The following is a 69689-nucleotide window of genomic DNA, read 5'->3' as shown; positions in this document are numbered from 1 at the left end:
ACAATGACGTGTTTTATTGTCAAGATCAAAGTTTCATCTATTCACAAACCATGTGATAGTAAAAGCGCTAACTTTTTGAGTTGCTCGCTGTTATCAGTGGGAGTTTTCCAGGTCACTTTTTACTAATTCCAACCGGAATTGCGTAATTGTCTACTTAGTTGGTCAAGGATTGAAAACGATTTTCAAACGAAAATTCGATGGTTCTTTGAAGAAAAATACGAAAGTGAATTTTTCAACATAAACTACAAATACGAAAAATAAGTTCAACCTATCAAATATCGTCAGTTACCTTTTGGCAGCGTGTTGAAACATTTTCCACCTCGCATGCACTCATATTTCCTCTGAGAGAGCACAGTTCGTCGGAAGAACGTTTTGCACCCATTGCACGATGGAACCTGGAACAATCGGACAATAAACTCCAAACTACACGTTAAAAAAATCCTAAGATCAGCACCACTATGATGTGTGAATGAGTTAGACAATACAAAACCCTTTGGCGGTCGGTACCTCGTAGTGATATCCAGTGGCTCGGTCTCCGCAAACAGCACAAATCGTCGGACAAACATTGCGCGGCAAATGATGGAAAGCAACAACCTGAAAATAAACTTGTTGCATCTTCAGAGTTGATCCTTAGTCAGAAAATGATAAGTCATCGAGAAATAAAATGTTTGGAAAAAAGGCGTTGGCTAGTTTTAGAATGTTAAAACTGCATGAAGTCGTTAAAAATTGTTCGCATACTATAATTTGTTTAAGATTGAGTCAAAAACCACAAAAACCAACCTCCTTCACGTCTTCTGGTTTTTCAGCTGGCGTTAAAACATTTTTGATATCCTCCTCAATATCAGGAAACTCGCCGACACCGTTCCAATTATTCATGAAGATGGCAGAATCAACAAAATCGCCAACTGTTTGTTGTTGATCCGAGTTCTCCGACGAGGAGGTGCTGTTGGAAGGTGAACTGCAATAAAAATCAATTGCGGAGGGGTCGGTTTGAAAGCTTCGCAACACTTTTCCATCAGAATAGTTGTCCACGTTTTATATATCTGCCTTGGAAATAAAAAACATTTGCATTTAGGAATAATATGTGGGAAAAACATCTATAAAACTGGGTTTCTCTTCTTTTCCCAAGTATTTTGGTCAGTCATTTCTTACAAAAGATTTGAACTACTCACGTTTGACTTTGGTACCGGAATTCGTTGGAAAATTGACCGTAGCCAGTTTGTTCTGGACTGTAGTGAAGAATGTTCATCTGGCTTTAGTTACTCTGAAATTTTGATAGGTCTTGAGATAAATGGAAACAAAAAAATACGGCGGATAAAATGACGTTTTGATAAGAGAAGCCGAAGAATTGCAAAAAACAAGAAGCAGAAAGTCTGTGTCTTAGGTGTATTCCCCGGGCGTATGATTCGATTTGGTTTGTGATTTGCGTCAACATATCATATCATTTCTGCCTTGATTTTATATCGTTCCGAGTTTTCCGGTTACAACTCGAAACGATTAGATTGATAAAAATAAAGTAGGAGGTCAGAAAATGAAATAAAAAAGATTAAAACAAGAAAAAAGATACCGACTCTGATTTAATCTATTCCTTCATTATTCGACAAAACAGGGTATTCGAGACGAGGAATTGGCCCTCACATGTCCTTCTCCGTCCATTTCAACCTAGTTTGTAATGAGAGAAACGAGATGCAAAATGTTAGAGGGACAAAGAATGAGGGTCTATAGGCCGAAGAATAGGATGAACAAGTTCCAAACGGAGAATATTCCTACCCCCCCCCCCCCCCAGTCTGAGTCCGAGCCTATTGTCTGCTCGAATCCGTTGCCAAAGGTAACAACGCCGAAAAAATCTCGCGCTTTTTTACGGAGGAGGAAAAAGAAAAAAAAAGAACTTTGGGAGTGGGAAAATGATATTAGTCGTGCTTTTAACAAATCCCTCAGGGAGCTTAGAACATCTAACAAATAATTGTATAACTTAATTTGTGCCTAAAAACTTGATCTTGAGTTCAGCACTTCTATGCCATTGATTAACGAAACAAAATCATCAGCTGAGTGAGCAAGTTTGTACGACGCAATCATAAAAACATGGGCGTCGAAATATGATAAAAAGGTCGATTCACACCCACACGCATTGTGTTGAGTTCTAGAAATGTAAAAAGTAGACGAATGCAGACTAAACCTTTGGAAAGTTCTAAAAAATTTGGAATTGCAAAATTTTTGAAATATGATATTCTAAATAAACGTCAGACTGATCCTTGGAAGAGCGACATTTTGCAGTATAGACTTCAAAAAAAAAACCAGAAAAAAATTGCATCTCACTTTTCAACACAAAACCATCATGAAAAATAGAAACTAATAAGAGGGCAGTAACTATTCGTCAAAAAAACATGACGTAGATAAAACTGTTGATGTCAAAAAACATGATTTTCGGTGCAGAATATAACAAAAACTGAAATGCAAAGACAACAGGTAGAGCCAAGCAACAACATTGACACATTTGTTGCTTTTCTGGAGAAAATTCGAGGAATTTCTAGGAACTAAAAATTGAATAAATCGATGCAAATCTAACCAAACTGTTGGTCACATGGCAGCCTGCCCATTGTCAAAAAAGACAGAAAATATAAATGGAAATAATTACAAAGTAACACTTTTGTGTGTATGTTACTTACACACCTTCCATTTCTCTTCATAGAAAAATATGACGTCGATAAAGAATAAAGATAGAAGAGAGATCGAGAAGAAAAAGAAAAAGATAGTTCAAGACTGTGCGGCAACTGAGAAAAAGATCACAAAAAGACGAAAGAAGAGGACAACAAAAACGAGGAAAAATGGAAGAGAAGACGAGATGGAAGAGAAGGTCGAGCGCGCGCGCTCTCGATTCGAATATTTGTCCAACTGAGGCACGGAATAGTGTACTCATGGGGCACTGTGAGGAGGTCTGAACAAATGATTGACTTTTTCTACCGCGTGTTTGTTGTGTTATCATGTCTGTCAAAAAAAAGAACAATTTTTGAAAGTGGAAACAGGTGAAAAAATTATGAAAAAATGTGGCCTCAAATGCTCCAATAGAACATCACTCGTACTTGCATGTGTACTTGCATTTAGCGCTCAACTATCTCAATTTCTGCATAAGGTATCAAAATTCTGGAAAACAATACAATCGTGGAAGATACAACGACCGATATTCTATCCGTTGACAGATTTCCGATATCTCTTATAGAATCCAAGATACATAATGGAACTCAAAGTGTATAGGATGTCATTCAATTCGAGCATTTAGGCAATCAGAAATGCTGTAGGCAAAAATATAGTCTTTTTTATTTGTTGAGTCTTGGAAAAAAGGAATAAGATTTGAAAAATCGTGTGATTCTTTCTACTGGATTTTTTAGATGTCGATGAAATCATGCAAAACAACTTCCTATGACTTTAAAAATGTGACACTCGAATAACAAATAACGGAAGCAAAAGAAGGAAGCATACATAGAAGAGCTCGAAAAGATCACCTTTATTTTTGAATTCATGAGAAGAAAACAGGAAGAATAATATGAAATCAAGAATATGAATGAACACGTGATTTTAAGAATTAGAATTGATCTGGTTGGTTTTTCTTGCAGATTATTAAACAAAAAACTTTGAGTTTTGAACGGGGAAGCGTAGTTAAGGGGAGATTATAGAAAAAGAAAAGCGAACATAATTTCTGAGAGTTTTCTGAAATTTCGAGTCAAAGACAAATGAAAGCAAATGTAAGTAAAGCATCTAAAAACCAGTGGATGATGACTAGAAACAGGTATTATAAAAAACGGAAACTTTTCAATTCGGTTTTTTTCTCATTATGATCTCTACTAAAGCTTTATTAAAAATTGCCACATTTTCTTTTATCAAACCAGGAAAACTGACATTTTTCGGAATATTTTCTTTTGGAAAATAATTAGGTACCTAATACATTTGCTCTCTACAAAATTAGTTTAAGCTGAAATTTCTCTCCAGACTGAATTTGTTGGATGGTAGATCATTCGAATTTGAATTTCGAATTTCTCCTGTGGAGGAGTGTTTACTATGAAAACGACCATAAGTTTCACTCAATCAACTATTTATTTCGCTCCCCGACAATTTTCAAATTCGCTATCTATCGTGTTCTTTTTTCTTCGAACTGCTAAAGTCTATGGATCACGTCAGCCTAAAGGATTTTAGGAGATTTGAAAAAGGAAGTCTAAGCTTGAGGATTGTAGGCTTTTCAGATGTTTTCAGATTTACTGTAGCCCACACACGTGACTATAGACTTATCCAAACGGTTAGAAATCAGAAGGAAGCTGTTCAATACCCTCTTATAGTTTGTGCCCGACTCAAAAATAGAACTTAAAAAAAGATGTTTGAGTTCAAATATTCGCCGAAGTACAGAAAAAATATCAGAAAAAAAAATAAAACGACCATCAAAACAAAACTAGGTCGCTTTTCAGGTGCTCGTCGGAAAAGTAATCCAATTCTATGGAAACGTTTCAATGCTGCCAGCATACTTGTAACGGGCCGGGCCGGGCTTTTTCCCGAATTTCGGAGGCCCGGCCCGAGCCCGGCCCGGCCCGGCGGGCCTGTTATTTCACAAGTTCTGAAAATTTCAAAAAACACATAAGGGGGGACCCTTATGTGATTTTTTTTTATCAAAAATTTTTTTTCGAGTTTTGTTGATATTTTTTGATCAACCTGACAAACAATCCAAAAACACAAAAAATAATGGAGAAATTTGTATTGAGAGCTCAACATTTGGCTCAAAATGACAACATTTTTTCTACCGGGCCTTCCGGGCCGTGCCCGGGTCTTGAAAAATTTCCCCAGGCCCGGGCCCGGGCTTTGGCGGGCCGGTCCGGAATTTTACAAATATGGCTGCCAGACTTCATATTGACAATCATCCGTTTCTAAAAAAGTGAAAGACTAACAATTGAAAATATTTTAGTGTTTGGAGACAGACAGTATATGGAACTACACAACATATGTGGGATGTGTTTATTCGATTTTTTACAGGGACAAATAATCGGTTGGGAAAAAATGATAGAAATTCAGAAATCGTTTGCTGTACAAAAAAACGTTGGAAGAGGTGGCACGCGACCTATTTTATTGCACGATTTAGTGAATTATACGGGAAAAATGATGACTCAAAACCTAGTAAATGGGGGTGGAAGTTTGGAAAGTTTGATCTACAGGAGAGTAGGGAAAAAACTTGTTTCATGGAGATTACGGGAGGCGTAGTAGAATAATTTGAATTATTCGAGAACATGGTGAAAAAACAAACGTCATTTATTTGTTTCATTGGTAATCCTGTAGTGGCTGTTGCACAATGTTATGTTAAGAAACAAACAAAAGAGCATAAAAAAGATGAACATTTTTATTTTTACTTTAAATACACAATACTCGATATCTAGCTACCAAGAAAGAACCAATTATAATCTGCAAAACTTCAAAGCACTATATCAATATCGCCACTCTGTTTCAGTTCTTCCACACTTCTTTCGAATTCTTGCCTTTCTACTTGTTGATGAAGCACTTTATTAGTTTCTAGCAAATGCTCAAACTCTTGATATTCCTCGTCTGCAAAGTTCAGTTATTAGTTTCATTTCTAAAAACGGTGATATTACCATATGGCTTCAAAAGTGCAAGGTTGTTACGAAGCTGACCATTTGCTAGTGAAGCATAGTTTTCCATTTTCTGAAGCTTGGCGATTTGCTCATCTAGTTGAGTAGTTTTTATTTTCCAGTTCTCGATTTCCATATCCAACTGTTTTATACTCTAAGGAAACAATTTTTTGTGGAAGCACTCTCAGTAATTGACTTACGTCAAAGTTCACACTCTTCGCGAATCCTTTTAGTATCTTCCACTGTTCATCGAGCCGATCACATTCAAGACTGTTTTCTTTGATCTGATTAGCGAGTATGTTACGCTCGTTCTCCAAAATAAGTCGCCTCTCGCGCAACTCTAGAACATCACCTCGAGTTGCCATCAAATCCTGATCAATGAAAAGAGGATGAGCTTTTCAGAAACGTTTAAGTGAATGAGAATAAAAACACCTACCAGAGGGAAACTTTTTTGTGATTTCTGCTGGGCGGATTGCAATTTGTCTTGATCCTCTTTGCGGGCTCTTTGGATCAGTTCCTCGGCCTTGGTGGTATAAAACTCCACATCTGCTTTACGAAGCTGCAAAAAATAGAATAAATCATGGATCAGGTCAATCAAACTACTGCCCTCAATATTTGGAACCCATTGAGATGGACGAACGAGGTGAGTGGGGTAATTGGTTTATGTGAAAAGTTAAATATTATTGGAAAAGTTAAACATTTAGATGTTATTTTTCGTTTGTGATTGTGTTTATTTATTAAAATTCAATATTGTGATTTTATTGGGTAATGCCGGTCGAGAATTCAATTACAGTACTGATCAATAAGATATACAAAAACGTTTTTTTCAACGGATTTTGACCGTTTTCAGGAGTCTTAAGCTGTCAAAAGTCCGATCACTTTGAAAATTTTGATGATAGTTTTTCAGTTATTTGCTGGGTTCTGAAGGACCCTGCTTTATTCATATTTTTAGTACAAAAGCAGGAAAAACTGGGGTGTCCTTCAGAACTTAGCAAATAACTGGAAATCTAGGAATTGTCGAAGTGTTTTAACCTATGTCTGTCCTATAACCTCCTGAAATTTCAAAGTGATCGGACATTTGACAGCGGAGCTCCAGACTCCTGAAAATGGGCAAAATGGCCATAGATCAATTGAATAACACTTTGTTAATTTCTTATTGACTGGTTCTGTAATTGACCTCAGAACTCTAATTGATAATTTTGGATAAACGGTTACAAACAGCATGCCTCGTTATAATGACATTTGAAAAAATGATTGAAAACTATACAAATTAAGATGTCTTCAATTTTCGGAAATGGAAAATTTCTGGAGTAATTTTTCAGGACTCTGAAGTTGACTTTTTTCTACTAAAAATTTAAAGCATAATATATCTCTGTCTGATGTTGTAAGTCAAGGATTCTAATTTTCATAGTTCGAAAAAACTCCAAATGCCTTCATTGTATGACGTTGATACTGTATAAGAGTTTTGTTTACTCATCATGATCTCAAAAACTGACGTTTTGTCCATTCTATGTAGTTATATCGCTTACTCATCCTACAATTACGTTGTCATCTCAACTTTTGATCCTCTTGGACGCATCCCTACCACTACAAAAATCTGTCGTCATCACTGATATTCTAAAAATCACCTCATGCTTCGCGCACAAGTGCGCTGCGCAAAAAGATCAGAAAATATCATCGTCAGATGGGTATAAGAAGACGTTTGGAGAGAACCCAATAAGGAAACAGTGATCATAGAAACAGTCATTCTGATTTGCATCATGACGTAGATCACGGCGGTCAAAATGTGTTCAAATATCTTCTTCTTCTTTTTACTGTTTTGTGATACCTGAATGTTTTCTTTCAGCCACTTGACATCTTTGGCTAGTGCTTGACCCTCCTGTCTTTGTCCACTAACTACTCCTTCGAGTTCTTTTAGCTCGATGCCTAGCACTCTTTCAGCTTCGTTTTCAGTGTCTCGCAGAATCTGCAAAAGAATGGTATACAATAAGCTTTTATAGTTCTTCTGTAAAACAATATAATTCCGCTTGTTGCGAGAACATCAGTTCCAAATCGGTACCAGTATTGTTTCTTAAGATCGATTTTTTCGATCAAGAATTTCTATGTTTTCAACTTTGGCACTAACAAAACCAACACATGACATACCTTCCTCCGACTCTCGTTCATTTTTGAATACTCTGGGAAATCGTCCATTTCGTCATCAAACTCAACAAATTGGTTCGGGGTTCCACTTGTTTGCGAACTTCGGTATGTTGTTGTTGGCTGTAAAGAAATAATAAACTTTCAATAACTTTCTCCGTCCTTCGGGCGAGTTTTCCCACTTAACCGCGTACCTCCTTAAGAATACTGTTTCGACTGGCCGGAATCTCCAGTTTCTTAATCAAATTATGGTTCAAACTCAAAGATGCAGAATAAGCGGCATACATTGGTGTGTGGCTGAACATTTTCGGGATTACTGTACTGTTGAACTTTAAAATTCATACGATTGCAAATCTGCATAATCTTTTGCTATTCTCAGCTGTTTTTGTTTTTCTTCACGTGCCGAATTTCTGGACTGTTGTTTATCGAGCATTGCCAGTTGATGATTCACCTAAAGTTACCAAATAACCAAACGAGTATTTTTCGAACTATTTTCATATCAACTAAACCTTTTCTGACTCTTCAGCCAGTTCAAATTCTTTAAGACGGATTTTGTCTTCAAGAGTGAACCACGCCTTTTCCATTTCGTCCAATTTTTGCACCTCTCTCATTTTATCCCTGTCCTCGTCCTCGAATACACGATCCGATTCTGACTCCTGGAAATCATAAAAAACAGGTATGGATATTTAGATAAGAAAGAACAATGACTTCTGGATCTATAGTATGAAATTGGAAATATTTTGATTAATCAAATTGTAATAACTTACCGTGTTTTTTGCAATCTGTGCACTCAGTCGCCTGTTTCTTGTACGCTGGTCTCGAAGTGACTTTTCAGCTTGTCGGAAATTTGCACGTCCTCTTGATGTTCCTAAGTACATTCAACGTAATTTCATTAATAGAGCCTTTAGACATTTAAAAGACATTCTTTTGAGGTATTATTGGCTTATTTTCACCTAAAGCTCAAATTAATAATCACTTTGTCTGTATTGTAGTCGTGTGTCTGAGCCCTTGTTTCTTTGAAAAAAATTGTTCAAAATTGGAATCTGATCTTATTTCTTCTTTCGTTTTTTGCAAATCTACAGTAACGGATAATCTCGCCCTACTTGAACTTTCCAAGTTTTATTCTAAGAACAGCCCACTCACCGATCTGTATATCCTCCAATCTTCTTTGGTTGATAAAAACATCATCAATCAATCGGGTTAAATAATGCTCCAGAGTCTGTAAATGCGCAATTCAGTTTGTTGCTGAAAGCATTCAGATTAGAAATCTATCAGCAGATTAACAGATCTTTTAAAGATATTTACAGTGAAAGCACTTTTCGATGATTGAACGGAAATTAGGAGAAAAAAAGGCCTACTAAAGGAGAAGCTCTAGAATAGGGCTATAAAAAGCAAAAAGTATGATGTGAAAAATATGTAAAAGTGATACTGTAACTTTTCTTGGTTACCGTGAAACCTGTATCAGAAAGGCCGAACCTTTTATGTTTGGTGAGGTCTCAAGGGGGGCACTTCAAAAAAAGAGGCCATTTACTTAGAAGAAACAATTTTATTTTTGGTGGGGTCATCAGGAATGCAATTTAATTAGAGTGACCGTGTAGTTTTAGAAGCCCTTCTAATAGAGGTTTAGCGGTAACCGTAACTGGAGCTTTTCCAATCCAGAAATGATGAATTCTGAGCTCTAATGAAGCTGTAGGACGCTAAGAAGAACCGATGTGGTTTGAATCAATTTTAGTATCGCACTATTCTTAATTTTCCTTTTATTTTTTTCACTTAATATCACCTTCTCTGTTCTCATATTAGCATCAAATGCAGCTTCCAATTGTTGGAACGCTCTTTCATCTGTTTCCGCATCCGATCCCATGTGATTCAGATTTTTGGTTACTTCGGCATCTGAATTCGTATTTTTGAAGCTCATTGTGATTCAGTGCATTTGAATAGTTCTATGCAACAACACATAAAATCATAATATTATTTTGATTGACAAAACTCACGCTTCTCTCGAAGACTTCTTCCTAGTTCCGCTTCATGCATCAAGTCGTCATACAGTTTCTCCTCTTTTCCATCCAGCGCCGACCATTTCTGCACGGCCTCATTCATTTCATTGTTCTTTTGTTGTTGCAATAAGAAGCTTGCCTCGGCGTTATGCTCGATTTTGGTAAACGTTTCATCGATTTCGTCATATTGAGCCTGGAATTGAATTTTATTTTACCAAATTTTTAAAATTGCAATTTTCATCATTAGCTCTAGTCGCTACAAGCTGTTCAAATTGGTCGCTAATACATACACAATCCAAAAAGTACTCCGCAGCTGTATTTTGTGGAATTAACCTCTCTGTCTTCTTTTTCTCTTTTCTTTGTCTAACTGGTTTTTCACAAGTAATCAAAAAAAAAGTGTGAATTTCAAAAATCATTGTTATCGTAAAAATTTTCCAACTTGTCCGCAACTTTTTTTTCTTTTGCAGTCCGGGTTTCTCTCGTTTTATTCTTGTGTTCCCGAATGTTTGAAGTCTCATGTCAGTCAACAATAGAGGGTGGTGAAAGTGATATCAAAAAGATCTCTTCCAATTTTTCCTCTATTCTATTTCCAATTTTTTTTCATTTTATTTTGTGTTTAAAATAAAACGAAAATCCAGATAAGAAAGTATATAGTCAGTGCGGTTATCAGTCAGTCACGTTGCGAAAAAATTGCGACAGAAATGACTTGGCGATTTTCGAAAATCAATTATTGATAAAACATGTTATCACGTCTTGTCTGTATGAGTGTGTGCCTCTTTAATGGAATTACCGCTAAATTGTGATGTTCCGTTTCAATTCGTTTAGTCTCCAATTTCAATTTTGCAGTCTTCTTGCAAATTTGCTCGTAATCACTGCATTTCTTATCAAGCTGTTTTCGTTTTGCTTCAGTCTGAAAATTACTTTTTTCTCCCTAGTCATGTCATTTTTCTGTAATTAGGTTTTTTCACCTGCTGCAGCAGCTGTTGAGTGACTTCTGAAGATGTCGGTAGACTTGTGTTTTCTGCCTCTGCTATTCTAGCCGTTACCCGTGCTCGTTTGACAGTAGTAGAGGCTGACATATTCACAATAATATGGGGAAGAAGAAAGACAACATGGGTGTATATAGCAAAGTGAAAAAAAAAGAATGAAAAGGCTCTGGCGAACGTACTAAATGTCGTCCGCCGGCGGCTTTAGTGGTGTCTATGCCAAAATCGTTGCTAGGTGAGAGAATGCTTTAGATGCACGCGTCATTGCGCAATACTAAAATTTCAAAAATAGTGGCCCCGCTTGGAAATTGTTTCCGCTCGATTTCATTTTTAAAATCTTGTGTGAAACGTGAGAAATGGGCAAAGGTCACTCGGAAGTGTGCGGGAAATTGATAACAAATCGTGGAAACCGTACGACAAGATTATGAAAAACCTAAAAAACTATGTGGAAAAATTGTGACAAATTAAAAACCGATTTCTAACTACGCAATGCTCTTTTCAGAAAACCGATTTTTTCCAGAAGTTGTAAACAGTTACATTTCTTCCAATCGGTCATGAAACTTTTGTGATGCTGCTCGTAATTTTTCCGCCGTATACTTTTTCGAAAGTTTGTTCAATAAAGTCAACAAAAAAGTGCAAACCGTTAGCTAACGTGGCAAGGACAGTGAAACCTTTTTGTTAGAAAAGCAAAAAAAAAAATTCATTCACTTTATAAATTTGCTATCCCTTTTTCCAAAGATCATCTCTTGACTCATTGTTTGAAAAATGAACGGCGCTAGACACAGTTAGAATAAAAGACAGACCGGATTAGTTCGATGCTGTATTTTCTTAACAAAAATGAAGAGCCTAGCGCGTCATTTTTTTTCAACAAGGCAAGAAAGTTTTGCAAATAAGGATTGATTGTGTTTTGGTTTGAAGTTGATTGCTCATTTTAAATGTTTCGAATTTCCTGTTATTATGAATTTCCGGGTGGGCTCACATTTAGGCAAAACAAAGCTAGAGATTTTGTATATATGAGTGCAATTGTGAAAATACGAAGTGTATTCACTGGAATATTGTTATTTTTGTGATTTACTTGTAAGTCTTTCTCTCCAGAAATTTGTATCTGATTTTGAGAAATCATGAGTGCTCTGTCTGCTGTCCAGATTGTTAGTCATATTGTGCCCCTCTCGGTCTTATTCATACTTTAATTTCTGTGACTGTGTGTTGACCAATAAAAGTCGCCAACGAAATTACTCCTAAATCAATCCGATTATCACGTGATAGAGAGAAAAAATTACGGACAGGAAACCTTTGTAGACTCCTATGAATATTTCGAATACTCGTGAAAAAATTGTGTGATTCCTCCGAAAGCGCAGAAGAAAGTCCACGACTATCGAAACAAACTAACAGAGTTTAATTTCCGTTTTAAAATGTTTGTAAACTTTTTGATTTTATTTACACCTCGAGTTTCAACTGTTTGTCGCAATTGACAAAAAATTGAGAAATTTGTGAGCCAATCAAAAATCTGCCTGTCCAACCTGATTGTTTTTGGCCTCCGAGACATAAATTTTGTGACCCAGTTGGTCTGGTGCTGCAATGACTGTTCCGTCAGTCGCGTGGCGTGCTTTCAACGTCATGTAACACGTGAACAGGCCCACCTCGCTTCGTTTCTTTTACCTCCCTGGTTCTCTCAAAAAATACAGTCTACACGGTCACAAAAAAAGTTGGAAAGAAAGAGGAGGGAAGTTGCGAGAGAAACAATTTCACCTTTTTTTCACTCTCACCTCAATCTTTCTCTCGTTACAACAGTTTTTTTTCTGTTCTGCCCCTCATATTTTTCTCATTTTCTCGCATTTGTCATCATTTTTTGTAATAATGTTTTTGTCTAACTCTTTGGTCAAGCCATAAATGGTAGTAAATCTGTTATCAAAAACATGATATGCTATTACGCCAGAGGCGGCGAGTGAATGGGGAATATTTTTGCAACAATAGGCCTAGTTAGGATGCCATACATGTATTTTTTTTATTTATTTCAAGGATATGTCTACATTTTGATGACGCCTAAAAATTTTGAATTGGTCTATCACAGCAAATATCTATGAAGAACATCCAAAAATCTTATTTGCAACTGAAGTAAAATTAAAATCTCGATTCCCGATCTCTATAGTAATCGGCGTTTAATATGTCTACCCAACGGCCACCCTCGGTTTTCGAGATTTCCTTCTTTTTTTCGAGACAAATCCTATTTTCCTTGAATCCGTTTCTGTGATATTAGTCTAGCGGAGTTTGTGATGCCCGTTCTGTTTTTTCTTTGTATCATTATGAGTCTGAGTCAACGACTTCTGAAGCACAGGAACACAATTACACCCGCTAATTTGTGCGGAGCCCATGTGACGATTTGTAATTTCCTGTCTCTCTGAAAAATTGTATTCTTCCGCGTTGCTTTTTTCTTTATAAATGAGAGAATGCTAAGAATTTCATCATTCACTTTTGAAAAACACACGTGTCATTTTTTTGAGGCATTGTCTGAAAAAAAAATTCCACTTTTTTCGCAAAAAAATGGTCTGTCTGACTAGAAAGTCTCATGGCATTCTCAATTTCTCCTAACAACAAGCATTTCTTTCCAGAAATTTCTCGAATTCCTATAAACACCTTTTTCATTTTTGCCCTTATCTCTGTACTTCAAACGACCTTTGCACGGAAGATTCTTGTAGTGGCCGATTGTAGTGTCCGCCATTTGTATAGTCACAAAATTAGGGAAAATATATTCTAGAAGAAGCTGATTTTCCAACCTAGTACATTTTTTTGCAGACAACACGAATTGATTAGAAAATTGCAGTATCGATGTGAAAATCATAAAATCTGAATCATTTCGGTACTTTTGCAAACTAGTGTCTAGTTTACTTTTTTTTCTTGGAAAAAACCTTGTTTTCATCTTTCTTTTCTTTCTAGATTAGATTGCTTTGGGGGAATAATCTTATAGTCGCGATTACGGTAGCTTAGTCTTGTCGCGATCTGTCAATCTCTGTTCTCTCTGTTTGTCGCCTTGTCTATCCTTTCCAGTCAGTCACAAAAAATGGTCACAAACTCCAATAAGTGAACAGAAATTTGAGAATCTTTTCGTAATTTTATGACTTTTCTGTCGCAATCGAAATGTTTAGTTGTCCTTTTTTGACTGTCTTAACCACCAATCAGCGTACAGACAGTGTTTTAAGTGGGAACAACAAATGAAATTTTGGTTTTTCTCAGTCGTTGACCCGAGTTGGGCAAAAAAAGACAGAGGGGAAGTTTGACAATGTGAGAGGTGAAAAAAACAAGATTACAATGTGTTGATGTAATTGACAGCGTGTCAATGGACTGTAATCGATAGAGAAAGTCATGATTTTTCCACCAAGAAGATTCTTTTACTACTTTGCAACAGTTTGGACTAGAATACTCAGGCGTCGCCGGTTACTTTTGGCCGGAGCTTGGTCAGATTACGGCAAAAACATTGTGGAAAGCCGACCAAGATCCGACAAATTACCGGCCAGCTTTCGACCTCTTAACACGCAGCGCCTTCAAATTCCGGCCAAAATCTGACCATTGTCCGTCCCACTGCTGTCAGTGGGCAGCTTCTGACCAAAATCTGACCAAAATCCGTCCAAAAGCCGAACCCCTCAACTTCCGTCCAGAAGTTGCAAGCCGACAGCCGAGTACATATACTTGAATTTTTATATATGAAAAATTGGTTTCTTGAGTACAGTTTTCTGAAGAAGTTGCCGATAAATTTGTTTTGCAAATTTGTGGGAGAGCAAATGATCAAAAAAAAAGTGGACGCTTCATTATTTCTCATGTCTGGTTTCTGAGCAAGTAGACTCTGTGTGAAATTTGAGTTCCGAAACTTTGCACTTTTCAGTAATAGAATCTCTTGAACATGTTCGATTTCCCAAACGTTGAATTAAAAAAAAGCTAAAAACTCAAAAAAAGAAAGATAAAGCAAACAAACAAAAACGTCGAAATTTTGAATCTCTAAAGATTGTTTTACACTTTCCATCGTTTTTATTTCCCCGTTTCTCTCCTCCCATTTTTGTCTATATATTCTGCTTTGACGGCAGCCTCGAATTACATAACTTTTTGTGTAGCCTCGTTTCATACGTCTCTTTCTATCTACAGATGTCTTCCTTCTGGGAAACCATGAACTGCACTCACCTGGACAAATCCAACAAACTGCTACACCCATCGCCGTTAATGTGGATCAATCGTGATTCGATAAACTGGGTCAGTTTATTATCTCTTTTATTGCAAAAGGTCGTTGTTGTGATCAGCTGTATTTTACCGATAGACATCTTTTAAGTGGTCCATGTATCCAACGAAACAATAGACACTAGTGACAAACCTTTTTCGGTCACATCCTTTTTATCCCGATGTGTCGCAAAACCCATTTCACCGATTGAAGATTAAAAATGACCATTGTTCATGCCAAACTGTTTTTATGTGAGTTTTAGCTAGCTTTAATATATTTCATTTACATATTTTCCAAAACGAAAACTTTCATTAACTTTTGATCTATTTTAGTACATCTGTAGTTTCGACAGATCACATTTGAAAAAAAGAAAAATATCATAGTTGTACTTATTTTCAGTATTACTCAATTTTCATTTTTGTCAGACTACTAACGTAATACACGTGAAAAATTATTCTAGCATATGATGGTATTAGGTAACTTTTATAATTCGCTCATGCTGTGAGACAAGCACCTGGGCTCATTAGCTATGCCAATCTTCGAAAATCAGATGATCAGAAACCAAAATACACGCTACAAGATCTCTTCCATTTCCTTTTTTCCTGAAGCTTTCCAGGTTTTATTGACACTAGGCGGAAGAAAGAAGAAACATGTGGAAATAGGAAAAGAAAAGACCAAAGAGAAAAAAAAACAAAAGATACAGAAAGTGACACACAGTATCAAATAAGGGATTAGGATTCAAGGAGAGAACAAAATAAACCATTTTGTTGTTCTTCTGACACTGAACGTGTTCAGAAACAGAACGGTAATAAAAATATATCGTAAGCAATCTATCTTCTATTTATACATTATCCATGTTCGATATGTTCAGGTTGACGGAAGTTTGTCCTCGCACTCTCCCATGTCGTCCGATTCTATATCTCCGATGCGTTCGCCAGCCGAAGACACCCAGATGATGGAGTGTTCCTCCAACAACGAACTTCCTCCACCAGCACCTATTCGCAAAATTCGCAACGTTCGGAAAAGCGACAAGCATCATTGCTCGGTTTGCGGTGATCGGGTAGGTTCCTTTGAAAGTTCAAAATGTTACCCCACATTTGCGTTTCACATGAATTTTGGCCACCTCTAGATTTTGTGTCTGTGTTACTGTCACTTGCGAAAATAGTGTTATCTCTTCGGCGAATAGAAAAAAGATGGTAGAAGAGAATACGAGAAATAGTGAGAGTCGGAGACATCAAGTATTAATAGAATCGAGGAGAGTCTAAAGATCGGTTTTTGTGACAGAACCGTATGTGATAGTACGCATAAAGGGCATCTAAACTTTTCTATCGGGAAAATAATTCTGGAAATTCGTGATAGAAACAGTTATATAAAAGCAACTATGAAATTTCAGCCTACCGGATACCATTACGACGTGCTCAGCTGCAATGGTTGCAAGACATTCTTCAGAAGGACCATCATCAATAACAGAAATTTTCAATGTACCAAAGGAGGAAATTGTCAATTCACAAAAGGTGAAACAAATGTATTTGAATCTAACTTTTTCAACTTTTTCAATTTCTAGACTTCCGTTGCGCTTGTCGTGCTTGCCGTTTCGAAAAATGTGTCCGTGTTGGTATGAACCCATCCGCTATCCAATTCCCTGGAGCTGGAACTAAACAATCACATGCCGAAGCGGATGAGCAAGATAGTGCAGATGATGAGTCTCCAGGAAACGGCCAAGAATGTCAAGATAACAAGGCCTTGGCAATAATCCCATTTGCATCAAGCCCAATCAGAGAAACCACAATACACACATACAGATGGGTTGATGATATCGTGAGTGCTCCAGGGACGTGCTTATAAATGATATCCTAAATTTTCAGTTCCGTCGAGAGGATGCAGTCTTGCGACACCGTGTCCCTGGGACCTTGCCAGTTGAAGAAGACTTCTGTCTCGGTCAGTTGCTAAGAAAGAATATTCTCATTGGAGGAGACAGTATGGTTGATAGAGTAAGTGATTATTTCACTTCTCATTTTCAAAACTTTGTTGCAGAAACCTGGAACCCTCTACACCAAAGACCCGGTTAGATACTGGATGGTTGTGGACCTTCTCCTTATTGTGGAGTTTGCGAAAACTTTTGAATCCTTCAGAAGCTTGGGCGAACTTGATCAGGTAAACTCTCATTATGTCATTCTTCTATAACTGATCATTTTTATAGAAGTGCCTCATTTCTCACATCGGAGGGGTGCTCCATGTAGCAACCCAATCATTTTACTCATATTTCGAAGCCAAGTCGTCGACATTGACATTCCCGGATGGCATTAACGCTTTTGAAAGGAAGCTGTCGGATATGAAGAAGGATGAGAAACGGTCCGAATCTTTTATATTATTCAGATTATATCTGAATTCCAGTTTTTACAGAAAAGTCTTTCTCAACTACTATGCCGAAATGTACAACGCGCCTGTGAATGAGTTCCTAAAAAATAAAATCACCATGACCGAATATGCTTTCTTCAAGTCCATTTCTCTTTTCTCTCCAGGTGAGAAATATCCAAATCGACCTAAAAATATACAATCTTTAATTCAGACAACCTGGAGATGTCCGAAACTGGACGAACTATTGTCAATGAGGAGCGACAGCGACTAACCACACTTCTCCGAAAATATTTGGTTGCAGAGTACGGATTTAAAATCGGGATGAGCCGATTCTCGTTCATTCTGATGGGGATTTCCACTTTCGTTAACTTTGGAGAGAAACGTCGGGATTACATTTCGGTGGGCCTATTTATACTATTAAATTCAAAACATGATTTTGATTTTCAGTTGATGAATGTGTTGGAATTCGACATTGCGAACATAGGAAAAGATATATATCTCCGAAAACCAATTGACATGATGTAATTTCTTATGGAACTCCTTTACAATTTTGATGATAATCGAATAATCTCAACCCGCTTCTTTTTTCTCTCTTCTGGCTCTTTCCTAAATACCATCTCCGACTTGCTCTTCCGATCAGCCTCTCATCGATCTCCACCTTCTCATAGTACATATTTTTCAAGATTCCTGTTTTAGTCGTGTCTGATATTCAGATTCCAGATATTTTTCTCTTTCTCTTTATTATTTTACCTCAGAGAGTGTATATAAATAAACCTGTGATGTCTTAGAATGCGTGAAAGATCAAAGCGGCTCAGCTATCAGAAACAAAACAAGATATTCTGAAAACCCAAGCACTGAACCCAAACAAAAGCTATATCTATAATTCGGAAAAAAATACTATTGACCTGCTTTTTTCTGGTGGCGGTGTCTCATGAAAGACCGAACACTATCATTAACCCGTTATTTTTTATGCGTTGGCCCATTTTTGTCAGGTGGAGCGGCTCCGTTGCCTCCTACCAATGCCGCCACTTTCACCACTTCATTTTCAACGATGTTAGGAGAAAACAAAGAATGAAAACCCCAAATTAAGTCGACACAGCGAGCAGTCAGTAAGTCAGAAGAGATGGCGTAAAAAAAACGTATTCAGAATATACAGTACATGACATAATTAGCCCAAATTATCCCAGAAAATGATATGTATTGTTACGGCCCCGCGGAACGAATTGGCCCCCATCTCCCACACTATGCACGTTTCGACAACACAGTCATCATCTTCTCACTCCGAGGTCTCCTCCTTCCCTCACAAAGCAGACGATCCACACATACACTCAATTTGCTTCATTTTCAATTCGTCCCCTTGCCGTATTTTTGTCGTTCTCAACAGCTCTTTTCTAGGAGACACCTTGGAGTCTTGCATGGATTTGAAACATGGAAGAGCTTTTATCGCTTGATTTCATCAATGCCAGTACAACGCTGGAAGGGAGCACAACTACCGTATCCAGTATCACTAGCATCGTTACGGTACCCACCAGTGTCCCAACTACAGAAGCCTATGCAGAATATGAAGAGTGCTATAATGATCCGATGTTCACAATTTTTACCTATACGGTAAGTTCTTGCTACAGTAACCCTGAGCCGTTTTATGCTTTTTATTATTCAGGTAGACGATATGTTGCTAGCGGCAAGTATGGCTGCTACCGTATTCAATGTGATGGTGATTTTTTGTGCCATAAAACTTTTCAAACGGAGTGGTGATACTATGCATCTCTTCATCCTCAATATGACAATTGGTGATCTCGTATTGACAAGTAAGTAGGGCTGATCTTTTGGGATACTGTAGGAACCTTATTATTTTTTCCAAATATCTTAAGTAGAATCTAGTATTACAGTTATAGAAGTCACAGATTGTGTTGTTTTTACTTTTCCTATCAACTGGGTTTAATGTACACGTCTGATTAATTGAACTAACATCCGGTGAATGAACTTCCGGCGGTTAATAGGATTTGTTTTACGTGTCCTTAGGTATCAGATAAGTTTATTTGTTGTCTCGCTTGTCGACCCAATGGCTGGAATAATTTAATTTTAAATTGTCTCACAAACGTGAACACATACAGTACCAATAAGATATAAAAACGTGTTTTTCAGTTGAAATACCATTTTCAGGAGTCTGGAAATCGGCTGCCAAGTTTCCGATCACTTTGAAAATTTTGAAAGGTTTGAGACAAACTTTCGATTTTTGAAGCGCAACCCTATCTTTCTTGTTTTCGTACTGAAAACGTGAAAAAGCAGTTGTCCTTCAGAACTCGGCAAATAGCTGAAAAATTAGGAAATCGCATAAAATTTTGTAAATGCAAAGTTTTCAATCTAGATCTGTTTTACACCTTCCAAAATTCTCAAAGTAATCCAAAACTTGACAGCTAACTGTATTGATTGTATTAATATCTGGTCCTCCTCATTTGGTACAGTAACGTTTCTCGAATTTCAGTATTCTGCCACCCCAATGAACTTCTCATCCGTAAACACGACTTCCTTCAACAAAAACATCTTTGTGCTGTTGTTCACTATTTTAATTGGATTGGACTTGCCGTTTCCGGTCTCTCGCTAACCCTTCTCAACGTTGATAAGGTTGATAAACTAATTTAAATCTACTCATCATTAGGTTTCAGCTCATTTACTTCCGTTGGCCTTTGAACTATGATAGATCCATGTCAAAACGGAGAGCCGGCATGTTTTGCATTGCGATTTGGGTGTTGTCTATCGGGTTTGCTAGTTTTCGAAAAGAATTGAGAAACAAATGATATTTCAGATTTGTCTCCTACTGTTGGCTGTTCAAGATTGTCTACATCTACCATCAGGATTGCTCCCTCCAGGTTTCGGTCTAGCCGGGTGGTACGTACAGGTAGATTCAAAATCAGTTTTGCAGATGGCTCCGAACAAAAAGTTTTTCTATGAAATTTTCACCATGTTGTTCTGTGTTCTCCCAGTCACTTCTTCTCTAATTGTCTCCATTTATCTTTTCAATTTGACACGTAGCAAGCGAAATGCTCCCAACGTTGGTGATCCAAGTGTCATGAAGAACAAGGTGATTATAATTGTTTTTCTAAAATCGAGTGACCGCATTTTATAGGTTCTTGCCCAAGTTAAATCTCTTGCATTCATTTTCGCTACAACTACTTGGACCTCGTGCAGTTTGCTACCGTATCGCATCGTTAACCTGGCCAGAATCCATTTGTTTACGTAGGTAGACGGTGAAATTATCATAAAGATAGACATTGATTTCAGCTGGTCAGAACTCAGTTGTGAAGGAAAACAACGCATGAACTGGATTGCTTGGATACTAGTGTACCTACTCACTCTCAATCCGGTTAGTTTTTTTACATTTTTGTTTTGTTGTTCGACAAGAATACTAGTTAGGCCAATTTGCAGATCATCAACCCGCTCATCACGTCGCTAATCTACGCTCCGTACCGTTTGACTATTAAGAAATTCCTAGTAAATATTCCAGTTGGGACTCGCTTTTTGTATAACAATCAACCGGAGGGTGCTTTGCAGTCCGACAGCAGCTTCGCTTCCATTCGTCGCAACCGTAACCGCCGATCGTCGTGCACCGAACTTGCCAGCCTCAGACAGTCAACCGAAGTACAGAACAGGTTTGGGTCGAAAGCAATGAATAGTGAGTTTACAGGTCGTTCGAATCTCAATGAGTGAACCTCCAGTGACACCAATGAAGAGCGACGATGGATTTACGTTTGACCCCAATCCAGCTCCAACTGCTGTAGAGAAGAAGAACCAACTTCAAGTCGGGAGCCGTTGCTAACTGTTTTCCACAGTTTTGAACCCCATTGCCCCTGCGTTCCGTCATAAAACTTTCCTAACAACTCACTTGATGCTTGATCTTTAAAAATCTATTCCGTAATTTAAATATTCAATTCACTTCTTGGTTTCCAGCTGGCTTTCTCTTCAAATTTTCTGAGATATTCTTTATCCATATTCGAAAAACTGAATCCCAATTAATAAAACTTTCTTTGAGAACAACAAAAAAGTCTTGTCGTGTGGGTGGCGAAGGAATTCAAAGCGACCATTTTTTGATAACTCTCTTCATGTGTCTCCATGAAAATGTGTGCGTGAGGAACCAAGTTTTATGCAGGGACCAGGAAAAAAAATTGGTGAAAAATTAATGTCAAACTGACATCAACACATCAATATAGGCGGATACTTTTTCAGGAACTTACACTTTTTTCCATTTTTATCCAGGCTCTTAGAGTTTAAGACTTTTTTTTTTGAAAACAGGTGGTGAATAAAATATTTCTCATATTTTTAAAATTTATAATGTTGTTTTTTACTAGTGTTGCTGAGCATCGTTTCACTTAGAAAAATACTCTCAACTATAGAATCCGCCATCGATTGAATAAGTAATTTCTGAATATAAACAAAATATCAGGTTCCTGTTAAAATGCCACACTTCGCGACTCGTCGAGTAGTGGAAACAATGCCGTCCGGAACGTGGAATGACTTCACCGATCTCCCAGCGGAATACGCGTCTCAGATAGCTGCGGTCCATCAGTTGCCACGATGTTATCACTCAATGAATTTTGTATATTTCGCAACAACTGTAAGTTTTTCTTTTCATATTATATTGTAAGTAAATATAATTATTTAAATCATAGCCTAAAAATCATCCACTGAACAATTGAAATCGGTTACTGGAAAAATTTTTATGCTGTGTTTGCAAGATTCTCAGCTTGTGAAAAATCTTGAAAACCAACATTTCTCAAAATCCGGAGTAATAAAAAATCTCGGAATTTGTGAAACGGAGGCCGAAGAGATTTCTTACCTTTCTGTACTCTAGTTGTCTATTATGTTTTGTTTAACTGAGCATAATGGTACAAAAAGTCTAATTTTTATTAAAGTAAGTATGACAGTAAATTAGTATCTGTGGAAAATGTATGATTTTACAGGAATAATTTTCTTTCTGTTGAAAGTTAAAACGTAGATTCCCCCGTTTAACTAATACGCGTTTCTTATTCAAGCTTTTAATATTCAAGCTTTTATTCAGCATAAGGAGAATTTGCAAAAATTCTGGTCGCAGAGAATTTTCGTCAAAACGAATGTTATCTGAAAACAAGAAATAAACCATTTTCTCTGAATCAGCGATACAGAGTTAGGAATGAAAAAAGAAGCGTTATTCGGATTCCAGAAATTTCTGAAACTCTAAATTGTAGCTTGATTAATTAAATTTCAATACACGAAGATGCTTCTGAAAAATACCAAATCCGTCACATGGTTCTAATCAATTGACCTCCCCAACTTCTAACTTTGCGCCAATTTATCCCGGTTAAGGATATCAAAAAGTTGCTCAAAAGCAAAAATGTTATATTATGGTTAATATTTTGTCAGTTGGCCACTTTTAAATATCATCTGTAGGAAATTAGATATATGGGCGTAGTATTGACAGCTTGAAGAATATTCTATTTGAGTGTTTACGACATGAATGTTCCATAGTTTTCTTGTCCTTCAAAATACATATTTTCAGATGGACGACATGTTGATAGCCTTTTGTCTGGTAGCGACGGTTATCAATTTTCTTGTTGTCTCGTGTTCATTCAAGTTATTTATGAAGAAGGGAGACACTCTGCATTTGTTTATCCTAAACATGACTCTCGGCGATTCCATACTAACACGTGAGCAAATTGTGGCCGAACACGTGATTTCATAACTTTTTCAGTATTTTGCCACCCTTATGAGCTACTTGCAAGAAGATATTCAGGCATTCAAGTACATTCGCTGACTGTGTTGTTGAATTTTGCAAATTGGGTTGGACTTGCAGTTTCTGGATTGTCTCTAACACTTCTAAATGTAGACAAGGTATATGATATAAATTTGGTTTTATAATATCAACAGTTTTCAGCTAATATTTTTTTGCTGGCCGTTCAAATATGACATTTGGATGTCTTATTTTAGAGCCAAAATGTTCTGCTATGCAACTTGGGCCATTTCAATTGGGTGAGTCCAAATTTCCGGCTTTCCTTTTTTGCATGGAAGGAAATGAAAAAAAAGTGTGTTAGAGTGTTTATATGGTTTTTTGAATAGAGCTTTCTATTTTTGAAGCTTTTAAACACACTTTTCGATTTAATTCGCAAGTGCGACGTTTCGAAAGTGTGACGTATCGCAAGTACGGCAATTAAGGTTTTGATAACTTCAAATATACAAAACTCTGCTCGAAAAACCATTTTAACACTCAAATACAAGTTTTTGCTTTTTCATTCATGCAAAAAAGCGCAAAGCTGTTACTATCGAAACGTCGTACTTGTGAAACGTCACACTTGCGAAACGTCACACTTGCGAAACGTCACACTTTCGAAACGTCCGCTTTCGAAACGTCGCGGAGCCAAATTTCCGAAATATTCTAATCAAAAATTAATTCAGATTTGCCACATATTATTGGATGTATAGCTACATATACTTTATTAATACGAAGCTAAATATGAAGCAGCGTTTCGAAATTCAATTCATTTTCCTTTCTGTTTTTGTAAATGAAGGACAGGTGAGTTTCTTCAAAAGATTCTTTCAACTGTTTCTATATTACAGCTCTCTCCTATCAACAGATTTTTCTATGAAGCGTTTACTATAATCTTCTGTGTCATCCCAATAGTATCTTCTCTTATGGTATCTTGTTATCTATACAATTTGACCATGACTAAAAGAAAATTGGATATCCGATCAACGAATGCTATAAAATCCGAGAAGAAGGTGAGACCTATACTTCTCCGTATAAATTTATTTTTTTATTCAGGCAACATCATTCGCCTTCATTTTTGCAACAACACTGTGGACATCCTGCAGTTTGTTGCCTTACAGAGTGGCTAATCTTGCTAGAATTCATGTTATAACGTAATTATTTTTCTTTGATTAAGACTATATTTCAAAACATATCATTTCAGATGGCCTACTCTTGATTGTGAGTCTAAAGAAATACTGAGTTGGATCACATGGAGCTTGCTTTACATGCTAATAATGAATCCGGTTTGCTTTAACAGCTCTAGTAGGTTTTCAAAAATTCTGGTTTCCAGATAATAAATCCGTTCATCACAGCATTGCGTATGCTCCTTACCGTCAGATGATAGCAAACATCTTTTTGAGACATGGAAGAAGCGGATACTCAGACAACGTGTCTCATAAAAACAGGGAAAATCAGTCGAATGGCTTCTTAACAGTTCCAACTATTGAGCTTAAAGAGATTAAGCCGAAAGAGGTTGTAGATATTCAATTGTATTTCAGAAATAAATGTTTTCAGATATTCGCAATCACTCCGAAAAGTATTCCAAGAGCTCCTCTTGCAAAATTTTCCAGCCGATGTTCTTGTGGTTCTCTTGAAAATTCTGTTGATGTAAAATGTATTCGTTTATGAATTTGGTTAGCTGTTGAGATACTCGTTTTAAATGTTTATGTTAATAAAGATCTCGGTTTTTTGTTTCATGAAATAGGCTGGAGACGAGGAAGCGCAAATAACTGGGTAAAAAACAAAATGATGAGAATTTGCAGAAATAAGATGCATTATTGAGAAAAAGAAAGATGGGTTCATAGAAGATCCGTATGATCGCACGAAATCTTGAAATTAGCAAGATTCCAAATTTACACAAAGTGCGGAGACTGCTGTACAAAATACCTGGGTTTTTGGAGAAACAGGGTAAAAAGAAAAATAGTGTAATTGAGACATGTTTAGCAACTGGAAGTACTGGGACCATTATTCAACGGGCTCGTTTCATCGAAGGCTCCATCGTCCTCTTCCTCGGCCATTCGGATTGCAGGACCACCGGGGGAATGAGATCTGATTAATATTGGTCCAGATTTTTCTAAAGAATTGAGCTCACCTAGCAGTATACATTTCGTTATCAGTACTGGCAACTGATCTTCTGGATCGTGTCAAATCTATCCTTCCCGTGTTTGGCTCACTGACAATTTCCCCTCTAGGAGATGTGGATTGAGAGAAAACCCGTGACCCGGGTTGCCTGCTCATCAACAGTTCGACCATCATATCAAGCTTCTTGTCCATTTTTCCAACCTGAAAAATCAAAAATTTCTATACTGAAGATTGTATTTTATTTACTTCCTAAAAACTCAAACTTACCGTATTTTCTAATGTGGCAATCCTATTGTACATTGAGATCTTTGGATCCAATTTCTCAATATTTTTGCCACAAATAATATCCAATTTCGCTTGTACCGTCTTCACACGACTTTGCAAATCAACATGACCAGCAGAGTATTGTTCGATAACATCCTTGACGTCATAAGGTTTTAGAGCTTCTTTGAACTTCCTCCTCGCCACCAAAAGTTGTATTCTCCGAATGGCACGAACGCAATTTTTCAGTGCTGGTGTGAGCTCTTCCATTGTTTGTGGCTGATACCCGATGTTCTCCTCCTCTGAAAAGAAACTGGTAATTTTAAGAACTCATTCTTACAGAATCTATTAAATTGTGTTACTTTTCTAATTGGCAAAAAATAATTGAGCTAAGCAGGGGACATATGAACGAAACTGAAAAATCGACGGATCTACTTTGATGAATGACACGGACATGGGAAAATAACCGAAATGAAAACATTAGGCGAACAAAAACAAACTTTGAAAGCGACAGATTTAAATGTGTGTAATGTTAAGAATCAGCTCATTTGAACGGCCATTGTCATGCTTTAATAAGCGTTACAACAATTCGTGCCGAACAGCAAGAAAAAAAGAAAAAAGCTCGCCGACATTCGTTTGGCTTAATTAGTGTGGTGTTGAATGGGGACAAAAAACAGGTCAGTTGTCAGTTAATTAGGGCGTAATAATTGAAAACAAAAGAAAATTATTAGTTGCTTGCGCTGCTCAGTGTTTTGGTTTTGCGTCATTTTTCCTTTGTCTCTTTGCTCACCGTCGCCATCTGAAATGTCCTCGGCGCGTCGTGTGGCACACGTGGTTAATTGTGATAATTGACTCCACACCCCATCCTCACCCGGTCCACTGTTTCGTTGAACCATTTGTTCGCACCACTGGTAGATTGGGGCCATCATGAGCGAGTAGTCTCCGATGACGTCACCATCCGATAACGTTGCTCTCGGTTGCGAGGGTCGAAGATGTTGTCCATTGTTGTTGACAACACGACACAGCGACGCGGACCTTCGCGAACGCCGCCGCATGTCTAGAGAGAAAGAGAGGAATAGGAAAACACACCAAACGGTCACACCAAACAAGATGGGAAAATCGGATAGAGATAGTGATGATGGAAAAGAGGAGAAGAGAGGAGATTGGCCAAGGATAGGTGACGTATGGATGAAGGTGTGGGAATGAGAAAGTACCTAATTTCTATGGCTACGAGTGACTACAGACTACAAATCGTATTCTAGTGCGATGAAAGAAAATTTTCATTGAATAAACTTGAAAAAAATGTTTTCTTTTTTTTTGCCTTGTGATCAGTAAACTAATTTTCAAATTCTCATAATAAGTAGAAGTTGAAAAGATGGGAAGAACAGTAATTAACTGAATACGATCATGCATTAATAATCAATAAGAAAACGTACCATCTAAATTTGTATTCGACGGAGCCATCATCCTGGATTGCAACACAGAGTCATCAGCCGCTTTTCGTGATCCGCTATATTTTGATTTTGACTTCCATCCTGCAAACAAACTTTATTTTGACGTCACAACATTTTCTAAGAACCCAGAGAAAATCCTAACGCTCCAAGTTGCTCGATCTCCGAGATATCCGATGTAGAAACCAAACTGATCGTATCATGGACTCGGGGAACCGATAGGTTTTTAGAAGAAGACGGAAAGTTAGATGTTGGCCCTTGCAATTGAGAGTTTGGACTTCCTGAAAGTCATGGGAGAATGAAAAATCTCAAATTCAAATGATTTTACGTTTTGTGCTTTGTCGTAATCGATTGATTAGTCCTGTTGCGTTATTGCTTCCATTATTCGGAGTGAATTTCACGCTAAAAATTCATTTTTACTTCATATAGAGCTACAAAAAAACTAACATTGGTGGGAGCTCCCGAGCCAAATGAACTTTCCAGGTTGCCAATGACGTAGATTCTGGTGCTGCTGAATAGTGACGCCACAGACATTGAATGAGTTTGGCCGCAGGAATTCTTCTTCTGATCAAATGCTTTTGACGTTGATGTTGTTGGACTTTCAAAGCGAACCCAGAACCGAGGATTCCCTGAATTAATAATTTTCCGTGTCGGTTTTATGAATTTTTGAGGTACTCACAGCTGGCAGAGCAAAAAACGAAATGCCGAGAAGAGCACAGAATGCTGCGATAATTTTACCAGGCCAAGTTTCAGGAGTTTTATCACCATATCCTACTGTAGACAAGGTAATCTGCAAAAAAAAATCCCAGTTTCTAAAATCCTGTCATTTTTAGAAACGTACCACACCCCACCAAAGAGCGTCAGCAAAAGTTTGATATTTATCGTTGGTATTTTTTTCACAGAGATAAACAAGGAATGAAGAGAAAATTAGTCCTAGAAATCCAATGTACACTGTTGTCAGTAATTCCTGAAATTTTATTTTTATTTCTTTGGTTTTCGGTATCTATCAATTTTCATAGATTTCTTCGATATCTGGGTTATGATTTTCTGATCTTTGGTCTCTCTAATAATTACCTTTGACCAAAGATCGTCACAGAAGGTGTTCCCCCATTGCCACTATCTCTGGACTCTCATCTTTTTCACTCTCTCACCCCTAATTAATCCCGTAGATTGTTCTGGAAGGGTCATTCCAACACACTCCGCCCATCGAGTACCTGTATAAATACACGGGCCCATACAGGTTATTCTCCTGTCAGTCAACCTACAACGCTCATCTGTTCTACTCAACCCGTCGGAAAATGTCCAGGTTAGTTACATTTTTTTTAGTTTTCTAATTTTCCATAAATAATGACCTACTTGTCGATGCGCCCACACAACGCTTCCCAATAGTTTCCATGTTCCTGCACGTCTATCTATTCTGAGCATTCTCAAAATTTGGAAAAATCGTAGTCCCCGAATCGCCGACGCTGCAAAAACCTGTCCTGTTGCTCCGATGCATAATACTGTGATAGAGGCCAAAATGACAATAATATCTGAAAAAAATGTATTTTCTATAGACTAGATAGATGTATTCTCACTAACCAATGACGCAGTAGGCACTTGTAGCGAAACGAATGCGCCCACTGATTCCTCGATATCTCGACCGACATCCAGCAGACCAGACGCGGCAAATGTATTCTGTTGCCAGCCAGATAACAAATACGATTTCCAGATAGTATAGAACGATAGTTGCTTTCACTTCAAAATCAGGCATTGTTGAGAAAACAGAAAGAGCAAGACACATGAGCACCATGAAGAGTCTAAAAAAATATAATTTTTGGGAACCACTATTTAGAAAAAATCAACTTACACCGCTAGATGATAGGATGCCGCTTTCCACCCTCGCGGCCTCTCCAGAAAATTGTGCATTTTGTTCTGCATTCTGCGGAATCGTTGGTCAGTACGATAATTTTTGTATGTTAACGGTTTTCCAACTAATGACATTTTCCGGTTGCCCTCCTAAAAATGAGAATAGATACAGCTTAGAAAATCGAATGAGTAGATAGATTGTGGCATTTCCGCCGGAGACGAGGCGCCCAACCCGACGGTTTTATGACAACTCCATGTGGCAATGCTTAACTTTACTATCCTACACACAAAGATTTATTTCCTCCCCTCTCCTAGCATGAACGAAACACCAACCTCAGAGTCGTGTAGAGCTGTTAGTTGGTCGTGTTCATTTGGGAACCCAGTATCTGAAAAAGGTTTGTATAACGTTGAAAGTAGTTCTTAACAAACCTGGTTCTTGAAACACGACAGTTTTTCGAGACTCTTGACCAATCTGTGACGATGAACCAGCCTCCTGCTGCCCATCACTCGGAGCAGCTCGATCCGTCTGAAAACATTAAGTTCATCACATGTTAGTTTGAACGCAACAAGTTCATCTATAATAGCTAATAATTGCTAATAATGGTCCTATGTCTCAAGACTCTTTTTCATCCTCTCCTTCTCAATTATCACTTCTTCTCATATATAATTAGCTTAGTTTAGAAAGAAAATCTAGAAAATAAGAATATGATATAGTGAAAAAAATTGCTTAGTCACTAAATGAAGAAGAGGGGTCTATACGGAAATATATGGATGTTGTATTAACAGATGACAGTTGGGTGATCTAATCTTGACAACTTCAGATAATCAGGCCAAAATTTTTAGGATATCTACCAGATTTTGATTTAGATTATGAGCAAGATTTACGATTAAGTGTACAAGATGTTTTTTCCTTGAAAAAAAGTGAGTAATGGAACTTAATTCAAGTTCTACTGAGCAGGTGTTGTATAGAACTTTTGATTCATGGTGAGAAGCAAAAGCAAAACACAAAATTAGTGATTATAGAAATTTCAGTTTTTTAAAACAAATCGATAACTGAATTGAAAATAGTCGGGAATAGTATCTATTTTGAACAATAAGCTCAGATGTTTGTGTGTATTTAGTTGTGAGTTGCATGCCATAAAAAGCAAATACTGAAAGCAGGAAAAATATTGATATGGATCTGTTCTCTATATCCATCGTGCTTTCACTTTTCGAGCGCTGTCACCGCTTTTCACATCTCAAAAATAGAACGTCGTCTGGGTAGATAATAGCGGTTAATAGAGGTGTGTTTGATGTTAGGTTAGAGTGAAAGGAAAACCTGTGCACTTTAGTGCCCGCACAATTTTCTCTCGCTTTCTATGATGACGTGAGTATAAGAGAGCACAAGGCCTCTAATTTCATATTTCACCATCCGGGTTCTATAGAATCACTAAAAACGTAAATTTTTGTTTGTGTGACGACAGAAGAAATGTTAACAATAAATCCAGATTTTTAAGATTCTAAAAAATACGTATTTGTAGTGTTTAAGGAACGACTAGAAAATAGGAGAATAGGTATGTTTTCTATATGGGAGCACACGAATACAGATTGTGAGAACATATGAAGAGGACTGGCTGAATGAAGCCATAGAAATGATCACTTTTTCTCATCTCATCCTTCCGTTCAATAGACGGCGACACAGAATACAAAAACAATCATCGAATTTTCAATAGGTACTGATACACAAAATATATACAGATTTTTGTATCTTTTTGAATTCTAGGAATTGGAAATCTTTGTATTCTGTTTCAACCTACGACACAAAAATGTGTTCAGTGAACAATATAGTCATGTGACAGGGGAGCCACGCGCATCCTCTACCTAGAAAACCCGAAACCGGATACTAAAATGAATGTCCCAATGATTTAGGACCCGAATTCGTCTAGTCAGCGTGTTTCGAGTTACAAATAACACAGAAATTTTCTCTTGCTTTGATCTAGAAAATCTTATTGTCTCATGCCACTTTTTTCCCACGATTTCCTCACCATGGATCTCATAGAGCGTCACTCTAGAAATCGTTTAGAAATCTTCTAGAAAGTTTCCCAAAGTCATAAGCTTCAAGTGTTTTCTGAACTTACCGACACCATTCCACTCCCCTCCAAATGAGATTGATTTCCAATCTTGAATTGAAAATTTGAAAGAAAGAATATTTAGGAATAAGGTTGAAGAAAAAAGTACATTTTAAGAAAAAAAGTGCAATCAGAATGATATTTCAAAACTAGTAATAAGGCGCGTCTACTTCTTCTAGAAATCAGTGTGTCCTTTCAATTGTTATCTTTTTTTCTCTCTGGTCTAGAGCTTTTTTCAGTAGCGCGCTATTCTTCTTGGAGCGATTCTCATTTTGCCTCGCCCCCACACTCCTCGTCTCTCTTGCACCCGAAAAAGTCATTGGAAGCAAGTAATATTAACGGAAAGCTAAGAGACGGGGTGTTGAGACACAAAGTGCTCTTTCATAAGATCTGAAAATGACCGAGAGAATGGGGAAAATGAGAAAAGGATGGGTTGATTCATAAACTTTTGTTTTTGCGGCAGCGCATATTATTGAAAAAAAAGTCATTAAGGAAAAATAATTATAGTGCCTTTCTATTTTCTAGATGTGAAAAATAACAGAATAACCACAAAATTTGATTACGAATTTTTTCGCTGTCATCCGAAAATTCAATAAATAATTTCTCTACTATAAAAGGGAAAAGGTTGCAACAAAAAAGAAAAAAAGATGCAACGTTTTTCGATCTAAAACCTGATTGAGCATTTTTGTCTAAAATAGCTTTTAAATTGCATTGTTGGCACATCCTGATGTTTGTCTGACCAGTGTTAGCCAAATAAAGAAAATGAAAAACCAAGAGGAGAAAAAAAAGGAGATGAATTCGATTTCAAATAGGAATCCGAACGAGTGTGAAGCGACAATGTTTACGGCAAAGGATAGGGGGCAGCTGAGAAGAGGCGAGACATTAAGAAAGATATTGCACAGGCTTCTTCTCCTTTTTGCCTTTCCCGCACACACCAGCTGGAAGATGATAAATCCTTTACATACCTCGTCTCCGTTGAGCATCGCGGTGCTCACCGACTTCACTGTGTTCCAATTTCCCTCGAGCCCTGCAAAAGGATTAAAAATGCAAATTAGATTCTCTTGTTCGCCGCCTTTCCCCCTGATTTTCTCACGCGTTTCTCACCTGGGTGCCATGGCATTCTCGCCAGAATCATGCCGTCTGGAGTCATTGGGGACTCTGGAGACACTGGATCTGCATAGTCGTTGTCTTCTCCCGAAGCTTGAGACATTTCTAAAAACTGGTGGTCACAACTTCTCAGCAAAACCGAATCAGATTTATCAAGAGGACAGGAAACATAAACAAATCATAGAAAATTGCCACCTGGAAGGTGGACTTTAAATTAAAAAAGGGCGAGAGAGTCATGCTGATTGGACTGATGCGGGGGGTGGAAACCAATATAGTGCGCGTTTCTGAGCCAAAAACAATGACGAGTATCCCCTTCCTTCATATCTTTGATTATGTCAATAAAACACTCGAAAACTTTTGAAGAGCTCCCGTAGATGACGAAATGATAACCCCCTCCCCTTAGGTCCACAGACCTGATGTTTTATTTTAGTAATTAATCGATAGGTAATTTTCAATTTACCGATTTCAGAATCGTCAAGCTTGCTCTCTTCGCCGCTATTTTCGGACTCTCGTCTACTCATTTTGCACCTGGTAAGTATTTTGACAGGAGATTTTCAGAAGAGTACAAATCATAATTTCAGTGAAACTGTTCAATTGGAGTTACAAGGACTTTGGAAATGGAGCATTTTCCGATACCTCACTTACTCAACGCCAACATTTTGCCGATTTCCCAACGGAGGTAAATTCAAGAAAATTCAGAAAAAAAGAACTCTATGAAAAATTTTCAGACTGGAACCTGCCCAGACGGATGGGTACGCTTCTCCGACTCGTGCTACTGGGTCGAGCAGCACAAGCAAAGCTTTGCTGAAGCCGAGAAACGGTGCTATGAGAAAAACGCGACATTGTTCGTGGTGAACTCACAGGATGAATGGGTAAGGAAAAGGAATATTTTTTGGTGGGAGAGGAACAAAAAGACTGTGAGGGAGAGCTCCAAGAAAAACCAGACTCACATATGTTTGGAATTTGTTGCGAATGGATGTTGCGAGTTGGTAATGCATACCCAATGATCTATAGAAAGCACTAGAATGTTAAAGGGGGGAAGCTGGGGGAACAGAAAGATCACCAAATAAAAAAAAGAAACAAGAAAATGGAGGTAATAAAACATCCATGTCTTTTCATTTTCAACAAGGGTAACGTGTTAGTTATTCAGAAAGAAATGAAATTCGAATTTTTATAGGACGCCGTTCGCGAGCACTTCCCCCAAATTGGATTTACCTGGATTGGACTCGTCCGCTTCACTCATCGCGAGAGATCTGAAGACGTACCAACCTGGCAAACCGAAGGAGCAGTGAATCCAGCTAAACTGTGAGTTCGATTGGATTTGTGGGATTTTTCATTAGAAAGCGAAAGATGTCAGAAACGTCTACTTCGAATAACTCGAAATTAATTTTGGTTCGGGGCGCGGTGGTTTGATCTTTGTTGGGAGCAAACGGAAAACAAGAGCTCAACAAAGGTTTTATTGGTGGTACCATTGGGTGGCATCCTTCCGGAAATGAGATTTCTAGAAGTTCAGAACGGAAAAGATCATACATAACGCTCTATACTTCCTGTGAATGTCTATGGTTTTCTTTTTCAGCAACTGGCTCATCCGCCCATACAAACCAGTTTCCAACGGATGGTCGATTCTCGCCAACTGTGCCGCTCACTACAGTACCGCTCTCAACTGGGAAGCTTCTGCCTACACCTACTACCAGCCATGTTCGTTCAAGCATTTCTCGATCTGCGAGAGAAACAGCACCATCCTCGATTTCTTGAACAGGAAGTTCGACTTCCAGTCTTAAGCTATTCTTCTCAAATGTTTTTCAATGATATGAATAATTTTAAAACTAATCAACGCTTTTGAATCTCAATTATTTTAACTTTGCCATATTTAGTAAAGTATGTTAATTGAAAGATTATAAAATGAAACTTAAAGATGTAACCTATAAATACACGAAAAATAGAAACAAGACGAGGAAAAGTTTGAGGATGAATGATTCAGAGAGAAATATTGATGAGATATGAAAGTTTAATGATAAGAGAGGGTGTCATACCAAAAGCATACATACATGCGGTTTCCGTGCATATTAATGACTGTTTTTCTTGTTTCATTTCATTTCCTAGGAAATTCCTATATTAACAGAATGCTCTAGGACTCGCACTGACACGAATCTTCAAGAAGATGTGTAGGATAGATGGCCGTGCTCAATACAAAAATATGAGTGAAGACTACATCTTAGGTTTCCAACCGTTGGCACACGGCAGCACTACTGTCAGAGCTATACGAAAGACAATTTCAGTCTGAACAAGGAGTCTTTCTAACAACATTTTTTGAACTCTCAGGACAGAGACTACTCACATTAATCAGATTTTTACTCTTTTTCAGACAGACACCAGTCTGCGAAATGATGGATTAGAGTTGGCTCCCTAGAAAGAAAAACTACGGAAAAATAAGGTTTCTCAGATCGAAAAGACAAGTAAAACAGTAAATCTGTGAGCTAGGCATTGTCTGAGCAACAGGTGTACAATAGAACCGTCTCAACCTCTATACAATCTGAGTGGGCCGTAAACACAGTAGTTGCGCAAAGAAGTTACTATTGGGGAACAGCTGTGCATTGTATTGTTCTAGTTCATTTGGGCATTATTTTACAGAACGATTGAATTCAGTTTAAATTCACCAGACGCAAATGTCAATAAATTAAAGTGAATGTTATTCTTGTTAGCGATGAACATTGCAGCCGAGAGTTTATTTAAAGTTGCATCGTCGGTCTAAACTGTTTTTTTTTTGACTGAATGCATGGACCTTTGCTACCGTATCTCGAAATTATTTTACCCTGACATAACTTTGAATTCTTTTTTACTTTAAAAGGAAATTCGGCTGATATAAGTATCCGTAGGAAACGGATAAAAGAGAACATTGGTTTTGAGATAAAAATAAATTTCGAGATACGGTACCAAAGGCGCATGTATACATTCAAAAAGCAAAAATCAATGTTTTAGCTGGTGGACCAGCGATACGTCATTAAGATAAATTTTGGATCACAAGGTTCATCGCCGCAGTTGTCAAAATAAAAATTGAATAGAGCAATCCCTATTCAATTTTTCAAAAGCCTCCGTATTTGTTTTTCTTACATTTAGTTGCTCAAAAAAATTTCTAGTAATTTTTTAAAAGGATTTTCAGTTCAAATTTGCAGAAAATATCGTTTTGAAAAAAAAATGTTTTTCTGACTTTTCGAGTAGATACTCAGAGAAAGAGGGCGGTGAAGTCTATTTCCGAACTCATTTCCGGACCCGACGTGAGATAATATTCTTCTGATGGTCGTCATCAAAATCGATAGTACAAAATATTTTTGTTTTTTTTTGGGATTTTCTAAACAGAGTACGATTCCTAAATTAAAACATTTTCTGACAAATGTGTTCTGAAATTATTTGCTGTCATGTTTTTTGTCGGTTCTAGGAATCTCATCAATCCTTGAAGTTTATCAAACCATAATATAATTTTTGGATTTCCTTTTCTCAGAGTTCATTTGCACTATTCCTACTAAATCGCAAGACTGGATGTACTTTTTCTTTTCTCCCACTCTGAAAAATAATCCTTTTGTTGACTTCTGGAACGTTTTTATAGTTGTATAGTTGTGACACCTTAATGCACTATTAAATACAAAAACATATTTTTCATCCGGGAAAAAAAGAATTTCGGAAAAATAATATTAATGCAGAAACGAGCCGAAGGGGTCGGTACAGTAAAACGATTTTAATTCAATGTGATTTGTAGTACGGTTTTTGGGAAGGTGGGGGTAACTCGTTCAAAAATATTATGAAAAATGGAAGAACACGAAATGATGTACAAACTATATGAAGTTTGAAAATTTAGGAAAAAAAGGAACGTTGAGAGGAATGGATGGAGGATAAGTGTAGATCAGCGGTTTTAAAAAAAGGTGAAGAAAAAAAGATGGTGTTCAGATGAGATGATGAAGAAGAATAAAGAGTATTCTGGAAGCTCATCAGTTTCCATAATTCCTGGGCGCCAAATAATCCATAACCAAATTGCATTAGACTATTGTCTCCTTGTTTTCTGTCACGTGGGAGTTGCCAAAAAAAGCGGTGATAATACCTTCGGAAACGAATAGTCCGCATGAGAGAAGTGAGAAAATCTGGAAGAAAAACAGATGCATTTTGGTTTTTTCAAAAAACAATATGTCTTACTCCAGCCAAAGCCCATCCGTTTATTGCACATTGTGAGCTCATATCCGACATACTGTATGAAATGAAATACTCGTCAAGCCACGGGCATGTGGAATAATGCATTTCCAATCCAAAAACAAACAGCGTGAATGGAACAGCCCCAAAGGAATAGCACATGTTCTGAAAAAAACTTTAACGATTTTTAAAACATTAGCAATATTTTATTAATTGACAAATTTTCAATATCTCCCACAGTAACCGAGATAATTGTGCTCAAAGTTGGCTTATAGGGCGGATTTCAATAAAACGAAATATACGGAAATTATATTTTTCTACGACAAACGCAAGTTTTTTTTCCCAAATTCGAAGAACCCAAAAGGATTGGTTTAATAATGTATAAAATTCAATAATGCCTTTAAATAACTCAGTTTTCTCAAAATCTTAAAGGAGGCGAGACAGCAAAAAATTTGGGGGACAGTTTGGGGGACGAAATCGCACCGCGCTTATGTAGGCCATCGGTCGGCACCCGTGTTTGCGCCTCCGTAGCTCAGCCGGTAGCGGCGCTGTACCCCTGAGCCGCCTGTCATGAGTTCAACTCCTCGTGGGGGTTCTTTATGCAAAATATCAGGAAAACTTTTTTTTTTTATGTCTGGCCTCCTTTAATAAAAAATTTACGAGACTTGGAAAAAATTGGCGATTTCACAAATTTACATCAAATCGCAATTAGAGAGTTATTCTGAAAACTAGGACAATAGAATAATATTTCAAAAACCTAATTTCATTCATTGTTCAGTTTTACTTATGTATTTTGATTTCTGTTTTTTTGAGGAATTGTAATTTCATCTTAATACTGGAAAAAAACTATATTTTGTCTGATAATTGCATTTGCAGTTATCAGACACTATTTCCAGGTTTTTTGGATTATCCGATTCAATAAAAGTAGAACAAGCATCTAATTGAACATTGTTCTCTCGTTTTTGTCAATCTCAACACAAAAATTAATATTCGGAAACCCCTCAAAATTTTTTCACATCTCTCAGAAACCTGAACCGACTCATTTGCGTTCCCATATTTCTTTCCCATGTTCCACATTTTCAACAAGCAAAAGCCCATGTGTCCTTTTTCTTTTCTCCTGCTTTGCATGTCAAACAAAGCCAATTTATTCCCCCTAATTACAGCTCAGAAAACAAGGAACCGACGACATTCTCTTTCTCTCTCACACTTGCTCGCTATTCGTTAGAAATAGGGACGCTGTGCGTGTGTACGTGGGCACCAAATGCCAATTAGTGAGGGGCGGGGGGGGGGGGGGGGGGGGGGTAACCTAACCGTGATTCTGGAGATGGAGATTCCACATAAATGCAGAAGTTGAAGGAAGAATGTGGAGAATAGCAAGAACACAGTGATGCAAGCCGATAGATATTGACCGCTTAGGCGGAGGTAGACAAACGTTTCCGGGAGCTCATCATTCGACGAATCGTATGTCCATTTGTCAGCCGTTAACATCAAATCCTATAACTATTATTTTTGTCTTTTTTGATTATTATAAGCCAAATGAACAAAACAGTGAAAAACAAAGACAAATAATACCTGGTAACGCCCATCTTTTTGTACTTGATATTTCCCGAATCCCGAGAACAGTAATATGTTAATGAGCAGGAGAAGAATCTGAAATCAAAATGTTTGGCTCTAGAGTGCTTCGGTCCCTCATTCCTGATAACCACATTTTGTGATGTTAAAAATTGAATAGAAATGTGTTCATTGAATCGGATTAGTTTTATCATAATCAAATAAATCTGCTTTATCCACTCATTGGATTTTTGATAGACACTCAATGTTGACATCATAAATTGTCACACTCACTGTGTTTGCCACCCTTATTGAAAACGTGATTTTGATAGCACTGATGTCATCGTTCCGCCGTGTTTCCACTTCTGATTCAAGAGCCTGAGCCACCAGAATCAGCCTGTTCAATGTTCCAGTTGAGACTTTGCGATCGGTGACCTAAAAACTTTTATGGGAATATTTCTGAAATTAGAACACAAACCTCCATTTTAGTTTTCGAAGACGAAGCGACTGCCGGAACGCTGCTGGATTTGCACGCGGTCTGAAAGGAGAAAATGAAAACAGGGATGATGAAAAAAAGAGAGTGGGATGTTCAAGAAGGATTTTTGAAAAATCGTATAGATCGTCGATTTCCAAAAACAAAGCCAACCGGGGATTTAAAGAGGACATCTCGTCTTCTAAAAGTGTATATATCATTTTAGAGCCGTCCCTTTTCGTAGGCGGTGGCCCAGAAAATGGCGTGCGCCTTCGTGATTCGTACCCTCCTGTCAACGGGGGAGAACAAAAAGAAATTAACGGCGGAATAAATGGGAGCTCGTAATAATGGTCCGACGAGGGTCAATGGAAGTGGAAACTAAAAGGGAGTAGCTTCTGGTCAACAATAAATAGAAACAATTTCAGAAGAGTTTAAAAATTTGAAAAAAAAAAACTAATTTTCACTTGATATCAACAATGTGTGTTTGATATTTAAAAACACAGTTTAATTGAAACTTTGGCAAAATTTAAGGTTTGAATTCAACAACAAAAACCTGACTCTTAAGCCTAAATTATTCTACAAGAGCATCCGACCTTTGAAGTGACATAGTGGAAGCTTCCTTCAGACAACGCCAAAAACTTCATTGTGAAAATTGTATTATCTGACTAATGTAAATGCTCGGTGAACACAGAAAAAAGGGATAAACTTTTTCACTCTTTCTCTACCCTCCATGACTAATTCACAAAGTACGCGATGCTGAAAATCAAAGAAAGAGCTTTTTGTAGGAGCAAGAAAAATCATTCGACCTTTTTTAAATAAAATTCTATGTCCCAAAGCGGGGGGTCACAACTTGTCAATCCCCGTTAAGAGACCAAGTGACTGAGAAGACCATTTGCTCGTCTCGTCAAAATAGACAACAGGGTGGGCAATCCGTCCCCGGGATAGGAAAGTAAGAGGATGGGAGGAAAAGAAAGAAGCCGCATGAAAATTTACGCGATTCGCTTTTTTTCCTAAGATTTCCTTCTACTTAGCGGTCGATTATGTCAAGATAACTGAAAACTAGGTCTGAATTTAGAGAATATGTGCTGAAAAGTTATTATCATGCAAAAAAAATGGGGAAGAAAAAGTGCACGTTGAATAATTGACTTCATAAAGTTTTAATGAAAAAGCAAGGAGTTGGGAGAGGATGTGTTATAAAAAAACTTGGTAGAATTGAAAGAAAAAAAGAAGAAGCAAAAAAAAGCAAATAGACGAAGATTAATGGAAAATTGAGGAAAAAACTAGTAGAAAATTGTTGCGCAGCTCAATATTCTGAATATAAGAAGAGGGGAAAAAACTAAACTTGTCATTTTCAGCCAACAACAATGTCGTAAAAAACTGGTGGGGTTAATCAAAAAATACTGAAAAGATATGACGTTTCTGCTCAATCGGGTTTCTTTTTCCATTTTGCCCACTGTAAAACAAATAGAATCACCCTGATAAAAAAATTGAAGATATAAAAATATATTAGACGTATAAATCTGTTCTCTAAACCACGTTATAATCTTCAAATGACGGAAGAAGAAAACATATATTCAGGATATAAAATCTATTTATAATCGTTTTCCTTGGATTTCTCGGGTCTTACTCAGGATTCAAAATCGTAAAAGGGAAAAGGTGTAAATGAGTTATAATATTCTGAGTTCAGTAATCATGGACTGAAATGTTTTAATCTATTTTGCACCTGCGCCATCATATACTCTGAAAACGACTAACGCTAAACTGAAAGGAATTCGGAACCTTGTTGACTTAACAAAGCTAGAAAAAATCTTAAAGTTAAATTTTTTTCTGGAACCAAAACAGAATTACATGTCTGCAGGACCTGACTCACTTGTAGTAGAAGAAAAAAAAGAGAAAAAAGTTTTGATTAAAACCACAAGATTCACCTTGCTCACAATCTTCTCCATATTACAGTACTCCTTGTCCATTGTCACTTGCTTTTTCATCCTCATAGACAGATTTGCTAAGCACTATTGAGCTAGCCTTCCTGAAAACAAAGAATAAAATAAGGTTAATTTTCAGAACATTTTGTGAACGATAATGGAATGCGTACATAACAAGTGTAATCGCGTTTCCTTTTATTTATCAAAACAGGAAAAAATACAAAATAAATATGGGATTTCTAGAGAAAAAAACAAAGAAAGAAACGATGAATAATATGAACTAACTCCAATATGAAATCAAATGGAAATATGAAGAGGGTGAAAAGGAGAAGAAGCGCAGCTTCCGTTGGAATCACGGCCTGAGGAAAACAAAAATGTATAAAAAAACTGAATATAATAGCAGGTGGGATGGGGACAAAGTAGAAAACAGAAGAGAAGAGCATATAAACAATGCGAACCCTTCAAAGGGGATGGCTAATGAGTACACTGTTAATAATGAACAGGTACAAAGATTCTGAGAAGACGAAAAAAATTGCCATAAAAAAATTGCCTTGCCATAATCCAATACTAACAAATTATCTCAAATCACTGAATCCCCTCCACGATCTTGTGATTCGCCTGTGACGATGCATGGATTGAGGAGGGAGGCAAAAAGAAGAAGAAAAAGCCGAGAGGGAGGTGAAGCGGCATCCTATGAGCAATCCCGTGGAACACTCCAATCCAAACGGCGTATTTCATATTTTATCCGGCTTCATTCTTCCTCTCTCGATCACTCGCGACAAAACAATATACTAATACCTGGCTGTGAAGAGATTATCATAATCCTTCTCCCATCCTCGGTTGCCTTGGTGCACATATCAAATTTCTCATCCGCGTTATCAATCTTCCACGCCAATCTCATCCCACATGTTTTGAGAGTCCTGTCATATCCACAAGCCTTTTTTCCGGTCGCTTTTTGATCGATTAACATTAAGGGCTTCCGTCTCATAATGACTGGGAGAAAAAAAAACTGAAGAAGTTTCAAAAGACAATTGAGAGCAAAATGAACGAAATCTGGGTCCGAGCACGAGGACTCTGTGACTCTCGAAATGAAAACATTTGGCTGAACCGGAACTGAGCGCAGAATCCCAAATGTTTTAGCGGAGAGCAGTGGAGAGTTGTGTGTTCCAGTTGAACTACGATCATTCGTGTATACAAATCTAATAAGTAAACAGAAATATCATTTATTAGAGGGAAAAATAAGCAATTGGATTAAAATATTCGTTTATACATATATTAAAAAAAGAAAAAATATGGTTGCAAAAACTTGAATCAGTTGTCGACTTCATGGTAGTGAGCGTGGCGGCGATGATGTCTGGAAATATGAATTTCCGGTGGGATCACAATAAACTACATCATACAAACTCCAGGAACGAAAATCAAATACTTTACCTGCTGAGTCTAGAAGAGACACTATTAAGTTTTGGGATTCCTCCAACAACTCCAGATTCAATTCCGCACTCGTCGACTCCTCTAAGGATACGGAAGAATCCATCCTCTCCCCAGTCAGTGTTCCATGAGTTGGCACATGTCCAGTATGGAATTCCATCTTCGATTCCCCATCCAATAAGCTTCACGGCATGTCCTCCTCCAAGCTTTCCTCCGGTGTGCTGAAAAAATATTATTCACCTTCTTATCAGAACCATTTTGTATCCTATTCTTACCACATAGACTCCTCCGTCATAGTTCAAGAAGTCTTCGTAGACCTCGAAAGCGATCTCAAGTGGTCCATGCGTCATCAACTCCTTCTGGATGGCCTCGACATCATCTTTGACTCCGTAAGCGCTGTGTCCGTAGAATTTGTCTTCGGAATATGTCTTGTCAGTGTAGTCGGCAATACATTTCTTCTCGCACTTTGGAGTTGGGTACAAATCGTGTGGGCATGGGTCAAAGTGAGTCTTCTTGGAGTGATGCTCACATGGTGGGAATGGGTATGGCTGAAATGTCAATATTGGAAACTGACTTTCATGGAAAAATTACCTTGCATCCACTGTTGGCGGTGTAGTTGGAACCGGTGACGATTCCATCCTTCACCCAGTAACGCCAGGCAGCCAACGGATCTCCTCCGTTGCATCCGAATCCACAACTCCTGCAGCAACTGAGAAGGTCGTCAGCAGAAAGCGAGACTTGGAGTTCTCCATGAGAAGCAATGCAGATGCGGTCGGACATAGCTTCAACAGCTCCGAATGCCCAGCAGGATCCACAGCTGGATTGATCTCTGATGTTGCGGATGGATTGGCATTTTGGCCAGTTCTCACGAGAATCGAAACTCTCTGGGATGTCCAAGTCGAGGTCTTTGGTCTTGGAAAGGTGTTGCTTTCCCTGAAATTTCCTTTTTTGCCCCATTCACGTATTTTTCTTACTCGCTCTACTCTTCAGGTTGTCAGTCTGTGTCAACAACGTGACTATTTGAATATACGATTAGCGTGAATGATCACCTGATTTTTTTCTTTCTATTCAATAACTTTAATAACTTCAATCTATTTCTGTCAGGTCATAAAAACAATTGACGCTTTGAATGTGCACTTACCTTGACAGAAAGTCTGACATGGTTGACGCCCATCAATCCCCACTTGGCCTTGTCGTCGGTTTCTCCATAAACGGAGGTGAAACGTTTTTGTTTCTTGGCCTAAAAATTCAGAATTTCTGGAATACTATTGGAAAAACCGTTTACGGTCCACAAATTCTGGTTATCATTGATGTAGTCGATCAACTCATCTCCTTCAAGTTCTGCGGCGTCAGAGTCGATTTCGCGGTTGCGGTACTTGTCTGAAAACTCAAATATTCTAGAATGTTTTAGAGCACCTACAGCATTACCAAGGACAGACTCAACGTTGTCATTGCAAGCGCAATAGACGGTTGCTGCCAGGCAGCAGAGGAGAAGTAACGTCTTCTGAAATCATACTCGGATTTTGATCATCGCGAACTTTGAAAAACTTACCATTCTAGCGTCGACGGTCAGCGTGTTGCTCGCAAATTGTCGTCGCTTGCCTGATCGTCTTTATCAGTATGCTTTTATAGAACATGTTTTCGTTATCAACTTTGTTAGCCCTGTGCACCACGTCGATAAGCGGGGCATGCATTGGTCGACGTCCATCATCACCAGTGTCAGGGTACATCCTAGGACCGGTCAAGTGTCCTGTGATGGCGCGACGTGTGACACTCGGTGATAAACGTTTGAACTGTGTGGCGGGAAACCTTTTTACGATAGCAGGAATTCTGGAATGTTCTGGAACGGTTTTTTTTCCTTAGCAGGGATCTTTTTTCAAAACGTGCACATCATCATAGTCATGTGACACTAAAGAATCAGGTGTCAGTTTCGAAATTCGAACTGACAATCATCCATAAAACCTTCAAATGTGCTTAATGAAAACGACAATCAAACTGGATACCACTGAAATTGAGAAAAAGAAATTAAATGGGGCGAAAAGGAAAAAAAACTTTTTTGTTCAATAGGGGTTACTGAAATTCGTTTGTGGAAAAGATTATTGAAATCAAGAAAAAATACGAAAATCGAAAATTATGATTGTAACCTCGAGCTTTCAGAATGAAAAATAATATTTTTTAAATTGTCGTTTTGAAAAATGAATCTTGAAAAATAAGAGAAATGAATCAAAGATAACAAAAGAGATCTAGATTGAAAACTTACATTGACAAAACTTTTTGTAAACTTCCAGTTTTTTTATTAATGAAAATCTCTTTTCGATCTGTTTTTGTACTGGAAACGTGACAAAGAGGTATCTTTCCAAAATCGGTAATTAGCGGAAAAGCTGGGAACAAAAAAATTTTTTGAATGCTGGGAACTAAAAAAATTGAAAGCTGGGAACTAAAAAAAATTTTTTGAATGATCAACTGAAAAATACGCTGTTTAAAATCTGAATACGTTTTTTTTAAATTTCAGGCACCCTTTCAATATCCGTTCCAAATTAAAAACTTCCCCCAGTAAAATTTCTTTCCAATTTTTACCTCAAGAATTATTTCTCGCTGGAACTCCCTTCCCCAATCAGCCTTCTCAGTCTTTAAGAAATTGCTTCTCAAGAATCTTCTTTAAGAACTAACCTGTTTTATGTAAATCTGACCCCATTTTTAATTTTAAATTAACCATTTACTGTATATTCATTATATCAATGGCTTCGACCATTTATCAAAAAATGTATAATTAAATTGAACGGTACACTACATATTTAGTTTACACACACATTTTTTTTATGCTCCGATCAATGAAGCAAAAACCAAGACTTATTCGATTGCTCAGTTCCTACCAAACTTCAATTTGTAGACTGCAATTTGTTGGTAATGAACTTCATCCTGTTTTTCTATTCTCCCAACTTATTTTATTTTATTTTTCACGGAATACAACAATTTTCAGTTCAAGAAACCAAATGAGTTTAATTAGCGTGCACAACCAAACTTTTCTCTGTTTTTAATTGGAACTATCTTAATTGAGCGTTTCCGTTTCAGCTTGTTTAATAAATCCCGCCCCTTATACGAATAAACCTCACTTTGAAAATTTAGTACCCAACTTCAGAATCTAGCCGTACTTTTCGCTGCGTTTGGTAAGTCAATAACTGTTACAGAGTGACCGAATGATGAAAGAAAGAGCCGGAAAAATCGACCGAACCGGCAATAGTGAACCGCATAAATCATTGATAATGGCAGTGAGCTGATAGCGAATTGTTTCACACCCTCAAAACATTCATTTTGGACTTTGAAGTGTAAAATTATAAGTTAAATTATTATTTTCTGTTTTCAGTTCTACAATGGCAGTATTGCCTGAGAACAATGTGATGAGATACTGCTCACTAGTGGCTACCATCATTGGGATTGCTCTCACAGCCACATCGTTATTCACAGATCGTAGGTTTTATAAATATAATGATATAAAATCTGAGAATTTTGAAATTCAAATTGCGATTAAATCAATTTTTAATTTTGAAAAATTCCCAACTCACAGATTGGATTGACGTCGAAGTGATTAATCCAAAAGGTCACAATCTCTATTTACATCGTGGTCTGATGCAATGGGTCTGCATAAACCAAAAAGACATCAGCGATCGCCATTGTATCGCCAAATATCCGGTAATCTCCTCCTTTTATTGTGAATATCACTATTTTCCACATTTCAGCTGTACCCGGGATGGCTGAAATCAGTTTTCGCATGCATGTGCATCGGTCTGGGTACACAAAGTCTTCTTTGTATCTGTGCTATAATTTCACTGTAAGTACTGGTCAAACTGCGGTCATCTAATACCATTAAGTGTTATCTTTTTCTTTCCAGGTTCATGAAACGCGGAAAAATGTACATTTCGGTTGTGTGCACTGCTTTGTCGTTCACTAGCTTTCTTCTGATCACGATATCAATTGGGATCTTTAGCGGACAAGCGAAACCTGTATATTTTGGTAAGTTGAGGTCCCTGGTTCATCTTATGTTCTTTCAACAAGATTCTTTCAACAAGATTACCTGAGATCTTTTGGAAGAGATGTGTGAATTATTTTTCTGGATTTCTCCCTCTAAGCGATCGCAAATATTTTTCTCATATTTTTCACAAATCGTAAGCGATCAAAAAGAGTCGCCGACCGGTAGGTCATGAGCAATTGTTTTTCAAACGCTAGTTGATCACAGATCGCAATAGACTCTTCCGCAAATAAATTTCAGAAATATAACAAACGTGTTTCTTACCTATCTAGAAGAAAACAGTTGTTTGTTTTATTGCAGAGAGATGGCAGTTGTGAAATGTGTTTATTTGTTTACCTGGGATTACACGAAAAAAGTTTACACACTTTTTTTTACTGGTAGACCAAAAAGTTTTCGATTGACGTAATTCTTTAATAATTGTTATATGTTTAGTAAACATTTTATTGAAACAAAGAAGGAAAAGAGCCACTTGAGACAAAACAGGAGTGCCCTCAAATCTTCATGCTTTGCTGCTAAAATTTGCTAAAATTGGAAATCATATTTTTAATTTTTAGAAACCTACGTATACAAGGGTCTTACCGTATTCTGCCACCTCGGATGGTCCTACTGGCTCAGCGTGGGTGTAATCATCATCTCAATCCTATGCACATCACTTGAGACCGTCCAAATCTTCCTCAACAGCAATATGGGATACACTTCATCCACCCTTCCTCCAGAAGCAATGGCCACTTGGAAATACACAATGTAAATAGAATTGTGCGCGACGAAGTTCATGCAACTTACTCATCTTTTTCCTAATTTTTTTCCTTCGTGACAGACATTTCTTGTGTCATTCTATCAGATTTTTTTCCTTCATTTCCCTATTTCCATTTTCCTCTATTTGTATCAATCTTTCTATGCATCACGATCTTCTCTTAGTAACGACTTGATGGAGTCAACGTTTTTCATTGTGTTTGTGGAGTTCTTATTTCTTTGAAGCGGCAAAAAAGGCGAATGAGATGATTCAGCATTTTCTTGAAAGTGAATAAATCAACATTGATTCAGTGAACTATAATACATATATATTTTTGTATACAAAGTCATGGGAGAGCAAACTATCGGAAAACTGTACTGTGAGGGATTTTTTCTTCGCCGCGAAGAGCAGTCCATCACCGTCTCATGATTTCACAGAAAGTAAACAAGGAGGCGGACATCTTGGAAAAGAAGAACTGTATTCAAATATAAGGATCGAAAAGAAACTATGAGCAGTTTAGTCTTTCTGGAAAAGTCGGAACAGTTGCTTTCTCTGGAAATGGTCGTTTTTTTGTTTTATTTTTTCTTAAGTTTGGTTTCTGTTTGCAATATCCGTGCAACTCAGTAAAAACTTTTATCGAACAAAGTGAAAGGTTCTCATCATGTGGGTTGGTCCTTCCCCTTAGATGAACAAATTAGGTTAACCAGTTCTTTTAGTTTTTTAGTTTGACGTGAAACAAAAAAGTTTCAAACCACAAACTTCCCTGATCACAAAAAACTACCCATCTGAAATTTACTAAGTAAAAATGAAGTAAGTATTTTATAATATCTTCTTACCGTATTTTCTTACTCTTTGTATAGCCTCAGAAAGATTTCACAGAGAGATTTAATTTTTCAGACAAAATATGCATCACCATCATCATCACGCACCATTCGCCATTGCTGGCTTACTAATAATTGTAACTGTTCTGACTGGAGTGGCAACATTCACAAATTGTTAGCACTACATTCACAGTTCACTTATAATTTTGAAAATTTCAGATTGGGGAGTTGCAAAAACCGGAAATCTATCAGGAAACATGGGAATTTACCATTGGGGAGCAGCAAATGCCAACAGACTTTTTCAAAGAAGCCCAGGATGGTTGCAATGTGTTGTTGTATGTCAATTGATGGCATTCTCTTTCGAACTCCTCTTCTGTCTATTGGTCATTCCGGCAATGTAAGTTATAGGTGTTTAACTTTACGTTTTTAATCCTAAATTTTCAGCCTATTCCGACGAATGATGCCTGTACATGCGGCATGTACTCTACTCTCCCTGATTATTTTCCTTCTCCTTCTGATATCCATCATTGTTTTTGGAGCCGGCATCAACGGCTATACGTTGAACGGAATTATTCCATTGAAGGTTAGAATGTAAGAATCAACTTCAAAATCGAACAGGCCACTTACAGGTCGGATGGTCCTGGGGTATTTCACTCGCTGCTACGATCCTAGCACTAGTGATGTTCTTGGTGTCTGCAAGTTCAACAGGATATGGAGTCTATTATCGATAAATTAATCGTTTTTTTGTGTTAAAATTATATTTGGAAAATGACAAAATTGGAATAAAAATGACAAACTCTTGGATTTTTTCACATCTGATATAAATAATAACCCGAAAAGGTTAAGGCGAATCTTTTGTTTTGAAGAACATCTCTAGATATATTTATAATCCTATATTCAGTTTTTAGATTATATCTCTATTTTCAGTTTTGTTCCTACTTGTAACGGGCCTTTCTCAACTTTTTAGAGCTCGACCCGGCGGTCTCGACGGTTGATAGAACTTAAAAAAATATGATTTTCATAGCAAGTAAATTATTTTCTTGATATCATCAAAACTTTCTGAAGCAATAAAAATTAGGACAGAAAAAAAACACTTAAACTAGGAAAAAATTATGCTAACAGGACCGAGTCATGGCAGGCTGAGCCTTCATTTTACAGGTATGGGTCTTTTCATAACTTGACATTCCCAAACCGGTTGTAATACAAAAAAATGGTCGCAATTAATTATTCTTCGGTCACAATCTGCGGATTTCGATGGGTCCAAACTACATTTTCTTGTTGATGACTCATTTTCGTGAAACACGTTTTCACTCGAACAGACAGCCGGTGTTTTTTTTTGGGTGACGAATTCTCACATCAATACTTCATAAATCTCTCAACAAATTCAAAAAAGCACGATTTCACAAGTTTTTCATACGACTGTTGATGCTTTATCCATTGATTTCTTGCCCTCTGACTCATCAACTTCTTTTGTTTTCTTCGTATTTTGCCAGTGATGAGCAGCTGCCCTCGGAGAAGATCTCACCATGTTACACTGTGGACCCTCATAAAAAGAACATTGAAAACACTGGCGGGCAGATCCTCTCAGAGACGCGATTCGTCTTCTGGGCCAACCTTCTTCTCTTCCAACATTCTTCCTCATTCAATGTAATTGTCAGAGACCGCCAGTTATCTCACACTGATGAAGCTCTGTTTTGTGACTTTTTGTTTTTTTTTCTCATTGAATATCTATCTTAATTTTTAGATATGCGTTCTCTCGTGATCATTGTTGCTCTTTTTGGAGTGGCCGCCTCCATTGAGATGTTCGGTCGCGATCAGTCTTCTGCTGTAAGTTTTGAAGATATCACTTACTCCAAAATAATTAAATTTGTTCAGGTACGTGGAAAATTGATTTGCGATCAACGACCGGCTGCTGGAGTCTTGGTGAAGCTCTGGGACAAAGATACCTGTATGTTAAGCTTTTAAAATAATGAAACTATGAAAACTAACTTGCAGTGGACTCTGATGATCTCTTGGACTCCGGAACTACTGACGCCAACGGAGACTTCCAACTCGGAGGATGGACTAAAGAATACACCCCAATTGATGTTAAGCTTAACATCTACCACGACTGCAACGACGGAATCAAGCCATGCCAGAGAAAGTTCGGAATCAAGATTCCAGACTCTTACACTTCGTCCGGAAAGGTTCCAAGAAAGGTTTACGACGCTGGAGTCATTCAACTTGCCGGTTCCTATCCAGGAGAGAGCCGTGACTGCATTCACTAAATGGACTTGTTTAATGAACTGTAATACATCGTAACCTCCCTTCATTTAAAAATTTTCTTGAATACTGTTCACTTTCTTTCATAAAAATTATTCAAAACAAAATAACCCTTACGCTATTACAGAAATCCGGCCACCCACCAGTACAAAGTAAAGAAGTTTTTGTAATTGTTTTCGATTTTTTTTTTGAATGAAGTATTTTTATTCCGAGTTTGGTGTCAGATTGTTAATAGAAGACGCATAGAGCTTACAAAAGTACCAAAAAGCTATTGGTGGTGAGCTATAGGCGGTAACAGTCAGATGAGAAAAGGTCTATGAAAAAGTAGGCGGTCAAGGCCGTTTGTCCCTTCAAGTCTTTGAACTTGATCGTCTACTACCCTTTAACAATTGTTTCATTTCTTGAAAGCTTTTTCAACAAGACATCCGCTTTATTATATTTTGAAGTTTTCAAAAATTTAAATTTTTCCTAGAATATACTTTAAAAGCGTACAGACACGCGAAATGTCTTTGCAACCAGTCACGTTATAGCTGATCTAAAGACAAAATTTCAAAAGGAGAGAGCTTCATTGTAACATTCTAATTGAGAAATCACAGTTACAAATTTACAAAAATTATCTATATGTGTATAAGAAAATAGATTCCAAATAGTTTTTTTTTTTCAGAGAATGTGTGGAAATGACAAAGTTTAGTTGAAGAGTAATTGATTAAAGTATCTGGAGCAGTGAAGTAATCCAGTCCGGCACATTTCAGTAGTTCTAACAACCGACATTCGATCAGCTCTTTCGAAATTTGAACGGACCAATTCATAATATTGTCCGTCAGAAAGCACAATGGAGTGAAGCATAAGACATTTCATACGGAGCACATCAATGAACTTGCTGAAATTGGGATCCTGTGTGAAAACAAATAATTGTTAATTGTACCTCGACTTGTCAGAGAATCTAAGAGTCTCATCATCCCATCTGACCTCCAGGCGAGTCAATCTTGGACAATTCTGAGCAATGCAATCGATGAATTGATCTACGTGGATTTTTGCAACCACTTTTGGGCAGCAGTCTTCGGCAATTCCCATCACCATAACTCTGAAAAATTCCATTCAGTTCCGTTCTCCATGATTTACGTTTTGTACCTAATATTTCTCAATTGAGGGATCATGTTCATCCAGAAATATTCGAGCAACTTGTGTTGTCCTCCGAGACACAGTCCATGAAATTGATGGCCATGTCTTTTGATCATGTCAACCAGCGCTTGCTCGTTCAACGAGTCACATGTGTCCATGTTCAAGAATTGAAGGCTTCCCATCGCATTAGAGTTCTGCCATGCCTCGAGAACCTGGTCGGTCATATTTTCCAACCAGCTGGCATCCAACCAACGGAGATGAGGGAGACGTGTGAGGATTGAGATGAGAGCTTCAGAGTTAAGCTCAGTTCCCTTGATGTCCAACTCCTCGATGCGAGTCTTCTCCCAGTCGACCATTTTCACAATGTTGTTGTCGAGTTCTAGAAAAAATGTGGGGTTTTACGATTTCTTATATTGTGAAACATACTGGTGTGAGCCAGGAAGAGAGTCTTGAGTTTTCTGCATCTCTGGAGTACTAATTTCAGGCAGGATCCAGTCACTTTTGGGCAATAATTGACGCAAAGACATTCCAGATGAGCACAATTGGAAGAGATCGCGTCCACATGTTCATCAGTGATGAATGGAACACCCCACAAGTTCACAACTCTCAAGTTTGGAAGAAACTGTTTGAGTTTGAAGACGTTCACAGTCTCGTAGACTTCTTCTTCTTCGTCCTCAACTTTTTCGTAGGTTCCTAGAAAGTTGTTTGTGTTTGCGACTTTGTGATTGCTGAATTACAGCACCTGTCCATACAAAAGCGCATTTTTTTGTTCATTTTTCGGCTATTTTGGCCATTTTCAAATGTCTGGAGGTCGGTTGTTACATTTCGATCACTTTGAAAAGTTTGAAAGGTGTAAAACAGACCTTTGCGTTTACATAATTTTCCGAAAATTCTTTGTTTTGGACAACTTTTTTTCACAATTTCAGTACAAATCCGTGTAAAAAAAGGTATTTCTCAGAAATCGGAAATTAGCTGAAAAACTGAAAACTTTCATGAAATTGTATATGTTTTTCACTTTCCAAGTTTTTCAAAATGATTTGAAACTTGACAGCCAAGCTAACCTCTCGAAAATGGTCAAAATGGCCGGAATTAAACCGAAATTTTGTTTTTTTATATTTTTGATCGGTACTATATGTTTAATATATAGAAGAAACCCAAAAAAAAAAGAATTGCCCTGAACCAGGATCGAACTGGTGACCTTTAGATCTTCAGTCTAACGCTCTCCCAACTGAGCTATCAAGGCAGATACTCCTATACGTCTTTCACTAGTATACATACTGCCGACAACAACATTTTTTCTCTCTATCTCTCCCTCCACACATTTCCTCTTTTTCTTTCCTTCTTCCATCCCCACATTTTTTCCTGCTTGTTTTCAAAGCGATGCGTGAAGAAGAGAAAGAAAAAAGAAACGCAGAAAAAAAGACGCTCACCAATGATATGGAGCGTTTCGACGGATGAAATAAAAGTGTACACTTTTCTGAGGAATCCCTCCAGAAAAATGTTCTCCGAGAGGCAGAGAGTCAGAGATTTCAGGCGAGATGGAAAACTTTGAAGATCGGTGAAATCGTGGAGCTGCATGGCAGTGGAGAAATCTGAAAGGACCGAAAGATACAAAAAAGAGATCTAAAACTAGTCACCCAAAGTCAGATATTGAAGTTTCGGAGCCTTGTTGGCCAACTCATAGAGCACATTGGGAGTGATAAGATCTGTGGCGAGCTCAACGATTCTGAGCTCAGAAAATCGAGTTCCAATTAGTTGAATGAAGAAATCAATGCACTGTGGATTGACCTGAAAATCGCTCAGAATTGGAAAAGTTTCACAGAGACGATATACCTGTATTCCTCCATAATTCGGTCTAAATGACACAAACTTCCAAAGTCCCGGATTTTGAGAAATCACTCTCCATCTTTTGCATACAAGGCCGACTTGATTGATCTAAATCAAAAGTTTATAAGATAAATGGTGTTGTGAAATTGCCGTGTCTCTTTTAATAGAGGCCCAACTAGACAGTCAAATTTAAACTGATAAATTATATAACATAGTATCGCCAATATTTTATCGGTTGACAAATTTTCGATATTCTCCACAGAAATCGAGATAACTGAGGTCAAAGTTGACGGTTTGGATGTACTTCTATGAGTGGAAATACAGTATAATAATCGAAATTTTTTTGAAAAATTAGTAATACCTGTTTTGGTGACAAATACTGGAAGATGTCTCGTAGCACTTTGTCTGGGAGTTTTTCGATGGTCTGAAAAATTGATAGTAATTTTTAAAAATTCAGTTCCAAAAAATCTCTTGATCTCTAGATTCTAGCAACCCATACATATTGGTTTCTCTCATGATAATACTGCTGATTACTGTCAGTGAAAAAATCCTGGACGTCTGCATCCATATCATCATAAGCCGCGTCATTATTGACGTCGTGCATTGTGACCCGACGGGTCATATCGTATATTGCCGTCATTTTTGGATATACTCTGAAGTTTTTACGATATGATTTTAGATTGTGAGAATGAAAGAAATTCGTGAGAATGAAATTAATTCTCAGGTAAAAAAACAAATTGATTGGGCTTTATAATGGCTGGCTTGACAAACATAACCACGTTCAAAGACCCAAATTATCAGAAGTGATAGCAAAAAGAAAAACGGAGATGAAAGCAAAAGAAAGAAAAACGAAGTCTCGGTATATAATTGTGTGCTTCTTCTTTTCTTCTTTCTCACTCTCTTGCTCTGTTTCGTTTCTGTGTGTACGTGTGTGTGTATATCTGTGTGTGGAAGGTGCCACGGAAGAGATACTTTTTGCCTGTGGCCCTACGGCATCGCCGCAGATCACATGCGGCAAATATGCTGTCATTTTGCGAAAAATGCGATCAACGTCAGCTGCCGCCTACTGAGATATTGGGGCCCCAACCCGAGAATTCCGCTGTTATATTTGTGTGTGTTTCTGAGCTCATGAGTAAAACAAGACGATGATGTGTTTGAAAATATCATGAATTTTGTGAACAGGGACTGGCTTCTGTTCAGAAGTTCTCCGACCATATTCCAAAAAAAGAATGAAAATCAGGAAGAGGAGTTTAATTGAAATTCCAAATTTTACTATTATTAGAAAGTATGAAAATAGATCTTGTCAAATTTTAAGGCATATTTAACCCACTCCTATTGAGCTTCATAATATCTAAAAGATGCTTTCGTAAAACATCTAATAGAAGGGCCCTGATAGCTCCAGTTGCTTCCGTTTTGCACAACTTTATTCAGGTTTTTGTTTAAGCCATCACAGAGGGGTCAACTAACGAAACACTGACTAAAATATTAAAAACAATATGTTACTGAAAACTCACGACAACCATTGTTAGAAAATTTTCCACATAAATTCCAGTTTCTTCCAATTTTTTGCATTTACAAGTTGAATGTGACTAACTTCATAGAATTTTAAACTGAAACCATAACCAAGGCAGACGTCAGAATTATTTTTCAACCTGATCTCAATCCTTTAAAAACTCACTCTATTCCTTCGAGTCCGATTGCTGCTACTACTCTCACCACGTTCTACATGAAATGCGTGGTTAGCGCAAAAAAGTTGAGAGTCTCTCATTAGTTAGTTAGGAATAGTTGTGAAGGCCAGAAAGAAAACTGCTCAATTAAACCTTCCGGAAAGCCAGAAGGCGATTTTACAGCGAATAGCAGTCGTGAAAGACGAAAAGAAACGCAAGACAGCAAAAAAAAATGGTTGGATAGATGAGAAATTGCGAAGGACTTCTTTTTTTGCGTTCTTAGTGAGCAGATGTTTTAAAAGCTAAATGAATGTGGTTTTTTGGTTCGGGAAAAGAATTTGACGACGGGTACGGAACGAGTTGAGATTTTTCATTAGATTTCATTTTCGAAGTTTCTCGGAGCCACGAAAACGTTTTTAGTTGTAAACTAATAGAAACTAATGTACGTAATTATCTTGGGAGACAAAAAGATATGAAAAACAAACACACCGGCATTCGCGACAGGACAAGTGCCAGATTGATTTTGGAGAGGGCTCGAAGCTTGTTTAGGATCCGTGTTTTCTTCACTCTCCATTCTTCTGTGTCTCGGAAATGTTTCTTTTTGGCAAGCCATGTGTTGGATGATGTGGATGCGTGGCCGTCATTCTGAAATTACAGACTTTATCATATCATTCAGTTTTTTGTGGGAATAACACTTTACTAAAAATCTTCGATATCCCAGAAAAATTTTTTGGATCGATTTAACTCAATATAAAAATAAAAAACGGTAATTTACTATCAAATTGAAATAGTGGTTTTTTTTTTCGAAAAAAAACGTGTCAGTTTTTATTTCCATAATATCATACTTGTAATCCGGGCCTTTGCCGAGCAAAAGGAACAAAAAAAGCTGGCCCCGCTCGGGCCTGCCGGGCCCTGCGAGAAAAGCCGTTTTATGATTTGAAACTTTGTTCATAGATAAGATATAGTATTCCAAATAATACCGTTTTGTAGTACTCGTGAAGCTCTATCATATCCAATTCAGTTGGTTTAAAAATATCAATTCTGAAAGAAATTATGGCAGGGCCCGCGAAGGCCCGGAAAAGGCCCGGATTACAAGTATGCATAATATTTATTTTTAAAAAATCATGATTCATTTTCTTCCCTTTCGCTCACGTTCTTATTCTCCAAGTTTCCATAATAAACATTTGCAGTCAATAAACGAACTTTCCTGTTCATGCCACTTTAGATGCTCCCCTGATGAATATAGACTCTTTTTTGAGTAGGATTTTTCCGACAAAATCAAGCTAGTCAGCGCCCAAAAATTTTCCTTAATAGGATTTTTTGCCGCTGGCTCGGCGCCCTTTCTCATTTTCTTTTTTCCACGCAAAAATTAGCATAAGTCCGACTTGAAAAAAAACCGCGCATAATGAGAAGAAAAAGAATATCGGCCAAAAATAGAGTCAGCAAAACTATAGAAAAAGGAAATCTTACGTCTTTAGTGTCTCCTTTTGATCGAAAAAGATCCAACATCGATAAGTTATTGACCCGTTAGAACTACACAACTGAAAGAGGTCAAAATGTTAGTCGAACGATAACGTAAAAAATTGAGGATGATCAAATAGAAAAGGTGGAAATCTCAAGTGTATTATAGAGGAATAGAAAAAAAGAGAGGGAAAATTGGCGCGGGAAATTTACAAAAAATGCTGGTGCGTCAGGTAGGTTGAATTGAGAGAAAAAAAGGATGGCCTGGGAAAATTGGTGCAATTGTTTGGATATGAGAGTTTTAATTGTACCGGTGATTTGCTCCAGTCTCTGGTATCACGATTTGTCATTGCCGGCGCGAATCTTTTCGGTTGAGAAATTGATATCAAGAAGCAGGAAATTGAAGAAATTGAAGACCCGAGTAGGTGTAATGATTGCGGCGATAAATGATGGAAGCGTGTGCGTGTGTGTGGTCATTATTACACGTGAACCTTCTTTTCAAACAAAAATTAGAAAAATTGAAACGAAATGAAATAGGGTACTACGTCGTGAAAAAAAACTAACGTGGTTTTTTTTCTCCTGACGCAGGAAAAATTTTAAAGTACATACATACATCGTTTGTGCAATTGTGATATCCTGTCGAGGAGGTTCTCCCCCCTATCTCTATTGCACAATTCGAGGCCAGTTGGTCACTCTCCAACACTGCTCGGATGTCGGTGTTACCGCGAAGTGACAAGTCGCGGCGAACAGAAACACTCAGCACTTCTTTTTGTCTCATTGACTTCCACAGGGACAAGTTCGACGAGAGAGCCCTCTTCTATCTTCAATCTCCCTATTTTTTTCATTATTTCGTGCCTTCATGGTTCGTCAGTCAGACCAGAAGGTAGTAAAGTTTGGAAGCGAGTAGCCAAGTGGAACAGAACAAAGCAAGAAGAAAAGCAAAAAAAATTTGGAATACCTCGTAAAAGTATATTGCTGAATGATGGTGCCGGCCACTGCTCGATGTTTTCCGGCGGAGAAAAACGCGTCCGTCAGGTATTTCGAGATATGACTTTTGGAGTGATGTCATCGACGATCCCAGAAGTGTGTATGTACTGAAATAATGAATGTACAACTGGAACTTGTAGCTCAAAATGTGAAATATTATCGTTGTCTGAGAAAAAAAAACGGTTGAGAGTGAACGACTCGTTTAATAAAAACGCAGAATTGAACTGCCGATTTTCAGCCGATTTTCAATAGCATTCTCCTATTTTCTTTGTTTTTCGACAATTTTCGTCATTTTCTTAATAATTTTCATCGTTTCAAATTTTTTTTCGGCAAATAATTCGAAGGGTACAATAATTCGGGGGTGCAAAGGGGTACAACGTAATTTAGAGGTAGAAAACCAACAATTCGGGGGTACAAACTAAGCCCTTTTCCCGGTATTTTGTACCCCCGAATTGAAGATTTTGTACTCCTAAATTGCTTTGTGCCCCTTTGTACCCCCGAATTGTTGTACCCTCCGAATTATATGCCTTTTTTCCTAATTACATCGAAAGAAATTCCTTAAGAAATTGGAATAATAAATCGTCGAAAAATTGAAAAAAAATCCGTTGAAAAATAAAAAAAAAACAGAGATATACTTTTTTAAATATCCTCATAGGATACCGTAATACGCTTTTGCGTCTTTAAGATAATTTCAACTGGATACCCTCATTTATTTTTTTTCTCAGAAAATGATACGCCGGAATTTGAGCTTGGGGTCAATATGCATAATTCAGATATTTTTTGTCTGGATTTTTACAAAAATCGAGAATCCCAAAAAACGTTTTTCTCTACCGAGCATTTTGTAGCTTTCTTTGAAGACCCGAAATTTTCCAATCACTCTAAGCAGAACAACACTAACATTGAAATCCTTGATTTACTCTTCAAACACGCGTGGAAAATTCATTTCTTAGAATATACAAAACAGAAAAAAAACTAAAAAGACCAATAAAAATAAATGGTAAAATAAAAGACCCTACCTCCGATACTTTTTATCAAGAGGATTCGAGCTCAACAGCTCACCCTGCTCGAGCCTCCGTCTCAGCAATGCCGATTGTGCGACTTCTGTAATCAAACAGTTCAAAGTATAAACTTTATTTTGAAAGGAACCCACCAAACTCAATTGCTTCCTTATCTAGTGGCATAATGAAGAAAATATAAAACAGTCAATGATATATGTTTTATCTGGGTTCAAATGGAACTGCTGATGAAAATTGAAGTGCTTTGGCTGTGGGATGTTTGATTAATTGATTTGCGCGCATCAAATCAAACACCCCCTCTCGAAATCTAGCTGACATGTTTATCCGGCGGAATATAAAAAAGTAGGAAGATCAAGTATGAGGTTCAAAAAAGGATCCCTTTCTTCAGAACACAACTGTGCGAGTCGATGTGCAGATGAAGGCTACTGGAGAAGGAAATGAAATTGGACGATTCATAAAAACGAGGCACAAGTCATTCATTACTCAAGAAGATTTTGGGCTCCCAGCTTTTATTTCATCAACACCCCGTGCACTTTTTTCGTATTCTTTAGAACTCTACTTCTCCTTTTCTTTCACTTCGTCATCGTTCTTTTTTTATCCATTAGTGAATGACTAGATGCAGCCGTTCTTTTTTTTTTTTTTGCTTCTCATTCAATTTGAAACTCTTCGTCGGTGGCGCGGTGTCGGCGTCGTCGGCAATGTCGGAGGCATTCGAAATGGGCGTCGCACAGGCGCAGGGGCTCTAAAAACTCTCTTTTTCGCTGCTTCTGATGTGCTGCCTAAATTGAGTTGGAATTAGAAACCGCCGCCATTCGGTATCCTTTTTCAGAGGACATTAAGACTTCTTTCTCTTGAGACGCGAAGGTCCCACTCTATTCTATTTTGCATTGGCGGATACTTTCCATAATTTATTTCGACTTTTTCGTTTCTGTCTCCATGCGGCTGTCTTGATGATCGAGATTGGCGTTTGCAATTTGTGCATTTTCGAATTGACTCCAAGAAGACATAATTCAAAAAACCAGAAAGCCACATAAATTTCCTTTCCAAGCAAAACGCACTTAACTACTCTGTTTTATGTTTTACGTGCTATCGGAAAATTTCTTTTTTCGTGTTGTTGTTTTTTTCTTCTTCTGGACATAGCAACCGTATTCAAATACTCCGACGCGCAAGCTCACCCGATGTCATTTTTTGTTGGGATTTGAAAGTATACTTCTCTTCAAGTCCTTTGTTTTTCAGACCTATCATCATTAACTCGTTTCCAAGATCCGCATGGATACAAACTCATATTACATCTTTCACATCATTTTCTTCTCTATCTTACAAAATAAATCTCAATTCCCTTTATTTGGTATTTGATCCTTTTTTGTCGTCACTTTCCATTTTTTCGTCGAGTCTCCGCCTTCTTCCCAACTCCTCTTCAAAGGCGGAGCCCATCCAAAAAACTACACCACTTGCTTTGCTTTCTAGCACTTTAGAGAACTCTATGCTCCTTTTCAGGATGGACTGTGACTGAGTGTAAAATCGGAGCAAAATGTTCAATTATCCGTTTCCGCGACCGACGATAGAGTATCCAAACTACAAGTTTGATATGAGCATTAACATGGTAAGATATACATTTTCTCTTCAAAGCGTTGCATCGGAAAAAGCCAAATTTTCTGACTAGAGTTGTGAACTCTGACATATCCCTTTATGAAAATTAAAAATGAGAAGACTATCGTATTTTCTCGAATAGAAGGTGATCCAAACTTTGGGCTCAATTATCTCGATTCGTGTGGAAGATATCAAAACATTGTCAACTGATAAATTCATTGCCATAATATAAACAATATTTAATCAGTTGACAAATTTTTCGTATCTTTTGCGGAAATTCAGATTATTGAGCTGGACGTTGATGGTTTGGGTGGGCTGCTGTCAGTTCGTTTTTCTTATGACTGTTTTCATAAACACGTCTCTTTATCTTCTGGAAAGTTTTGCCATGGTTGCCCCATCGCCTCCTCAATAACCAAACTTTTTTTTATATTCCCTCAGACACATAGGCAGATGTGCGAGGTTGGTAAGAACTCGAGTGATAAAAGCTCAAGATTTCTCGACAACATTCTGCAGCGTTTTAGAATTTTTCATTTATAGTAATTTGCCAGACACGACACAGAAAGCTCACAAAACAGGCTGCAGATATGTTGCAAAAGCGATGCAGGAAGGTGTTTTTCATAAAATGACCATATCACCTATCTGCAGCACTTCTGCAAACTTTCTGCGACATGTCTGACAACTTTTTACAAATATGAAAATTTGGGACGCAGAGGTGCTGCAGAAAATTCTCGAGAAACTCCAAAAATTTATCAAAAAACGACAAAATTTTTTGACTTCGCCTTTTCTTAATAATCCTCATAGAAAGCGAATATACGAAAATATACGCTTGGTGTTCTGTCAGAGAAAGTACAATATTTAAAATTTTAAATAATTTTTGATTCACACAATAGATGAAAGAAGCACTACTGAAATGATTTCATTCATTCTGAGATCATCGAAAACCTCTCCAAAATGAAATGGATTTTAAGCAGACTTTTCTTTTACGCACATCATTTCTATACGTCCCACGAGAAAATGAACTTCAGCTAGACGCTGATTATTGAAAAATTTTAATTATTTCTGTCAGACAAACAAAATATATGAAAAGTGACTTAACGGATGGCACATGCAACAATCAAATTTTAGGGAAACAAATTTTAGGGATTATTTCAATTTTTTGCTTGATGATCTACTTTCAGATCAACAAAGTGCTCTTTCAAGCGGTTATGATCAGTTTCAAGGTCAACCTGGTAACCTATCCAATTTTTTTGTGTTTCCAAGATGCTTTTATTTTGACAGGTTCTTCACTACATTTGCCTAGGAATAATTTGCCCGTTAACAACTATTCTATCAACATATATTGGATATCACTCATTCAAAGTTGCTTATATGCTTCATGTCCGAAAACTCGAGACAACTTTTGCATGTTTTGCGATGGGCGAGTTGATTGGGATGCAGTACGTTACAGCAATCTTTGCGGTTTTTTACTGGACGTTTGGATATTTTACAAAGGAGGATGGTGAGTTAGAAGTCAACTGGTTTCTGTACATTTCTGGGGACGTTTTCGATTTAACCGTAAAGCCTGTACGAAAACTGACATCGTGAATTTAGACCTAGTTCATATCGGTTCTTTTCAAAGATATCACAGCTTGTTAAAATGATATAATATTTTTAAATACAAAAAAAATTCTGGTACAAAGAGCTGGTACAAAAATTGGAACTGTTGATGGGAACCGCCGGTGGACCGGGAAAAAAGTCCCACAACAACTAGCGTAACTTCACAATACTTTGAATTGTCAAACAATTTAATTTTGCGGCTTTTCTGGAGTAAATTAAAAGAAAAACTGTGCAAAAAGCAGTAAAAACAAGAAAAGAAAGACTGAACATAAAATATTTTCCAATTGCGGTATTTGTTTTTTTGCGACCTTCGGCCACGGCCACCGGCATTTTTCTCTTTCAGATTTTGAAGTAATTGATTCAAAATGCATGTACAGGGTGACGTTGATGAATGGAAAATAAATTATTTTTCAGAAGTTGGAACTTCCAAAGTCGTTTGCATCTTCTATTTGTACTCTTTCCAATACATACCAGGATTTCTGTTTAATCTTTCGAACTGTACTGTTGCAATGATGTTCCTAATGTACTTCCGAAAAACTCATCCGACTCTTCTGGGCATGAAATTGAATAATTTCAATTTGAGAACATGTTATGTCGTTATTGTCAACGTAAGTAGCCCTGCCTTTATTTTTATAATCCGGTTTGATTCTAGGGAGCACTTCTGGATGTGCTCTTTATTTTCTGCATTTCCTGGATTGCCATGGCAAAGTCGGGAGACGAACTGAAATATCAGCATAAATGTTTTGTGTTGCTGAACCCAATTTTTCACAAAGTTGGAGTTAGTTTTGCTCTCAAAGAATTAAATTACTTTTAATTTAAGATTGTCAACCTGATGAAAGGAGTAGAGTGGGAAACTCAAATCTTCAGCCATACAATTCCATACATTCTGACAATTGTATGTTAACACGATAAACTGTATGAAATGTATATAATAACCATATTTTCAGCTTTACATGGTGTTAGCAATGTATAAAATTTTACAACACCACATGAATCAGAGGAACGGTGTTGGCCTTCAACTGTGAGTGGAGTTTCAGTAATCTTTATGAAATTTTTTAATTCAGAAAACAGAAATTGCACTTTGGAGGATGTGCGCTAACTTTTGGTGTTACCATAGTTTTCATGTGTTTTGATGTGGTAATTTCACTTTAAGAAAAACTAATTCGAAAATTAGTTTCCACAGGGTTTCCAACTCTTCTGTGATGTTTACGAAATTTCACTGCATTACACTACAAAGCCAACCGATCAAGAGATTTTCTTCTTTTTGAAAAATGCAAAAACAGTTATGTAAGTTGATTGATTAGCCTGAATATCTAATGTTGCGGGTGCTTGAGGCAAATTAACCAAATTTACAGGCGGACGATATCCTATGTGCTTGCTCCATTCCAACTTCTTTCTCTCTGCACTCTGAATCCGGACTTCCAGCATACAATGATACGTCATTTGAATGGTACCACGCATTTTGAAGTTTTGGTGCAAACCACACTCGGTGGCGAGAAAAGGTACTGTTCATATCATCAAGTTGAACTTCTGTATTTTCCTTTTAGAACCAAAGTTCTGTATGAAAAACTTCCGAAAATATCCAAGATGAAGTTTGCGGCACGGTTGTATTACAGGTGAGCCTGGCTCTAATGAATATTGTATTCTGAAAATAAATATGTGATTAAATTTATTTGGTTTTAAGATGGTGCCGGTGCCACATCGCCGTTAAACTATTCAACAAGTTAATTGATTGGTGGGAAAACACAAAACGAGGAATTAGACAAAATAGGCGTCATAGAAGGGAGAATAGAAAAATTACCAGAGAACGGAGGCTGAAAGGTAAAACAAAATTCCAAAACTGGAGACGAAACTATCAAAATTTTCAGCAAAACAGTTAGCTGAAACGACAGCGGCTGGGTCGAAAACTGAAGGCGAAACTGAAAATCTGGTTAAGAAAGATACCAGAATAGAGATGGACCATATTGTCAAAACTGAACGATTCAGCGTGTCCTCGAACAATTCTTGGGAACTCCGTGAAACTACTGTATAAATCTTGCGTATTGTAATTATTTGATTAGACACAATTGATATTTTGTATTTCATATTGAAACTTCCATATTTTTCATTTTCGATCGCTTTTTACCTGGCTCTACTTTTATCTCAGAAAAAACATTTTCCCACAATCTGGATGCACTCTATTTTCCCAAAGAGTTCTTTTTTGTGGAAAAAAGTGTTCTGTTTTCCCATGTCTCTCTTTTATTTTTTTTCATCTTCCCACCCCATCTTCCCACTCATTCCAACCCATTTTTCCAACCCCATCTCGACGACCCACTATTTTATTGGGAGCTCTTCGCCACAGCTCATTCATTTTTTGCAGATGGTTGCCCTATATTTCCCGAAAGCATTCGGTTTTCTCGAAATGCCCTTTTTAGTCCTCCCCTCATCTCTCATCATCTAGTTTGTAGTTGGAAATCCTCCGATTCTTGTAGTTTCAATTTCTGGAAAATGTGATGTAATCATTTGTTTTTTAGTCCGTCTGGACCCTCCTATTCTGACAAGGAATTACGGTAGGATAGACCTCTAAAATACATTTGCTACAAATGTCACTTTCCTCACGCTTACGCCTCCTCCCATTTCCAGATGAATCTCCTTTTCCTGTTGTGTTTTGCTTCGGTCATATTTCCAATTTTGTCTCTTTCGGTTGCAACCTTTTTGAAGAAAAAACGTTGTGTTTGTTATTTGCTTACTTCCAGAATGAATAAAAATGGCTTTTGAAATTACTTTGGACGGTTAGCAAAAACACATCAAATTTATAAAGTCAAAATATTGGAAAAGCTGTGAAATATTTTTGAAGGAACTTTTTCGTTGAATTTTGAGCCCCGAATCGGCTCAAAAACCTGTAGTAGGAAGTTAACCTTTAACTTTGAACTAATGTATCTCGTTTCTTGTCAAAGATATAAAAAAGTTGTCAACTAATAAACTGTTTATTACAGATTCAAAATTACTTTGTCATTGTTTTTAAATATCTCAGAAAAGAACCAAGATAGATTGGCTCAATGTTTAAAGTTAGGGGTCATTCTATTAGAATGCATCCACAACCCTTAACTTTTCATATCTTGCATATGAGATAAAAAAACTCACTTTTGACAATCAGGCCGTTCTGTTACAGGTTTTACGGTATTTCAAAGTACTGGTTAACTAACCTGGGCATTTGTTTTTTAAACTTCTCTTCTAATTTTTTAGATTCACCTGATCTAGGTTCATCTAGTTAGTCTATAAATAATTCGTAAATATCAGAATTATCAAAACTCGATTATAATCTTGAATGAAAACTTCCAAAAATTGTCAAATTGAACTCTATGCTGATATTTAAAATAAAATAAAAACACCGTATTTCCTCTATTTTAAGCTCATGGGCTTCTATTTTTTAACGTCCTTCTCAGGAAATTATCAAAAACTGAAATTATTAGAAATTTTTTGGAAGTTAAGGAAAATGTCTGCAGTAACCGAGTAGACAAACTGAACTGTACAAAATGCACAAACCAAACAGCACGAACGTCTGTTAGATGATGGGTTTCTATGTTTTTTAAGTTTGTAGTAGGATGGGCTTCTATTAAAGGAAATACGGTATTTTGTTGGGAAACGTTAAATATAAAAATAACATTTTCAGCTGATAACTGAAAAAAATAGTTTTAAAAGAATTAATGTTTTTTATTCAAAATTTTAAAAAGTTTGAATTGAAGCATCTTCAGAAACTAAAACCAGACTTTTTTTTCGAAAAATTTTTTTAAGGTTGTAGATTTTTTTTTTAGATTTATCGCCTTTTAATTTTTTCGGTTCATCGATATAGTGAATATCTAAATTTTCAACATTTGAGCTATCAAAACTCGAAAAAAATTTTTCGAACTATTGTCAAGTGGAACTCAAATTAGATTTGTCATAACTTAAAAATATTGCACAACAGTTGTTATTTCGAAAAATAATTACGAATTTTAGCCTAGAAACAAAAAATTAAGATTTCTATTTGCTTCCAGAAATGATCATGATCTCATCTCAAAAATTTAGATTTTCATTTTTATATTTTCTCACATAATTTTATATTTTTCTGATATTTCCCTGTTTTTTTTGCATGTTTTTCAGAGAACAACATGTTTCCTTATAAAAGTATCAAATTTCTATTTTGGTGTCCGTTGCTCATAAACGAAAACAATTTTTTTTCTTAATACTTCTCGACCTTTTGACGATTCGGATCAAATTTTCTTTTTTGCATCGTTCCGATCGAATCTCATCCATCTCAACCTTCTGATCTTCTTCATTTTTCCATCTCATTCCAGTGAATACACTGTTTTTTGTTTCATCTTTCTCATTGCTCATCCCACATATCCTTTGGTTCCTTCTGGGTTTCGGGTATTAGACAAAATCCCTTTTTTCTGAATTCTGGGTTGCAGTCCAAAAACTGGAAGTTGTTAAGAAAACCGAAATATATCGGTGAACATTACGAAAACAAATTTCATTACTTGGTATGGCGTTTGATTTATTTTATCGTCGGTCGGCTTTGGGGGGTAGATCAAAGAAAAAGTATTTCTGGCTCTTTCTGCTGTAGCCGAAATCGTCATTCTTTAGTATACCTGCAAAACACAAAATTTTTTCTTAACGTCCTTCTGACTAGAATTAAATCAGTGTAGCTTGAGCTACGTCATCTGATCTGGTATCCTTTTTGCAGAACGTTAATAATTGATTTATCGTAAATGTTCCACCACTCGCAAAAAAAGAGATCCCCTTTATGTTGTGGAGGCGTTTATTGCTGGCTTGTGGATCAATTTAGTTTCATTCACTGAGCAAATTCTCGGGTGTGACAGATTCGATAACTCAATTATTCAAACTAATTTAGCTCATGGTCTCTTTTTTGTGTTTCTCTAGACATAAAAAAGAGATAGCAACATTCTAGACTAGGTTGTTGGGAGACGAATCGACAAAAAAAGATTTTTCTTCCGATTTCTAAGGAGAAAAAACTGGAGTAGGAAAAAAAACCGAAGAAGAAATGGATGAGACAGAAGTCTAAAGTTTAATTTTATTAGGCATGCAAGGATAGAGAAGATAAGTAAGAGATGGGTTGAATTCGAGCAAGACGGCACTATTTCTTTTCCAGTTTTTCCATTTTTCACGGCACTAAAGTGTGACATATGACGTGGCAAATAGTTTTTTTTCTTCACTGAAATTTTTTCGCTTTTTTTATTCATCTTCTTCCGCCACACCTAATCGTTTTTTTTTGGAACCTTCGAAAACCTACGCACTGGTTCTTTACTCACCCCCAATCTTTCCAAAAAGAAAGTAGGAAGAAACATAATTGCCTCCTCGTTTCATTTCATGACAACGTTTCCTGTTTAGAGGAAAACGGCAAAAAAAGAAGGCGAAGAAAAAAAAAATGAAACAAGGAGTAGCAAAGCGAAGAGAAAAAGTTGTGAGTTTCAGTCTTAACGCCATTAAGAAGTTTAATTTCCCGTCGTAGACGTCCTGCGGGTCCAATTTTAACAATCAGTCTCTGCAATTTCTTTTCTTCGCTTTGAGTCATGCCCTGTCTTGTTACTGCTACCCCTCGACCCAGACTATACCCATCTCTAAACAACATCAACTTTGTAGGAGGAGCGGTTAGTGGGTGCCGATTAGAAATGCAACGATAGTATTCCATTCATTCGGTCTTCCTTTATATCTTCTGCTACTTTCGGACTCGTAAATTTTATTCAAATGGTTTTGGACAGAAAGTTCTCTGCACTGACATATATTCCTGAACATTTTCCTCGGAAATCCTTTTATTTCCAAAAATCAACTTAAAAGCGTGAAAACTAAACAAATTTTTTTTGTGGAAAATCCTCCAATTTTCATTAAAATGGGTGTTAATTTTGTTATGTTTACACTTAATTTTACAAATTTTCTGGTTCTAAAAAAGTATTATGTTGATATAATAATATCTTAAGTACATTATTATCTAATTTTGAACAAAAAAAAATTTGGTCTAAAAGTCATTTTCTGACATTGTGGATAGGAAAATTATTTGAAAGATTTGTAGTACATTTCTCCCATTTTTTGTTTAGAAAATGATTCGATTGACTTTTGGAAAGAAAACGATTTTCCAAGAAACATGTTCATGGCCTCTGATTTCGTTCTGAAACGCTTTTTCAGATTACGATGGAAAATTTGCAAATGTTCCGGTTCTCTGAGTCTGGTCATTCAAAACAAAATTTCGAGAGCAGTGAATCACTTTTGTAGCTGGAACCATAGCCGAAATTTTGAACATTATGACGAAGTAGACGTTCATAAAACACTACAAGTTCTTACACACGTCAAAAAAAGGCGACACTCGAAAAAGGGCCACTTTCCATTTCAATAATCTATGAACGTCTAGCTCTGGGTTCATCATCTGAGAATAAAAATAAAAATAAAGATACCTGCTGAATTGCTAGATTTGTGCAGAGTATCTCTTCCAGGTTTTTTGTCATACCAGAAAAATACATCTAAATTCTATTCAATCTCTTTTTTTCCTTTTTCCTCCTCCTTTTCTTGCCCCCATAGTGAATGAATTCATCATCCAAACAAGGAAAGGAATCAGCTCATTCGTTCGTTCGCTTGCTCTTTTTTTATGGATTCCTCTTCTCCTACTACAACCCCATTCATCCTTTTTCTTTTACTTTGGTTTATAAGTTAGAATCCATCAAGGTCCACAGAGCACTACCACCAGAAGACGTCGTAGAAAAAATGGAAAAAAAGAGAAAAAGAAGGCACAAATAAATTCCATTCGGATTTTTTTGTCTGAACATGATGCCCCCGGTGCTCCAATGGCCCCCTCTGTCTATTCAATGAAGAATTTTTGTTAGAAAAACCGCCAACGACTTCTTCAAAATGGGGCGGAGTTAGGAGTCGGCGGCGCGGAGGGCGAGAAGGGGGATGAAATCAGAATGGTGCATCTAGACGATTCTTTTAGTTTTTCAAAAACCAGACACATGTGTCCGACAGCTTTATGATTTTGACAGTTTTTCGAGAAAAAGAGAGGAAGGCGGAGAATAGCTCACTGAACTTTTTTTTCGAAATTATTATCCCCCGGACCGTCTGTTTTTTTTGCCACCCATCAAGGATTTTGTGAGTCACAAAGTAGCTTATAGCGAGATTTGGATCAAATCAACTTAAACTTAGTTCTCGAGGTTTATGCAAATTTTCTAAAAAGCCAGTTATTTATTTACCTTACTGGGGGATGTGTAGCAGAAAAAATTTTCCAGAGAATCTCTTTTACCGTTTTCCGGATTTTAGTGGGGTTTCGAAACATTTCAAAAAAAACCCCCGATATTTTGAGAAAACTGGAACATAAAAATTGCAATTATATCAAATCGATTTTTCTCACTATTTTGCAGTTAAAAATCATTTTAATCAAATTTTTGCGCTCGATGTTTAGCCTATTTTCTTTTGCCTGCCTGTGTCATGATTCTTAGACATCAGAAGGTCATTCATTATCTTTTTTTCTGAAAATCTGTATTTTGACTTTTTTCAGATCACTGAACTCGATATTAATAATGTTGTCAATAAATATTTTTCAGGAAACATTCTTTAGTTAAAGTAGTTTTAAGGATATTTTTTCCACTCACCTACTTTTTGTTCTTCTCGACAAGATAGTATCTTCTAATTGGCAAGTGTTTCGTCGCGTTTTGCTCTTTTTCTTAGTCTCGTAGGTTTTTTTTTTTCATTCGAAAACTACATAATGCTCATTGTTCATTTGCGTGGTTTCTGCTTGAATGCGAATGAAAGATGGCCTGTTCTGAATGTGATCTTTTATCAGCAGCTCGTTTTTTTAAACGTAATACGTTCCAATTAGGACGCAATTCATTGGAAAATCGAGACGTGGATGTTATTAGAAAGTTCGATTGAAGTCATATTTTCTTTGAAAAAAAGAAGCCATTGACTGGCACACTGAGCTGAATGTCTTGAGTCAGCATTTTCGATATTTCGGAACGCCTTGGGACACGAATTTTAGAATTTTTCAGCTTGAAATAGTTAACTCATATTTTTAGTTTGAACAATATTGACGTTTCCTCGAAAATTTAATAAATAGGTTATCTTTTTTCAGCAAAAAAAACTCAAAATATCTTAGTTTTCGTCCACCCACTCTAAGGCGTTGTATATTTTTGTATTTTTCATTTATTGTTATATATTTTTCCATTTTCCTCAGACAAATTCTTTTCCAACAGATAAATGCTTTTCTGAGACACATACATGCATCATAGTTTCTATTGTATTTTGTGTGTTTTATAATTTCGTTAAATCAGCCGGGGACCCACCACAACCACATCTATTTTCTTGTTTTTTTCTTTCAAAAGAAATCTGACATGAAGCCTAGATAGTTTTTTGTCTAGAGTTTTCTTCCGAATGGAAAAGATGAGAAGGGAAAAAGTGACAACAGAGACTCTCATTTATCATATCAGTTGATTTTGTAAAGTATGAAAACCAGAACAAGAAAAATTGCTAGCTAGGTAAAAAGTTTGAGTTCAACAGATATCTGCAGCGTGTCCTGCTGTCACTTTTAATTCGTGATTTTTCTACTTTTTTTTCTATGGCGTCAAAAAGATACCCTGATAAACTATCAAAATGATGTATCCTTTACCAACTGACACCTGGTGAACGCACTTTTTTTGATTTTGTATCTTCTCACCACCGCTTCCTCCCTCCCCCCTGATCCTGGTTGTCCAAGTCACACATGTTTAGTGGAACATAAATTACTCGACACGAAGCGTCACACAATATTTGCTCGTTCGCTTCTTTTTAATTCTTTTTCTTTCCAGCTATTTTGGCTGCTTATCTTTGTTCATTTTCTTTTCATCCTGCTATAGAATAACACTGATAGCTATAATATCTTTTTCTGCTTATGAGAAAATATAATTTCCGCTCGTCGGCTCAGATCTACCTGCGTTTTTTTTCTGTTATTTTGATACCATTTTATTGAATAGTCAATATATTTGAGAAAATTTAGTTTTAGATTTCACGCTCCAAACACGACAAACAATTCTTCAAACGTAGGTGCTTGTAATCTACTACTGATCTTCTTAGGCACCACCCAAAACACAC

General features: G+C 37.1%; 14 protein-coding genes and 1 non-coding gene across 15 annotated transcripts in view; 8 read left to right on the top strand and 7 right to left on the bottom strand.

Moving 5' to 3' along the window:
• The window catches only part of Cbr-nhr-173, a gene marked incomplete at both ends in the record, with an annotated part of 3518 nt that extends 2269 nt beyond the window's left edge, over positions 1-1249 (bottom strand). The window contains 4 exons of the mRNA XM_002644872.1: positions 290-395; positions 508-594; positions 781-958; positions 1173-1249. Of these exons, the coding sequence (XP_002644918.1) occupies positions 290-395; positions 508-594; positions 781-958; positions 1173-1249 (448 nt within the window). The remainder of the gene's footprint in view (positions 1-289; positions 396-507; positions 595-780; positions 959-1172) is intronic.
• Positions 1250-5446: 4197 nt separating this feature from the next.
• On the bottom strand, positions 5447-10833 carry CBG10856 (the record flags this gene model as incomplete). Its single annotated transcript, XM_002644871.2, has 15 exons — positions 5447-5577; positions 5625-5775; positions 5822-5992; positions 6058-6180; positions 7450-7587; positions 7767-7883; positions 7955-8057; positions 8105-8211; positions 8270-8416; positions 8528-8628; positions 8904-8979; positions 9541-9650; positions 9752-9947; positions 10545-10664; positions 10723-10833. The coding sequence occupies 15 exons, from the start codon at positions 10831-10833 to the stop codon at positions 5447-5449; spliced, it is 1902 nt and encodes a 633-aa protein (XP_002644917.2).
• Positions 10834-14874: 4041 nt separating this feature from the next.
• Positions 14875-17827, top strand: Cbr-nhr-120 (the record flags this gene model as incomplete). The annotated part of the gene is made up of 9 exons (XM_045239863.1): positions 14875-14979; positions 15816-16004; positions 16338-16458; positions 16509-16762; positions 16810-16935; positions 16979-17098; positions 17145-17466; positions 17514-17701; positions 17750-17827. The coding sequence occupies 9 exons, from the start codon at positions 14875-14877 to the stop codon at positions 17825-17827; spliced, it is 1503 nt and encodes a 500-aa protein (XP_045094384.1).
• A 903-nt stretch (positions 17828-18730) lies between these two features.
• Positions 18731-21119, top strand: Cbr-aexr-1 (the record flags this gene model as incomplete). Its single annotated transcript, XM_045239862.1, has 10 exons — positions 18731-18910; positions 18963-19110; positions 19788-19927; positions 19969-20063; positions 20109-20172; positions 20226-20384; positions 20430-20539; positions 20585-20666; positions 20729-20941; positions 20988-21119. The coding sequence occupies 10 exons, from the start codon at positions 18731-18733 to the stop codon at positions 21117-21119; spliced, it is 1323 nt and encodes a 440-aa protein (XP_045094383.1).
• Positions 21120-21755: 636 nt separating this feature from the next.
• Positions 21756-24197, top strand: Cbr-aexr-2 (the record flags this gene model as incomplete). The annotated part of the gene is made up of 7 exons (XM_045239861.1): positions 21756-21914; positions 22836-22983; positions 23028-23167; positions 23211-23305; positions 23729-23846; positions 23891-24052; positions 24096-24197. 7 exons carry the CDS (start codon positions 21756-21758, stop codon positions 24195-24197), a joined length of 924 nt encoding a protein of 307 aa, XP_045094382.1.
• An 824-nt stretch (positions 24198-25021) lies between these two features.
• Cbr-kqt-1 lies at positions 25022-32041 on the bottom strand (the record flags this gene model as incomplete). Its single annotated transcript, XM_045239860.1, has 17 exons — positions 25022-25130; positions 25174-25364; positions 25431-25726; positions 26215-26481; positions 26861-26959; positions 27004-27156; positions 27204-27277; positions 27323-27504; positions 27555-27665; positions 27717-27842; positions 28232-28407; positions 28457-28674; positions 28725-28873; positions 29051-29109; positions 29153-29249; positions 31797-31858; positions 31936-32041. The coding sequence occupies 17 exons, from the start codon at positions 32039-32041 to the stop codon at positions 25022-25024; spliced, it is 2475 nt and encodes an 824-aa protein (XP_045094381.1).
• A 195-nt stretch (positions 32042-32236) lies between these two features.
• On the top strand, positions 32237-33719 carry Cbr-clec-266 (the record flags this gene model as incomplete). The annotated part of the gene is made up of 5 exons (XM_002644866.1): positions 32237-32243; positions 32520-32617; positions 32667-32810; positions 33116-33243; positions 33515-33719. The coding sequence occupies 5 exons, from the start codon at positions 32237-32239 to the stop codon at positions 33717-33719; spliced, it is 582 nt and encodes a 193-aa protein (XP_002644912.1).
• A 2250-nt stretch (positions 33720-35969) lies between these two features.
• On the bottom strand, positions 35970-40125 carry CBG10850 (the record flags this gene model as incomplete). Its single annotated transcript, XM_002644865.1, has 7 exons — positions 35970-36071; positions 36124-36282; positions 37429-37611; positions 37690-37767; positions 37963-38103; positions 38147-38206; positions 40066-40125. 7 exons carry the CDS (start codon positions 40123-40125, stop codon positions 35970-35972), a joined length of 783 nt encoding a protein of 260 aa, XP_002644911.1.
• Positions 40126-41373: 1248 nt separating this feature from the next.
• Cbr-cpr-6 lies at positions 41374-43045 on the bottom strand (the record flags this gene model as incomplete). Its single annotated transcript, XM_045239859.1, has 8 exons — positions 41374-41416; positions 41494-41711; positions 41766-42059; positions 42082-42423; positions 42632-42730; positions 42776-42870; positions 42919-42994; positions 43043-43045. 8 exons carry the CDS (start codon positions 43043-43045, stop codon positions 41374-41376), a joined length of 1170 nt encoding a protein of 389 aa, XP_045094380.1.
• A 1816-nt stretch (positions 43046-44861) lies between these two features.
• CBG10848 lies at positions 44862-46265 on the top strand (the record flags this gene model as incomplete). The annotated part of the gene is made up of 5 exons (XM_002644863.1): positions 44862-44958; positions 45056-45180; positions 45228-45319; positions 45380-45501; positions 46072-46265. The coding sequence occupies 5 exons, from the start codon at positions 44862-44864 to the stop codon at positions 46263-46265; spliced, it is 630 nt and encodes a 209-aa protein (XP_002644909.1).
• Positions 46266-47154: 889 nt separating this feature from the next.
• CBG10847 lies at positions 47155-47802 on the top strand (the record flags this gene model as incomplete). Its single annotated transcript, XM_002644862.1, has 4 exons — positions 47155-47245; positions 47291-47468; positions 47516-47654; positions 47701-47802. 4 exons carry the CDS (start codon positions 47155-47157, stop codon positions 47800-47802), a joined length of 510 nt encoding a protein of 169 aa, XP_002644908.1.
• Positions 47803-48817: 1015 nt separating this feature from the next.
• On the top strand, positions 48818-49338 carry Cbr-ttr-6 (the record flags this gene model as incomplete). The annotated part of the gene is made up of 3 exons (XM_002644861.1): positions 48818-48898; positions 48947-49019; positions 49067-49338. The coding sequence occupies 3 exons, from the start codon at positions 48818-48820 to the stop codon at positions 49336-49338; spliced, it is 426 nt and encodes a 141-aa protein (XP_002644907.1).
• Positions 49339-50020: 682 nt separating this feature from the next.
• On the bottom strand, positions 50021-57578 carry CBG10845 (the record flags this gene model as incomplete). Its single annotated transcript, XM_045239858.1, has 12 exons — positions 50021-50213; positions 50259-50417; positions 50465-50834; positions 50882-51148; positions 51886-52047; positions 52093-52243; positions 52289-52390; positions 52644-52706; positions 54439-54594; positions 56369-56504; positions 57414-57498; positions 57548-57578. The coding sequence occupies 12 exons, from the start codon at positions 57576-57578 to the stop codon at positions 50021-50023; spliced, it is 1875 nt and encodes a 624-aa protein (XP_045094379.1).
• Positions 51626-51698, bottom strand: CBG28497. The gene has a single exon. It is a non-coding gene (tRNA).
• A 1366-nt stretch (positions 57579-58944) lies between the features above and the next one.
• Positions 58945-62631, top strand: CBG10843 (the record flags this gene model as incomplete). The annotated part of the gene is made up of 12 exons (XM_045239857.1): positions 58945-59016; positions 60282-60501; positions 61014-61207; positions 61252-61371; positions 61420-61494; positions 61547-61620; positions 61664-61736; positions 61783-61886; positions 61955-62101; positions 62147-62215; positions 62284-62420; positions 62468-62631. 12 exons carry the CDS (start codon positions 58945-58947, stop codon positions 62629-62631), a joined length of 1449 nt encoding a protein of 482 aa, XP_045094378.1.
• Positions 62632-69689: the final 7058 nt, after the last annotated feature.

This window comes from Caenorhabditis briggsae, assembly GCF_000004555.2.
Source record: "Caenorhabditis briggsae complete genome, chrX, whole genome shotgun sequence".
Taxonomy (NCBI): Eukaryota; Metazoa; Nematoda; class Chromadorea; order Rhabditida; family Rhabditidae; genus Caenorhabditis; species Caenorhabditis briggsae.
The sequence above is the reverse complement of the archived record's forward strand: the minus strand, read 5'-3'. Positions and strand labels throughout refer to the sequence as shown.